Source organism: Amblyraja radiata, chromosome 30, assembly GCF_010909765.2.
Source record: "Amblyraja radiata isolate CabotCenter1 chromosome 30, sAmbRad1.1.pri, whole genome shotgun sequence".
In the NCBI taxonomy this organism is placed as follows: Eukaryota; Metazoa; Chordata; class Chondrichthyes; order Rajiformes; family Rajidae; genus Amblyraja; species Amblyraja radiata.
The window spans coordinates 22,775,375-22,847,463 of record NC_045985.1 but is presented as its reverse complement, the minus strand read 5'-3'; the positions used below and the strand labels follow the sequence as shown (position 1 = coordinate 22,847,463).

The 72,089-nt window shown below is 46.8% G+C and overlaps 2 long non-coding RNA genes across 2 annotated transcripts; both read left to right on the top strand.

Moving 5' to 3' along the window:
* The first annotated feature begins 3,928 nt into the window (after nt 1-3,928).
* On the top strand, nt 3,929-5,122 carry LOC116990008. Its single transcript, XR_004416389.1, has 3 exons — nt 3,929-4,056; nt 4,147-4,242; nt 4,945-5,122. It is a non-coding gene; the product is annotated as an uncharacterized LOC116990008 (long non-coding RNA).
* A 24,664-nt stretch (nt 5,123-29,786) lies between these two features.
* LOC116990009 lies at nt 29,787-43,114 on the top strand. The gene is made up of 3 exons (XR_004416391.1): nt 29,787-29,978; nt 41,398-41,403; nt 43,102-43,114. It is a non-coding gene; the product is annotated as an uncharacterized LOC116990009 (long non-coding RNA).
* Nucleotides 43,115-72,089: the final 28,975 nt, after the last annotated feature.

The window sequence follows — 72,089 nt, the reverse complement described above, 5'->3', positions numbered from 1 at the left end:
CCCGATACTGCGGAATCGGCCGATATCTTAACCCATTGCCCTTGGGGGGTGGTGAATCTGGGGCAGAGAGAATGAACAGATCCCGATGCTGCAGGCCGGCATCGACGTGGGAGCAGTGGCGGTGACTGAGACACCATCCGGCAATGACGAGAGAAACGAACAGGAGAGACCGCAAGAGCTACCTAGTTTTCTAACTTGAGTAATACATTGTGCTATTATTTACATTGTTTTTCATCAACTTCATGAGTTAATACAATAATGTTCTTAATAAACAAAATTTAACCTGATTATTAGGGAATTAATGTAAGTAGGTGATCAATTTCTCAGGGTGGTAACGAAAGCTTTTGGTGTGCTGGCCTTTATAAATCAGAGCATTGAGTATAGAAGTTGGGATGTAATGTTAAAATTGTACAAGGCATTGGTGAGGCCAATTCTGGAGTATGGTGTACAATTTTGGTCGCCTAATTATAGGAAGGATGTCAACAAAATAGAGAGAGTACAGAGGAGATTTACTAGAATGTTGCCTGGGATTCAGCAACTAAGTTACAGAGAAAGGTTGAACAAGTTAGGGCTTTATTCTTTGGAGCGCAGAAGGTTAAGGGGGGACTTGATAGAGGTTTTTAAAATGATGAGAGGGATAGACAGAGTTGACGTGGAAAAGCTTTTCCCACTGAGAGTAGGGAAGATTCAAACAAGGGGACATGACTTGAGAATTAAGGGACTGAAGTTTAGGGGTAACATGAGGGGGACCTTCTTTACTCAGAGAGTGGTAGCTGTGTGGAATGAGCATCCAGTGAAGGTGGTGGAGGCAGGTTCGTTTTTATCATTTAAAAATAAATTGGATAGTTATATGGATGGGAAAGGAATGGAGGGTTATGGTCTGAGCGCAGGTATATGGGACTAGGGGAGATTATGTGTTCGGCACGGACTAGAGGGGTCGAGATGGCCTGTTTCCGTGCTGTAATTGTTATATTATATGGTTATATGGTTATATAGATGTCGCTGCAAGACCAGCATTTATTGCACATCACTAATTGCCCTCTGAGTAGATCGCTCGGACATTTCCAAGGGCATTTGATAATAATAATAATAATATATTTTAATGCCATTGCACGTCAGTGCAACGAGATTTAGTATGCAGCTCCAACCGATGAAAAAGAAAAGTAAAATAAATAAATAAATAAATAAGCTGTGTGTCGTGACCATCCGAGGGAGACACGTCCATGGAGGTGTGTGGGGCACTTGGCAGGGCCGGTTCAGAGCCGCTATAGCTCTTGGAATAAAGCTGTTTCTGAGTCTGGAGGTTCGGTCGTAGAAGGCCTTGTAACGTCTGCCGGAGGGAAGTAGTTCGAACAGACCGTTACAGGGGTGTGATGAGTCTTTATGGATGCTGACGGCCTTCCTGAGGCACCGTGTGTGGTAGATGTCCTCGAAGGCTGGTATCTCTGTCCCAATGATCCTCTGCGCTCTGTGGAAGACGCGCTGAAGAGCTCTCCTCTCCGCCTCCGTGCAGCTGAGATACCACACAGAGATGCCATACGTTAATATGCTCCCTGTGGTACAGCGGTAAAACGTTGTCAGTAGCTGTTGGGGCAGACCAGTCATTTTTAATGTCCTCAGGAAGAACAGTCTTTGCTGTGCCTTCTTGACCAGCGCAGCGGTGTTGGTGGACCATGTGAGGTCCTCTGAAATGTGAGTGCCCAGAAACTTAAAGATGGACACTCTCTCCACACTTTCCCCGTAAATGGAGATTGGGGCGTATTCTCCATTATGGGACCTCCTGAAGTCAATAATCAGCTCCTTGGTCTTGGAGGTGTTTAGCGACAAGTTGTTACGTTTGCACCAGTTCGTCAGGTTCTGCACCTCCGCCCTGTATTTTGTTTCATCACCGTTGGTGATCAGCCCAATCACTCTCTGCAAACTTCACGATGGTGTTGGTGTCGAATGCAGGAACACAGTCGTGAGTGAAGAGGGAGTAGAGCATGGGGTTTAGTACACAGCCCTGTGGTGTGCCGGTGCTCAGGTTGATAGTGGAGGGCAGGTGCGGGCCCAGTCTCACTGCCTGCGGTCGCTCCGTCAGAAAGTTCAGGATCCAATCGCATATCGGCGAGCTAAGGCCTATCTGGTGGAGTTTGGTGGTGAGCTTGGTGGGGATAACCGTATTGAATGCAGAGCTATAGTCAACGAAGAGCATCCTCACGTGCGTGCCCTGTCTGTCCAGGTGAGTCAGGACAGTGTGAAGAGCCAGAGAGACGGCATCCTCTGTTGAGCTATTTGCCCTGTATGCAAATTGATGAGAGTCCGTGAGGCAGGGATGCTGGATTTGATATGGGAGAGGACCAGCTTTTCGAAGCACTTCATTGGGATTGGAGTTAGGGCAACCGGGCGGTAGTCGTTCAGGTTCGTGACTTTGGACTTTTTCGGCACCGCCACTATGGTGGCTGTTTTCAGGCACTTGGGGACCGTTGCCAGAGATAGAGATAGATTGAAGATTCCCGTGAATACCTCCGCCAGCTGTACAGCACGGTCCTTTAGTACCCATCCCTGGACTCCATCCGGGCCTGCAGCCTTGCGTGGATTGATCCTACGCAGTGCGCACTGTACCTCCTGAGTGCTCAGTGTTAAGGCCTGTCCATCCGCCATGGCCGGGGTTATTCCACTCCTGGTGGTGTTGCCAGTTTCGAACCGGGCAAAGAAGGTGTTCAGTTCGTTGGCCAGTGTGATATCACCGTGGGGGCTGGCGGGGCTGCTCTTGTAGTCAGTAATGTCCCTGATACCCTGCCACATGCTTCTGGTGTCCGCGGCATTGAAGTGTGCTTTTACCCTTTGCCTGTGTATGTCTTTGGCCTTTTTTATGCCTTTGTACAAGTTCGACGAGGTTCGATCTTCAACTACTTTGAGCGAGTTAGATCTTAAACCAAACAAGAGTGTTGAGGTCATCGTATTTCAGACAGTTTATTTATTTCAAGCATTGAGGTGATTAATGTGTATTTAAGGTGGGAGAAAATACTTAAAATTGTGTCCCTGGATTGTGCCACTGGATTCCTCGTTCGATGACTAATCGGTGCCTCGCCTCCGCACCGCAACCTCCAGTTGATGCCTCGAGTTCACCACTTCCTATTGGATTGCGGCCCTTGAGTTTAAATCGGGACTATTCCCGTCATGATCTTACAGACCTGCATAAGATCACCCCTCATCCTACTGCATTTCAAGGAATAAGGTCCCAGTCTGCCCAACCTCTCCTGCTAGTGATGCCCTCAGGCCCAGGCAACGTCATCATAAATATTGTCTACACCCTTTCCAGTATATCCACATTCTTCACACAGCAGAGTGACCAAAACTGACCATCCTTAATGTGAAATGATGTACGGTTTCTCCAAATATAGATGCATCTGAAGACTGGAGCGTGAGAGACGAATGTACTGATGTGGATTAAAATATGTTTACTTCCATACTGACCCCGGGCTGTGAACGGAGATGCGGGCGGCGGGTTCCACTGCCCTCCTCAGTTACACCTCGTTAGCGCTGGTCCCTTTCTGTCCCGCCTTAGGCATTCTCTCCGCTTTCGTCTATATTCAAGCCGGTTTAATGTCTAACTGACCCATCCCTTGTGTGATTAGTTGGAAGCGGCCAGGACACTGAACACTGAACACTTGCTGCCAAATAACATTCATTCCCAGGGACGGCAGCGCGCGCAGTGGAAAACACTTTGAATCAGGAAGTAGAGAAGTTAAAATGGCTGCGAAAGACATTTTCGACAGTTTAACCGAAGAGGTAGTTTGTCCCATCTGCCTGGATTTCTTCACTGATCCGGTTATACTGGAGTGTGGGCACACCTTCTGCCGCTCCTGTATTACACAGAGTTGGGACAGGTAGGGGAGAAACTCCTGCATTGGCGAGACTGTCTGAGAAAGCTCGAACACTGAGGAACATCAGGAAGAACTGAAGCTGTTTTGTGAAACAGACAAGAACGTGATTTGTGTGATCTGTCGAGATGCGCGGGAACACAAGTCTCACAGCTTTACACCGATAGAAGAAGCTGTTGAAATCTACAAGGTAAAAGCAAACCGATATTGATCACATCACTGTGTCATGTTTTGTTTATTTTCTGACATTTTTCTTCTCTGATCTGAAACCCAACTCCAGGATCAGGTGCAATCTTCCTTCGAATCTCTCACAAAAAATAAATCAGAGATCGAGCAAATGGAGCAGCAAGAGGAAGAGAAGATTTCTGTTGTTCTGGTGAGGTTTCCCAATTTTTAATTCCATATCTTGTGTAGTTTTCATCAATGCGATGCCTGTACCGTTATAACACCTCTCTGCAGCACAAGAGCCGAGGGTTGGAGCTATAGAGATAGAGACTGGGCGGGCAGGTACTGACTGTAGATAGAGTGGATGTGGAAAGGATGTTTCCACTGGAGGAACTGTATAACCAGAGGTTATAGCCTCAGAATTAAAGGGTGCTCTTTTAGAAAGGAGGTGAAGAGAAACTTAGAAAAGCGGTCACGGTGGCGCAGCCGTAAAGTTGCTGCTTACAGCGAATGCAGCGCCGGAGTCCCGGGTTGGATTCAGATTGCGGGTGCTGTTCGTAAGGAGTTCTCCCCGTGATGTTTTCTCCGAGATCTTCAGTTTCCTCCCAAACTCCAAAGGCTTGTAGGTTAATTGCATTGGTAAATGTAAACATTGTTAATGTGTGGGGATTGCTGGTCGGTGCGTACTCAATGGGCCGAAGGGCCTGTTTTCGCGTTGTATCTCCAAACAAAAAAAACTAAGCTTATTTTATCAGAGGGTAATTAATCTATGGAACTCATTGGACATGTTGGGCCAAATGGCGTATTTCTGTGTTCCATGCCACACGGTTGATTGGCCAACTATCGCCTTGCATATCGTTAGGAAACACAATAAAGTGACATTATATATTGATCTTCACCTTTCATTTCACAGGAAGAGTCACACAACCTTCAGTCACAGATCACATCCCAGTTTGCTGAACTGCACCAGATTTTGACTGAGAAAGAGTGGTGTGTACTCGCAGATATCCGAGAAGAAGAGGTGAAAATTCGGAACGCAATGGAGAAAAGTCTTCAAGAGATTCAAGCAAATTTAAACTCCATACAAAGGGAACTCTCAACGTTGCAGGAACTGATAGATCAAAAGTACAACGGGATATTTCTGAAGGTGAGGGGTTACACTACAGTTAGGCGAAGTGAAACTGCACAGTCACAATATGGTGGGTGACATTTCTGAAATTAATGTATCATTTACCAGTCATTCAGAGCTGGGTCAATGTTCCGTCTGTTCCAGCGATGTGCTGCTGTTATTCCGAAACTAAATGGCCTCCTGCATAAATTATGGGAACTCTGGACAGCCTGCAAACTCCTTGAGAAAGAGTCGCTGAGTTAGTGAACGTGTAATATTTCCCCAAAAAGAAGGAAAATCTGCAGGAATCATAAGACCACGGGGAAAGTCTTCTGTATGGTCAGCATTAGAGGAAAAGGCGTTTGTGGTGTTAGGACATCCCCGTGAAGGCAGTCTAATGATTTTAGCCTCGGATACACATTGTAATTTGTCCTCCTTAACAGCACTTAATTGGACCTGTACAATCCCTGGTTATCCTTTTGCTCTTAAAGGGGAACATTCTCCCCCGGTTATTCTTCAGCTGGTAATATACTTGTAGAATCTTGTCACAATTATCCAAGCCACATCGAGAGCATTTAGCGTAGAGTTCATGACCTTAACCATGAAATGATGTTACAGCATTGGAGGCAAAACAAAAGTGAATCACTGGGATAATTGCAGGATGAGGGGCTTGTCTCATCAGCAGGGTTTATAGAGGTTGGATCGATATTCCTTACAGTTTAAAAGAATGAAGAGTCGTTTTACCATTGTCCCCGCGGTCCATGGCTGGATAGAGAGCAATCAATCTCAGGAACTCTCCAACCCAGAAACTTTTGGGGATTGAAACTGTCAGCAGTATTTGAACCAGAGGGAGAGACATTATTTTTTGAAAATTCCAGGAATTGAACATGAGGGGAATGGGGGGAAAAGGGGGAGTTCTGTCCTGGGCAAGATTAGCCATGACCACATTGTAGGGATTAACATTGAAATCTACAACGTGGCGCACACATCATCATTTATCATCTGTCATCCATGAATTGAGCATGCAGAGAATGGGGCAAACATGGGAACATATCGTGCATATCCTGCTTCCCCTTCAATGTATCTCCAATTTTGGCTTCGGCCACTTTTGTGCGAATGAGTTCCACGTTTCCTTTGCTGCATGACTAATGGGATCCCGTATTAAAGGCCATCCCATATTTCATCTTTGAATTTTGGTCTCCCTAAAAGTAGCTGCTTCTTCTTGCGTGTGGCGTTCACAGCCCAAAGTTGTAGGACAACTTGTTCTATTTGATCATATTTGATTGTGCACGCCAGGTTGATTGCATTCATCGAAATAGTGCGGACCACTTGAGGGTTGCAATATCCCACCCCCATAAAAGTAGCAATAATATTTGTCCCCCCACCCATTTAAATCCACAGATAATCTTAAATCACCCATCCCTTCATTTCCTGTTATATTCTTCAGATAACATCCCACCACCTTCTCATTCTTGCCCGTAACTTGCACCTTCTCAATGAAGACATCATTTGCATGTACGTTCTTTGTGTTTCCCCCCGTGGTTCTTTGTCCCGACGAAAATATCATTTATATGTCTGTGTGGCGGCCGCAATAAGAGTTGGTTAATAGGAATCTTGGGGCAGTTTGCGTGCCATTGCTGCTGTCGGGATGTGGATGTTCTGTCTCAGTTATTCAGACATGTGTCTTATTTCTTTCCGGAGGTAGTTGGTCGGAAAAGCAGGTATAACATGCTCTTGATTGAAACACTGCATGTTTTTGTAGAACAGCTCCGAAATTGTGAAGTTGTCACCATCCCGCCTAATCCTCCAGACTCCAGTCTCCGGGGTCAGTGTGACCCGTCTCTTCCTCTCCACAGACTCTGCGGCGACTCCCAGACTCCAGCCCTGACTCCCCGCCACCTCCACCTCCCAGTAATGTCGCCCCGATGTGAATCCCTCCAATCCCAGCACACACGGACTGTCTGTAAAACTCTTCCCGATGTCAGGGAGACTCATCCAGTTCTCGGCCATTCTCACCCTCTTCCGATCCGCAGACACCTCGAGCCCCGTATGCGCTGTTTCCTTGTCCAGGGTGACGGAGACTGGGGGGAGAAGCAGAGAATCAGAGAGTCCCCGGTGGTCGGGGGGAGACTCAGGCAGCGCGGCCCCGGGACCGGGGGAGAAGCCGCTCGGCCTCAGGCACAGGCGGGCGGACAACTGAATTAATTCTCGGCGTTTCCCCACCCCCCTCCTAAACAACATCGGACGGACAACAGTTACCTTTACCTGAGTTGAGGATTTTCTCGGATTATCGGAAACGGGAAGTGGCAAGTGGCCAACTATCTGCAGAGCCAAAAGAGATGGGGGAGATATTGAACAGTTTCTTTTCTTCGGTATTCACCAAGGAGAAGGATATTGAATTATGTGAGGTAAGGGAAACAAGTAGAGTAGCTATGGAAACTATGAGGATCAAAGAAGAGGAAGTACTGACACTTTTGAGAAATATAAAAGTGGATAAGTCTCCAGGTCCGGACAGGATATTCCCTAGGACATTGAGGGAAGTTAGTGTAGAAATAGCAGGGGCTATGGCAGAAATATTTCAAATGTCATTAGAAACGGGAATAGTGCCGGAGGATTGGCGTACTGCGCATGTTGTTCCATTGTTTAAAAAGGGGTCTAAGAGTAAACCTAGCAATTATAGACCTATTAGTTTGACGTCAGTGGTGGGCAAATTAATGGAAAGAATACTTAGAGATAATATATATAAGCATCTGGATAAACAGGGTCTGATTAGGAACAGTCAACATGGATTTGTGCCTGGAAGGTCATGTTTAACTAATCTTCTTGAATTTTTTGAAGATGTTACTCGGGAAATTGATGAGGGTAAAGCAGTGGATGTTGTGTATATGGACTTCAGTAAGGCCTTTGACAAGGTTCCTCATGGAAGGTTGGTTAAGAAGGTTCCATGGTTGGGTATTAATGGTGGAGTAGCAAGATGGATTCAACAGTGGCTGAATGGGAGATGCCAGAGAGTAATGGTGGATGGTTGTTTGTCAGGTTGGAGGCTAGTGACGAGTGGGGTGCCACAGGGATCTGTGTTGGGTCCACTGTTGTTTGTCATGTACATCAATGATCTGGACGATGGTGTGGTAAATTGGATTAGTAAGTATGCAGATGATACTAAGATAGGTGGGGTTGCGGGTAATGAAGAAGAGTTTCAAAGTCTACAGGGAGATTTATGCCAGTTGGAAGAGTGGGCTGAAAGATGGCAGATGGAGTTTAATGCTGATAAGTGTGAAGTGCTACATCTTGGCAGGACAAATCAAAATAGGACGTATATGGTAAATGGTAGGGAATTGAAGAATGTAGGTGAACAGAGGGATCTGGGAATAACTGTGCACTGTTCCATGAAAGTGGAATCTCATGTAGATAGGGTGGTAAAGAAAGCTTTTGGTGTGCTGGCCTTTATAAATCAGAGCATTGAGTATAGAAGTTGGGATGTAATGTTAAAATTGTACAAGGCATTGGTGAGGCCAATTCTGGAGTATGGTGTACAATTTTGGTCGCCTAATTATAGGAAGGATGTCAACAAAATAGAGAGAGTGCAGAGGAGATTTACTAGAATGTTGCCTGGGTTTCAGCAACTAAGTTACAGAGAAAGGTTGAACAAGTTAGGGCTTTATTCTTTGGAGCGCAGAAGGTTAAGGGGGGACTTGATAGAGGTTTTTAAAATGATGAGAGGGATAGACAGAGTTGACGTGGAAAAGCTTTTCCCACTGAGAGTAGGGAAGATTCAAACAAGGGGACATGACTTGAGAATTAAGGGACTGAAGTTTAGGGGTAACATGAGGGGGAACTTCTTTACTCAGAGAGTGGTAGCTGTGTGGAATGAGCTTCCAGTGAAGGTGGTGGAGGCAGGTTCGTTTTTATCATTTAAAAATAAATTGGATAGTTATATGGATGGGAAAGGAATGGAGGGTTATGGTCTGAGCGCAGGTATATGGGACTAGGGGAGATTATGTGTTCGGCACGGACTAGAGGGCTCAAGATGGCCTGTTTCCGTGCTGTAATTGTTATATGGTTATATGGTTATATGGATGGGGCATGGCGTGCGGACAGGGAGAACGAGTGAAGAAAGTGCGTGAGCGATAGCGGATGGGGATGGAGAAATAAGGGGTGTATTCCCATACCTTGCCAGTAGATGGCGAGGGAGAATGGAGGATGAGGAGGTAGACAGAAAGCTGGAGAAACTCAGCGGGTGAGGCTGCATCCATGGAGCGAAGGATACAGGCAACGTTTCGGGTCGAAACCCTTCTTCAGACTCATCTTGGAAGATGAGGAGACAGGTGTGAGTGACAATCAGAGGTGGTTAAAGAGGAGTTTGAGACGTGGGGTGGAGTTGCCGTGATCATACAGAACGAGAGTGGACTATAAGTGCTTTTGTGAGTGGAGGGTGAGACAGGGAGAGTTGGCTTGGACCATCGAAGGAAGCATAGGTTGAATAATTAAGAGTTAGGTAGAATGTGTGGAGACTTGGTGTTGTAAAGTCACTGGAAGTGAAGGGATTCAGGGTGGATTTGATGGGTGTGTACAACCAAGTACACACTGGTTTAATTGTGAACCAATATATTAAATTCACTGAGGGACGAGACAATGGGCTGCATGTAAGGCCGGTCCCGAAACCGAAGTTAGGTGGGATCCGAGTGAGCTGGTAAAATTGATCCCAAATTGGCTTGTTGCTTTGAGGTTGATGGTAACGGTGGAAGGATGATTGCTCTGCTTGGAGGTCTGGTGACTGGTGCAGAGATCGGTGCTGCAACCTTTGCTGTTTATTTTATATTTTCATGGCTTCGATCTGGATGTAAGAGGTGTGCCTAGAACATTTATGGAGAACGGGAAATGTTCTGGATAGCGATGACATTGATCAGATTCTGCAGCAGAATATAAGATACGGAGAGTCGGTTTGTCAAGGAAGACTCTCTAACTTCTACAGGTGCACAGTAGAGAGCATGCTGACCGGTTGCATCGTGGCTTGGTTCGGCAATTTGAGCGCCCTGGAGAGGAAAATACTACAACAAGTAGTAAACACTGCCCAGTCCATCATCGGCTCTGACCTTCCTTCCATCGAGGGGATTTATCGCAGTCGCTGCCTCAAAAAGGCTGGCAGTATCATCAAAGACTCACACCATCCGGGCCACACACTCATCTCCCTGCAACCTTCAGGTGGAAGGTACAGGAGCCTGAAGACTGCAACAACCAGGTTCAGTAATACCTACTTCCCCACAGCCATCAGGCTATTAAACCTGGCTCGGACAAAACTCTGATTATTAGTAACCACTTTCTGTTATTTGCACTTTATCAATTTATTTATTCATGTGTGTATATATTTATATCATGGTATATGGACACCTTTATCTGTTTTGTAGTAAATGCTTACTATTGTCTGTGTGCTTAAGCAAAGCAAGAATTTCATTGTCCTATACAGGGACACATGACAATAAACTCACTTGAACTTGAACTTGATAAATAATCGAAAACCTATTCTAATGCAGGGATATCAAAACTGGAGGACGCGGGTTTAACACGAGAAGATAGAGTTTTAAAGTGGATCTGAGTGGTCAGTTTTTTCACATAGATAGTGGTTGATACCAGGAATATTTTACCAGAGGAGGGTGGAATTTGATGTAATCACAACATTTAAGAGTCGTTGCGATTTAACAGACGAGGTGCGGAATAATACGGTTCTAATGTGGGCAAATGGGATTAGAGTGGATGGGAATAAGGTGGACATGGATATGATGGGCCAAAGGGCCTGACTCTGTAATGTACAACCATGGCTCTCTGGCTCCAAGAGCACTGAGTGACTGATTATCCACAGCCAATCGTGCAGGGAATTCCAAAGGTTGCCCCGCCTCTGCGTGCAGTAAAGTCTCCTTGTCTCTCCGAAATGGTCCAGCCCACATTCTGAGAGAGTTTCCTGACTCCAGACCACTCAGACAAGATAAACATTGTCCCTGCATCCAGCCAACTGAGCCGTGTAAGGACTTTGCGCTTCACTGAGATCTGCATGTATAAAATCACAGGAGGAATAGATCGTGTAGATTCGCAGTCTCTTGTTCAGAGTAGGTAAATCGAGGACCAGAGGACATCGGTTTAAGGTGAAGGGGGAAAGATTTGATAGGAGGGGTTTCATTTTCACACAAAGGGTGGTGGGAACAAGCTGCCTGAGGAGGCCTTTGAGGCAGGGACTTTTCCAACATTTAGGAAACATTTAGACAGGAACGTGGATTGGACTGGTTTGGAGGGAAGCGGGACAAACGCTGGCAGGTGGGACTAATATAGGACTGTTGGTCGGTGCGGGCAAGTTGGGCCGAGGGCCTGTTTCTATACTGTATCACTCTATGAATCTTTCTCCCGTAATGCACGTGAACTCTCGAGTACACAGGTCCACGCAGTTTCATCCCACACAGCATATATAATCACGGGAAAAAAGTATTGTCAATCTTTGCTGCAATCCCTCTGTGTGGCATCTATCCTTTTATACGTACGTGTGAGCACAACAACAGAAGAAAATAAGCCCCGCCGCTCGTGCCCGCCACTCCATTCAATGTGATCATGACTGGTCTGATCTTGCACCGATTCCTGTTCTGTGAGATGTCACAATAATCTTGGCCAAATGGGCGGAGGGCAGATGGGATTTATTCACGTACAGGTGAGCTGATGCACTTTGATGAGAGAATCCACGGCAGGACACACACAGTAAATGGGGGAGCTTTACAGAACTGGGAGATTGCGGGGTGATTCTGCTTCTGTGGTGCTTTGCTCTCTGACTCTGGGATGCTTTCCCCTCGAGTCCATTAATAGCATTAATCTTCGCATCTAAGTATTGCATAAAAATGGCGTTAAAAAAGAACAATGGAAAATGTATTCTCTTTACCTCGCTTGATGATATCAGATGCTTCTCTCAGTGCTATGTTGAAAACGGTGTGATCAAACATTTCAATCGGCCACGAACCATCTACCACCAACATTGGTTTGGCTTCATCACTAAACCTGTAAATGTTGAACAGCTGGTTATAAACTGAGCATTAGCAATTTTTAAGCTGTTCTATAAAAACATACAATGTTTCAGTCAAAAGAATGTCCTACCTGCTCTTGCGACCAGCTTCCTCCTGAAATAAATAAAACACAAATCTCAATTTACTGAGATGGATCGTCATGAACCCGACAGCGGGTATTTCCCCAAATTGCTACAAAAAAGCACTCTGATAATTCCCATTTCCCAACTCTTTCCCGTGTCACAGACAGAAAGTGGATATTGTCATAGAGACACCGAACACGGGGCAAAACGTTAGGAATGTAGATGAAAATAACAGAGCGTGTAACTTACGAGTAAGACCGGGAAGGTCGTGGGATATTAACTGGATATGATATCAGAGATAATGGGATGGAATATTTTAAGTTAGTGGCAGGTTCAAATGGGTGGAGGGTATAAATAATATTAATACTTTTGGGGAGACCAAAATTTGAAGTTAAATAGGCCTTCAATAAATTCCATTAGAAATGTAGTAAACATAACATGGAACTCACAGGACGCCATGGTCAATATTTGAGATAAATTTAAGTTGAAGTGGGATAAATACACGAGGATTCCTGGAAGTCGGGGCATTATTTCCGCATGTGGTGAGTAGTTGAGAGGGTTGTTGAAAGGAGCAGCAACATGGGGACAAGAAGATGGGCCGAACGGCATTTTGTTCTATGGTGAACACAGAGGGAAAATACAAGCGGTGCAAATTACCCCAAGGTGATGGGAACCGGATACAGATGATAAACCTGATGTGTGAGTCACGTTCTAGATTTCATTGTGAATCCCCACAATGTGGTCAAAGCTCATCTAGCCCAGGACAGAACTCTTCCTCATTCCCTTATTCCTTTCCTTTTCAGTTCCTGGATTTTTCCAAAACATATATTGCCCTCTGGATTAAATACTTCCAACAAGTTAAGCCTCACAAAGACTCTGGCTTGGAGATGACCAGAGATCCACTGCTCTATTTCCAGTTGTGGACCGTGGGATCAGCTATAAGTAGGGAAAAGGGGAAGTACAACGGGATCGTGGGGTACTTGTTCATCAGTGAATGAAAGTAAGCATGCAGGTACAGCAGGCAGTGAAGAAAGGGTATGGCATGTTGGCATTTATAACAAGAGGAGTTGAGTATAGGAGCAAAGAGGTCGTTCTGCTGTTGTACAGGGCCCTAGTGAGACCACACCTGGAGTATAATGTGCAGTTTTGCTGTCCAAATTTGAGGAAGGACATTCTTGCAATTGAGTGAGTGCAGCGTAGGTTCACAAGGTTAATTCCTGGGATAGCGGGACTGTCATCTGCTGAGAAAATGGAGCAGCTGGGCTTGTATGCTCTGGAGTTCGGAAGGATGAGAGGGCATCTTATTAAGAAATATAAGGTTATTAAGGGTTTGTACACGCTAGATGCAGGAAACATGTTTCCGATTTTGCGAGAGTCCAGAACCAGGGGCCACAGTTTAAGAATAAGGAGTAAGCCATTTAGAACGTATATGAGATAACACTTTTTCACACAGAGAGTTGTGAGTCTGTCTCAGAGGGCGGTGGAGGCGGGTTCTCTGGATAGTTTCAAGAGAGAGCTAGATCTCAAAGATAGCGGAGTCAGGAGATATGGGGAGAAGGCAGGAACGAAATACTGATTAAGGATGATCACATTGATTGGCGGTGCTGGTTCGAAGGGCCGAATGGCCTACTCCTGCACCTATTATCTATTGTCCATAGCATCATCCGTGGTTGTTCTGAACTGCAAAGAATACAAATATCACGTGCTTACCCTCGACTGATAAAATCTGAGAAGTCTGTAACTTTCATTTTTCTTTTTATTTCCCTCTAAATTAATTTCTTCCACAATAGATATGGAAAACCAATTTCAGGATAGATGGGGATGATTCGGGAGTGTGGGTGGGAGGAGGCGCTGAAGAAAAGGTTTGCCAGAGTTACTGTCTTCCAGCGCTGAAGACCCTGTTTCGATCTTGACTAAAGTGCGGAGATTGTAAGTTCTCCCCGTGATCTGTGTGAGTTTTCTCCGAGATCCCCGGTTATATCACACACTCCAAAGTCCTACAAGTTTGGAGCTTAACTGGTTTGGTATAAATGTAAAATTGTGCCTTGTGTGTGTAGGGTAGTGTTAATGTGCGGAGACCGCTGGGCCGAAAGGCCTGTTTACGCGCGGCATCACAAACTAAACTAAAACTATGGGGTTATTAGCTATAAGGAAGTGTTCGAGGGAATTGTTGTTAGTAGCACAAAATATGGTCCCTTCCATCTGGGAGAGGAACCTGCACCAAAAATCGTATGTCCTCCTCGGAATCACAGCCCACGAAAGCATCTCGATGTGCTTCACAAACGTCCTTTTATTCTAGACATTAACATTATATAATGAGAAATACTCTGAAAGAACCCAGAGTATTTCAATGACTCACACTGACGACAGGCTTTTTATAACCGGTGACACAATGGATGAATGAGGATTTTATTGTTTTCAAATAATGCAGTAATCAATCTATTCTTGTAGTCTTCATTCCTTGTACCCCCACCTCACAAGGTAAAATATTTTAAATTCCCCAGATTTATGACGAGTTTTACATGCAATCTAGTAAGAAATCATACTTGCATGTTGTAGGATAAATAATGCCATGATTGTGCAAAGACGGCCTTATCTACCAGGAGCTAATGCGCCTGCAGACTCCTTCCCACCCTGACCGCTGATGAAATTGTGAAGATTCCCCACGAAACGTAATGCCACCACAATGAGTTCTCTGGATAGACACAAGACGATGGAGTAACGCAACGGGACAGCCATGCTCCAGAGATGCTGCCTGTTCCGCTGTGTTACTCCAGCATCTTGTGTCTCTCATTGCTACATAAACCAGTATCTGCTGTCCCTTCATGAACAGAACACAGGTCCCTCTCGGGCACCAGTTTTATCGCACGTCCCAATGACGCAATTGGTTGGCAGAGTAATGACCTCTGTGATATGATGCTAAGTGGGCATTTGGTTGTCATGTAAAAGGATAAATTGGATAGAGGTATGGAACGGAAAAGAACTGAAGGTTTAAAGCCCCTGTCCCACTTAGGAAACATGAACGGAAACCTTTGGAGATTTTGCGCCCCACCCAAGGTTTCCGTGAGGTTCCCGGAGGTTTTTGTCAGTCTCCCGACCTGTTTCCACTACCCGCAACCTCCGGCAACCACCTGCAACCTCCGGGAACCGCACGGAAACCTTGGGTGGGGCACAAAGTCTCCAGAGGTTTCCGTTCAGGTTTCCTAAGTGGGACAGGGGCATTACTCTCGCAGCCGGCATAGACTCAATGATGAGAACAGAATCTCGGAACGAAAGCCGCAGTAATAAAACATGGAAGACAACGACATTTTAAAACCAGTTCACAGTTTCACTGAGAAATTAAAGGCACTTTATTGAATTAGAAAATAAAACGAATTTATTTTTCATTACAGTTTTAATTTCTTCCCTGAATTTGTTCTGCGACACTCCATAAATAAACGTGTTGGTGCAGGCGCTCAGACACCTGAGCATATACCCGGTCTGTTCTGCAATTGTAAATGGGTCTTTGTAATCTGTTGCGAGAAGCTGAACGTCCATGAAGTAGACACTTACGAAACACACGAAGGTAACCATCCACAATAGTACGAAGCTACCAGATATGGCCAGCAGTAGAAGAATGGACTTCCTCCTGTTCTCCGCCTCTTGATCTGCGACAGTTTCGTCAGTGATGCTCCCTCGGAGACCGCTCCTCACTCTGTTAGCTTGTATAATGTGCCTGGCTGTCAGAGCGTTGAGGAGAATGATCAGTAGAAATGGTACAAATGGGGTTATAATGGGTTGGACCGAGTAATATGCTACCCATATCGGTAAGGTAAAGAAATCTGCGATTATGGAACAGGACCAATGTACGTTGTCAATTATTTCTCGAGGTTCATAAGCGAAATACATCGGGACATTTTGAATAAAACTTAAGATACACGTCACTGCTATCACTAAAGACGCAGTTTTCTCGGTGCAATATTTTGCTCGTAACTTGAGATTACAAATGGTGACAAATCGATCGAAGGTGAACGCTACGGTTAGCCAGACCGAGCAATCAATGGAAGTCATAATAATGATTATGATCAGACTACAAATGGTCGTTAAGTTCAGGAATGAATAAGGAAAATAGCCATCATTAATCTCGTAGAGAATTACCTCGAAGAGCAGAACCATTAAATCAGCTACGGCCATGGATACCAGGTAGAGGGTGATACATTTGGAGAGACCACACTTTCCCCGGGAGAGAATGACGATGGCCAACATGTTAGCTGTAGAAAGTACGAACATAAATTTACCAACATTGAATGTTCGTGGAAGACATTAGTTAGACATTTCTTTGTACGAAAGTGAACGGATTATTTCATTCTGCAACGGGTCTCATTTAACTGCAAAAACATCTCTGAATCTGAAACAAATATATTAAATATGCAATTCACAAACTAATGATTACCAAAATTCTGCGGCGACGTACATCAGGATAAATGGACTCTACCCGAATCATCATTTATCATTTTTTATCTAGAGATCCCGCCTGACGGACAAGCAGAGTTACTCGAGCATTTTCTGTTTAACTTCCGCCGAGGTCATTACCGGATTTGCTGACTCAAGGGGTACCGTGGTTTTAAAACTAAGTCTGACGGATATAGTAATTTGTCCATACGTTCTAGGAGAAGAGTAGAGCCATTCGGCCCATCGACTACTCCTCCATTTAATCATGGCTGATCTATCGTTCCCTCTCAACCCCATTCTTCTGCCTTCGCCCCATATCTCAGGGCACCCTTATTAATCAGAAAGTATGTCAATCCCAGCCTTAAAAATATACGTTGACGGCCTCCAAAGCCAAGTGTGGCCACGAATTTCTCAGATTCACCAACTTCTGCCTACACAACCCATTATTATTTCATTCCTAAATGTACGTCCTTTAATTCTGAGGCTGTGGACATTTGTCCTAGATTCCCCCACAAGTGGAAACATCCTCGACACATCCACGGTCCATGCCTTTCACTATTTTGCAAGTTTCAATGAGGGACCCCCTCGGGTTTCTAAACTAATGCGTGTACAGGCTCAGTGCCTTCAAACGCTCATGTTAACCCGATCATTCCTGGGAACATTCTAGTAAACCTCCTCTAGACTCTCTCCACTGCCAGCGCTTCCTTCCTGAGATATGGCACACAGATCTGCTCATAATACTCCAAATGCGGTATGACCAATGCTTTATTAATCCTGAGCATGATATCGATATTTTGGTATCGTAGCCCTCTCGAAACAAAATGCGAGTACCGCACTCGCTTTCTGTACTACAAATTCAACTTGCAAACGTTTGGTTGAATCCTGCATCAATACTCTCTATCCTTCTCCACCTCGGTTTTTTTAAATTCTCTCCTCATAGAGGAGAATACCTGCCTTTATTCCTACTACAAAAATGCACGACTCTGTATTTTGTTAGCGGTATTTACTCTTCCATTCCTCAGCAAACTCTCCCAACCTGTCAAAGTCCTTCTGCAAATTCCCTGCTATCTCTACACAACCTGCCCCTCCATCTATCTGTGTATCATCCGCAAACTTGGCCACAAAGCCTTGTATCTCCTCGTCCAAATCATTAATATACAACGTGAAGAGTAGCGGCTCCAGCACCGACACGTGGGGAACTCCGCTATCACTCGCATCCAGCCAGAAAAAGTTCCCTTTATTTCCGTTCTCTGTCTTCTGCTATTTTGCCAAACTGCTACTCATGATAGTATCTTCCATCCAGTACCGTGGTGTCTCCACCTGTGTATCAGTCTCACCTACGACACCTTATCAAAGGCCTGTGGAAAATGCAGGTAAGCCATAACCGATGACGTCCCTTCGTCTATCCTGCTATGTGCTTCTTCAAAGAATTCCAACAGGTTCGTCACGGAGATCAGCCATTCACAAAACAATGTTGACTTCGGCCTATTTTATCGTGTTCTGCTAAGAATTCACAAACCTCGCCATATGAGCAACTCTAAAATATTTCCAACAATTCAATCAATTCAGAGCAATTGTGACTTCTTGATCACAGAGGAATGTGATGCGTAAAGAATATCGTCTAATTGGCTTTATTGGACTCCAGCGCCATACCTTATGTTAAATCCTTCTATCTGCAGACAGAACGGAGCATCAGCTTTAACACAGAGCGTTAGATGATTATCTCAGTTCAAATGTATTGGATATAGAGGGACCTGTAAATCGCATTGAGATGTATTTCACAGGCTTACATTCATCAGCATCAGTTGCAGATTGATTAGTTGCATATTTTACCAGTAAAGGCTAGACGGCGAAACTTCGGTAGAAAATAATAAGGGGCTTACCAGGAACACCAATGATAGCAAGGATAGGGTAGAAAATGTTCTCTACCTGGTTGAGTACCGGCAGTTCCATGCCCAGAGATAATCCACGTTTCCTGACACTGGTCTGACAGGTCGCTTACATTTAAAGTTGGCAGCTGATTCTCCAGAGAAACCACATGACGCATAAGCAAGCGAAATTAATTGGAATTAGTGCAGGTCATTTAAACAAACATTTGTTTTCCAGATCACGTTTGCTGCTGGCTAATTATGGAATTACGTAATAACTGCCAGCAAAGTCGGATATTCTGCTAAATAAATATTTTAATACAATATTTAGACAAATAAAGAGAATTATAAGTAAGAATCTACATATATTGCTCCAAATGCGTTCGTTCTTCCCTGCAGAAATATAATGTTGAGTTATCCATACAGGTCCATGTTCTCATCTAAACACAGTAAACGCCACTCTTACACCTGCGTTCCGCGTTGCAGTTTCACGCAACTCTCTGTAAAATGTCTTGCAGCGTGTCCCCTTCAACATTTGTTCCTCTCGCCTTAATCAGAATCAGAATCAGAATCAGAATTACACTTTATTTTTGCAACATACGAGGAATTTCATTGGCCAGGTCAGTCATACAATTAAAAGCAACAGATCACTCAAAACACATTTTAACATGAACATCCACCACAGTGACTCCTGCACATTCCTCACTGTGATGGAAGGCGAAATAAAGTTCAATTCCTTCCTTTTGTTCTTCCTCGGTCGTTGGCCTCGAGGCCTCCGTCGACGCGATCATCTTGACTCCCGTAGCCGGCGGCGTTCGGGCCCTCCGCGTCGAAGCGATCATCTCCTGCATCGGGGGGATGTCAGCTCCCCCGCGCGGGGCGATCGAACCTCGCCTCGGGGCTGGTCGAGCCTTCCGCGGCGTTGGAGCTCCCCACTCGGCCTCACCCGAGACTGCGAGCCCTTGATGGTAAGTCCACGGTGGTCGCGGGGGGAGCGATACCAGGCAAGGTATCCGCTCCGATGTTACGTCCACCAAACATGTGCCCTCTAATCCCTTCCACATTGGAAAATGTTTCTGATTCCCTATACACGGCGGTATACACACAGTGGCGCAGCGGTAGAGTTTGTGCCTTACTGCGAATGCAGCGTCGGAGACCCGGGTTCGATCCCGACTACGGGTGTTTGTATGTACGGGTCTGTACGTTCTCCGCGTGACCTCCAAGATCTCACCTTCAATAGAGCCATAGAGTGATACAGTTTGGAAACAGGACCTTCGGCCTAAATTACCCACACTGACCAACATGTCCCAGATACACTAGTTCACCTGCCCGCGCTTGGTCAATATCCATCCAAACTTGCATTATCAAGTTATCTGCCTAACTGTTTCTTAAACGTTGGGATAGACCCAGCATCAACTATCTCACATGGCAGCTGGTTGCATGCACCCACCATCCTTTTTGTGAAAAAGTTACCTCACATATTCCTATTAAATATATTTCTCTTCACCTTGAACCTTTGTTCTCCGGTCCTAGATCCTCCTACTCTGGGCAAGAGACTGTGTGCATCTACCCGATCTATTCCTTTCATGATTTTGTACACCTCTATAAGATCGCGCCTCATCCTCCTGCGGTCCAGGGAATAGAGAACCAGCCTACTCAACATCTCCCTACAGATGACACCCTCTTGTCCTGGCAACATCCTCGTAAATCTTCTCTCAACCCTTTCAAGCTTGACAATATCTTCCCTATAACATGGTGCCCAGAACTGAGCACAATATTCTAAATGCGGCCTCACCAACGTGCTATAAAACTGCAACATGACCTCTCAACTCTGCACTCTATGCTCTGAGTGATAAGGGCCGATGTGCTATCAGCCTTTTTGACCACTCTTCGGCATTCCAGAGGAAGCAACCCAAGTTTGTTCTGCATCCATGTACCTGTCCAACCCAGGAAGCATTCTGGTAAACGTGTACACTCACTTCATAGCTTCCAATTTATTGCTGGAAGAGGGCGAGCATAACTTCACGCTATCATCAAAATGCGGTCTACCCATAGCGTATCGAGCTGCATAGTGCCTTCCTGAAAATTGGAATACTGGTCCAGTCAAAAAGGAGCAACCTACTGTAATGTCATCTTCCATTACTCAGTGTGTCGTCAGCTTTGGAGTCTACTTGACTGAAGCAAATACATTTTAAACGTTAATTTATACTTCTACACCTGGGCAGACTGTGGCTGAATTTGGGAAGCAATTTTCATTAAATCGGACTATTTCTATAAATACTTGGATAAAATATCGGAATCACGAAGAAGCCAACCAAAATCTGTAGAACGAATGCATGTGACCCGTCACAACACCTTCATCAAGTCGTCACTTTTATTTCCACAACACATTTAAAAAACAACTCTCGTTGGCCAAAGTGCTTTACATTGGTGGAGGTACTAACATTATACAACATTGGTTCATAGATTAAGTACATGCATAAATACATACATATAGTCCTCACTCAGAGGACGTCAAGAGAGGCTTGAGAGTAAAGAAGAGGTTTATGTCTCAACTTGAAGGAGTCGATGGAGGGGGCAGTTCTGATGGGAAGAGGGATGCTGCTCCACAGTCCAGGAGCCGAACCGCAAAGGCGCGGTCGACCCTGAGTTTATGCCTAGACCGCGGGATGTTCAGTAACCCCAAGTCGGCCGATCTGAGGGACCTGGAGGTGGTGTGGCGGGTAAGCAGACATTTGATGTAGGTGGGGGCAAACTCGTTAAGAGTTTTGTAGACATAAAGAAGGATCTTGAAATGTATTCGGAACCGCACAGGGAGCCAGTGGAGAGAGGCCAGGATCGGGGTGATGGGGTCCCTTTTTCGGGTGCCCGTCAGGAGTCTCGCTGCGGCGTTTTTGACCAGTTGCAGGCGGGACAGGGAAGTTTGGCTGATGCCAGTGTAGAGGGAGTTGCAGTAATCTAGGCGGGCGGAGATAAATGTGTAGATGATGTTTTCGAGGTCTTCAGACTGGAGGAATTGTTTTATTTTAGCTATTGTCCGAAGTAACAAGTAACAAGTAGCCTTTATTGACATTCAGACCATGCGGTCTGAACGAAATTTAGTTGCCTTGCAGTCCTACATATAGTAAAAATGACAAAACACACAATAAACACAACTTAACATCCACCACAGTGAGTGCACCAGGCACCTCCTCACTGTGGTGGAAGGCAAAAGTCTTTGTCTCATCCCTTCTTATTCTCCCTTAGCTGGAAGAAGTTAGCTTTTTATCATATCGTCTATCAGTTTCCGGTTAGTTCTAATTTTTAGATTTCCTGTGTCTGTATTTATTATACACTAGACCAAGTGGGACCCGTTGTGTCGCAGGCACACGGGAGGCCTGGTCCTCCCAACGCAATTGGTCCAACACGCCGGCAATTGGTCCAAAACGTCGCAGCGAGACTTCTGATGACTAACCGTTAAAGGGACCACATCACCCTGATTCTGGTCTCTCTCCACTGGCTCCCAGTACGGTACAGAATCAATTTCAAGCTTCTCCTATATATATACAAAGCTCTTAGCGGGCTTGCCCCATCTATATCAAAAATCTTCTAACCCATCATTCTACCTCCAGGTCCCTCAGGTCGGCCGACTTCGGGCTACTGACTCTCTCGCAGTCCAGGTTTAAGCTCAGGGGCGACCGCGCCTTTGCGGTTGCAGCACCTAGACTGTGGAACAGCATCCCTCTTCTCATCAGCACTGCCCCCTCCATCGACTCCTTTAAGTCTAGACTTAAAACCTATTTCTTCCCACAAGCGGTTCTTGAGGTCCTCTGAGGGAGCGCTGTATGTATGTATTTATGTTTGTATTGTTAGCTCTGTGTACCATTGTATGTTGCACGTGAGTACCTGCATTTATTTAAAGCACTTTGGTCAACAAGAGTTGTTTTTAAATGTGCTATAGTAATAACATTAACTTGACTTGACTTGACTTGAACGCAACCCATTTCCCAACGCAATATTCCACCACTCACCCGTTCCCCCAACGCAATATCCCACCACCTACCCATAGCCCTTAACTGTGCAGGCGCGGCTGACGAGTTCCCATTGTGACGCCCCGTACCCCCCCTCCTCCTCTCACCACCCCCACTCCGCCTCTTGCCTTCCACGCACACTCCCCCCCCCCCCCACCTCAGCATGCTTAAAATGTGAATAACTCTCAAGGGCACGGCTCGAGGCGGGGGCTGTGGCTGCGGGTGCTGGTGGGAAGGGCGTCCTGCAGCCGGGGAAGGGGACGGCCTGTCGGGGGCCGTTGGGGGAGCGCTACCGTGGCCTACCGCTGCCGTGGCATACACTGCCGTATCCTACCACTGCCTACCGCTGCCGTGGCATACACTGCCGTATCCTACCACTGCCTACCCCTGCCGAGGCCGACCACTGCCTACCCCTGCCGCTGTCACCCCCTTCCGCTGTCACCCCCTGCCGCTGCCGTGGCCGACCGTTGTCTTGGCCTATCGCTGTCGTGGCCTACCGCTGCCGCTTGAGACGGGAAGCGGTGTGGAGCATCCGGCAGCTGGGAACGGGACGGCTTCAGACGGGAGCCGGTGGGGGCGAGAGCGTCCTGCAGCGGGGGAGGGGGACGGCTTCTGCAGGCGGCTGTTCGGGGCCGGCGAGGAAGCGTAATACAGCCAGGGCGGGGGACGGTTTCAGGAAGGGGCTGTCGGGGACCGGTGGGTGTGGGGGAAGCGTCCTGCAACCGAGGGAGGGGGGCGGCTTCAGGCGGGTGATACGGTGGCCTATCCATGTCGTTCATGGCCTACCGCTGCCGCTGCCTATCGCTTTTCTGGCCTACCGCTGCCGTGGCCGTGGCCTGTCGCTGCCGTAGTCTACCGCTACCCCTCCTGACCGGCTTCAGGCTGGGAACGGTGGGAAGCATCCTGCAGCTGGGGGCTTCTTCAGGCGGGTGCTGATGTGGGGGGGGAGGGGGATCGTCCGGAAGCTGGGGACGGGAGGGCAACAGGTGGGGAGGGGGGTAGCGTCCTGCAGCTGGGGGCTTCTTCAGGCGGGTGCTGATGGGGGGGGGGGGGGAGGGGGATCGTCCGGAAGCTGGGGACGGGAGGGCAACAGGTGGGGAGGGGGGTAGCGTCCTGCAGCTGAGGACGGGTTCTGTCTGTGACCGGGGGGGGGCGTCCTCTAGCTGGGGGAGGGGACGACTTCAGCCGGGGACTGTCGGGGCCCTTTGGGGGGCGGGGGAGAGCGTCCTGCAGCCTGGGGTTGGGGACGGCTTCAGGCGGGGCTGTCGCGTCCCGGTGGGGGTGGGGGCGGCGTCCTTCAGCCGGCGGTCGGAGACGGCCTCAGGCGGGGGCTATTGAAGGACGATGGCGGTGGGAGAGTACTACAGCCTGTGGAGGGGGACGACTTTAGGCGGGGGCTGTCGTTGGCCGGTGGGGGTGGGGGTGTGGGACAGCGTCCTGCAGCCGGGGTAGGTGGCGGCTTCAGGCCGGGGCTGGCGGGGACAGGTGGGGGTGGGACAGCGTCCTGTAGCCGGCGTAGGGTTGCGGCTTCAGGCGGGGGCTGCGGGGAAAGGTGGGGGTGGGGGGAGCGTCCTGCACTCATTGCATCCCATGTCAACCCCCGCCCCCCCCCCCCCCCCCCCATCCACTCTTCGCGGCTCGCTGACGGGCTGGCAAGTGGTAAAGGGATTTATTAAAGCTTAAAATGGGAATAACTATTAAAATATAACAACAATTTAAACGTTAAAAATGAGATTAATTCAGTCTTTTGGTCGCTGGTCGTTCACCTCCGCCGGGATCAGATTCTCCGTTTTCCGTTTGGCGAAATTTCCCGCGCCGGGCTGGAACGTTTCCGGTCCTTCCAAAAATTGTGTCCGGTTGGAAACCTCCGCCGGTCATCCTCAGCTCCAGTAAAGACGCGACGGGGCAGGATGGGGCGGACCGTCCGCGGAGTGACAAGAGAAAATACCAATCCACGCAGCGCTGAACGGCAGGAGAGGAGATCGATCTGCGCACGTGCGGTGTTTACGATTTATAAACGACGCTTACTTTTACATTAGACCACCGATCGGACCGAAACCTGGTGCAATCGCAGCATTCGGGAACGTTGATCATGCTGGTGAAAAATGGTAGCGCTATCACGTACCGTTTTTCCGCAAATAGAATGACCGTGCAAACATTGGCGGCGCGACTCACCCGTTGCAGCGGCCCCTCTCTGTCTTTTTTTTAATTTTTGGTCTAGTTAAATGTAGTGTTGGTGTTTTTTAATACTTGTTTTAAATGTGTATGTGTGTGGGGGGGGGGGGAGGGGGAAACCGTTTAAAATCTCTTCCCTGTCCGGGAGACCCGACCTTTTCCCTGTCGGGTCTCCGTTGTCGTTGGGGCCTAGCACCGTGGAGCGGCCTCCAGCCTGAACGACCCGGGGGCTCGGGAGACTGCGGAGCTGCGGACCCTCACCATCGTGGGGCTGGCCGGCCTCGGAGCGTGGGGAGCGTTGGTGACTCGCTGCTGCGACTCGACTCCTGGGGCTCGGAGGCTCCAGTAACGCAGCCGCAGGTCCAGTGGACTGGGACATCGGGAGCTCGCGGGTCCGGGGGGAGAAAGAGAGCGCTTCCCGGAGCTCCCGCAATGCGACTTCTCCAGTCCGTGTCGCGGGGTTGGAACGACCCGGAGCGAGGTCGATCATCGCCCGGCGCGGCTTCAAGGCCGTGGGACATTACAGCACCCGCCGGGGGCTCCAACTTCGAGACTTTTAGACCGGGAGCAGGGCCGTACATCGCCCCGCGCGGCCTAAAATGGCCGTGGGACTTATCATCGTCCGCCTGGGGCTTGGACATCGCGAGAGACATGGAGAACAGGGGAGAAAAAATACTTTGCCTTCCATCACAGTGGGTCCACTGTGATGGATGTTTGTGTGAATTAAATTAGGTGTATGAGTTAGGAATTGTGGAAACGGAATTTCGTTTGAGCCTCACTGAGGCTCAAATGACAATAAAAGGTATTGTATTGTATTGTATTTTATTGTATTGTATTGTATTGTATTGTATTGCAACCAGAAGATAAGAAGACCAGAGCTTTATTATGTATAGATAGTTAAAAGATAGATGGATAGATATAATTCACTGATTTTAACTCTATAGAGCAGCGTTCATGATTGAAATATACAGCATGGAAACAGTGCCTTCATCCTAACGATTCTACGCAGAACAACTAGTGCCAATTCAAGTCGTAGAAATAAGGAACTGCAGACGCTGGTTTACAAAAATATACACAAAGTGTTGGAGTTATTCAACGGTTCAGTAAATATCACTGTTTAACGTAGTTCGGCGAGGTTTCGCGTTTGGACCCTTTTCAGACTGATTTTAGGAAGGGGAATCTAGATGAGGGGCGCAGTGGCAGTTAATAGCTGAGCACAAGTCAGAGAGCCTTGAAAGACAAATGGTTGGATAAAGACAACGGATGGAAGAAATGTGTGAATCAGAAGGATTCAATAGTTGCGAATTGTGAAGTCGCAATAATGAATGTAGGTGAATGGCGAGGCGATGGGGAGAACGAGTTGCGAGTGTAGGTGGAGGGTAGAGGAGGAGAGACATAGGGCGATATGGGGGGAAAAGGGGAGGGTGAGCGGAGTTGTTAGTGATAACAGAAGTCTAGAGGTTTCAATTATCATAACTTTGGGTTGTACGCCAGCGGAATATGAGGATCGTTTTTTAATCCAGTTTAGTTGTGGCTTGACTCTCAGTGGAGTAGGCGCTGGACGGCAACTGCATCAAGTTCTATTCCAATCGGTGAAATATTACAAAAGTTATTGGTCTGTTATCCACCGGGACGGCGACGTCCCCTTCCGGCACCCGCTGTCAATCACCGCGGGGAGAATAAAGCTGAAGGAGCGGATTGTCGGCGGGGGCTGCTGTATTCGCGGGCGGGTGCTGCTGTGTACGCGGGCGGGGGCTGTTGTATTCGCGGGCGGGGGCTGCTGTGTTCGCGGGCGGGGGCTGCTGTGATCGGGGGCTGCTGTGTTCGCGGACGGGGGCTGCTGTGTTCGCGGGCGGGGGCTGCTGTGTTCGCGGGCGGGTGCGACGACCACCACGAAAAGCCGGTGCCCATGAGTGCAGCTGGAGCTGGGAGCCACTGAGTGCGACAGGCGCCGGGTACTGGAGCCGACGAGTGAGTCCCGAGCCGCAGAGCCCACATACACCCCTCCCACCCATTCCCTCATCCTCCCCCCAGGACACCTCAGCCGCTCCCAAATACACTCCCTCCCCTAACCCCACAAGGGGGACTCCTTCACACACCCTACTCACACCTTCCCCGCCCCCACACCGCCCCAACAACCCCCTCCCCCCACACACACCTCGCCCCACATAACCTCCACCCCCCCCTCCCCACAATCCCCCTCCCCAACACCCCCCATTCCCCACACACCCCTCCCCACACACACACCCATCCCCTACACCCCCTCCCCACCCACCCTCCATCACCCCCGCTCCTCCACACCCCGTCACAACCCCCCCACACCCCATCTCCCCCACAACCCTCTCCCCCACAACAACCCCCTTCCTCACACACCCCCACTGCCCCACACGCTCCTCCCCCACACACCCCCTCCCACACACTCCCCCTCCCCCACACTCCCCCTCCCCCGCACCCCCCTGCCCCCCACCCGCCCTCCCTTCCATCCCCCACACTTCTACCTCCCCCACACCCCGCCCCCCACACCCCCAATATTGCATTAGGGAATGTGTTGCGTTGGGGGGACCCGGCCTCCCATGTGACAGGGGCCGGTCCCACTTCGTCTAGTACATAGCTAAAACTCTGATCTTGTTATGTTCCGGTTTGTGCTGTATTTCTATTTGCGCAAAAACGGATGGCGTAGCGCTAGATCACCCACAGTTCCCCTGTGTTCCGATCGGTTGAATGTCGTAAAAGTTAGCGTGAGCAGATCGATCTCTGCTCCTGCCGTTCAGCGCCGCGCGGATTCATCTCTTCCCCTGTCACTCATCGGGACGGTCCGCCCCTTCCTGCGCCATCGCGTCTTTACTGGAGCTGAGGATGGCCGGCCGAAGTTTCAAACTGGACACGATTTTCGGAGGGACACGAATCAGCCCAGTCCCAACCAGCCCAGCCCCAAGCAGCACAGCCCACAAGCAGCCCAGCCTCAAGCAGCCCAGCCCCAAGCACCCCATCCCCAATCCAACGTCGGCTACCAAGAACCAGCGTCGTCGGATACCCGGCCGAGCGTAAGAGACAAGACCAAGCCCAGCGTCGGATACCCTGCCCAGCCCAGAGTAGGATACACTGCCCAGCCCAGGGTATGATACCGAGCCCAGCCCGGTGTCGGAAATGTCGCCAAACGGAAAGCAGAGACTCTGATCCCGGCAGAGGAGAATGACCAACGACCAGCGCCAGCTGTGAATCCCCATCGCACCGCCAATTCCAGCCACTGCCCCCTCTGGACCCCTCGCTGGCTCCTCCCCCTCTCACCTTGATATCCCCTTCTCCCCTTGGATCTTTCCCGCCATTTATCCGAACTCTCTCCTCCCCTCTCCCCCCTCCACAAACCCCACATCGCCCCCCCCTCCGCCCACACACCCTCTCCTCCACAACATGCCCCCGCACTTAAACCCTCTCCCCCACAACTCCCCCACGCCTACACCCACCCTCCCCCTACAACAACCCCCCCAAACCCCGCCGCCACACCGGCCCGGCCGCACAACCATCCGCCCCCAACCAACACAACGCCACAAATCCCCGCCCCTACACCCCCAGCCGCCCGCACAACCCACTCCCCGCCCCCACAATCACGCACTCCCGCCCCCACTCTTCCCTCCCACCGCCCACACACCCCTACCGCCCATACACACACGTACCACCCGCCCTTCTCCATGCCAGACACCCGCCTCCCCCACACCGCTGCTCCCCCAACACCACCCACGGCCTCACTCCTACACTTCCTCGTCCACTCACACCCCATCCACCCCTCCCATTCCAAACCACCCCGCCACTAATTCCACTTCCCTCCCACCTCCCCTCCCACACATGAAGAGAAGTGGGTGGGATGAGGGGAAACGAGCCGCGCCTGCGCAGATAGGGGCAATGGGTGAGTGGTGGAGTATTGCGTTGGGGTATGGTTTGCGTTGGGGAACGCGTGTGTGGTGGAATATTTCGTTGGGGAATGGGTTGTGTTGGGGGACCAGGCCTCCCGTGTGACTTGGACCCAACAATAAAATTGCATCACAATTCCAGCCACAGTCTGCCCAAGTGTAGAAGGGTAAATCAAAGTTTAAAATATGTTTGCTCCTGACAAGTAGACTGCAAAGTTGACGACACACTGAGTAGTGGACGATGACATTTGAATAGTTTGCTCCTTAACGGCTACTTGTAAGGGTAAGCTAAACAGTGATCGCTATTCCAATTTTCAAGAAGACACTGTGCAGCTCGTTCCGCTATGGGTAGATTGCATTTTGATCGCACCTAGATCGGCGGGGGACCTATGCGAGGATTTAGTTTGTTGATTTTAGCTCTGCATTCAACACCATTGTGCCAGAGCTACTTCATTCCAAACTTTCCGAGTAGACTGTGCCTGGTCCACTCTGTCGCTGGAACACCAGCATCCTGACAGACAGGAAGCAGCATGTGAGGCTGGGAAAGCACATCTCGGACCCGCAAACCCTCAGCATCGGAGCACCGCAAGGCTGCGTAATCTCACCTCTCTACTATCTCTACAGCAATGACTACACCTCCACTGAGATCTCTGTCAAGCTTCTCAAGTTTGCGACGACACAACCCTGATTGGACTGATTCACGATGGGGAGGAATATGCCTACAGACAGGGAGTGGCACACCTGGCGTCCTGGTGCCATCGAAACAACTGGAGATCTTAAGAGAGTGGAATTGATTGTAGACGTTAGGAGAGCTTCCCGTTCCCTCACCCCACTCACCATCACAACACCACAGTCACATCTGTGGAGTATTTTAAGCTCCTGGGAACCATCACCTACAAGGACCTTAAATGGGGGGTCAACACAGTCAAAAACGCACAACGGACTTCCTGCGGCAGCTGAGGAAGCACAACCTGCCACAGGCAATGGTGTTCCAGTACTATGCGGCCATCGTAGAGTCTGAACTCACCTTCTCCATCATGGTTGAATTTGGATCAACACGACATCCGGAGGCTGCAGCGAATCGTCCGATCAGCTGAGAAGGCTGTAACCTTCCTTCCATTGAAGAACTGTACACTGCAAGGGCCAGGAAACGAACGGGTAAGATCAACTCTGACCCCTCTCACCCTGGCCACGAACACTTTGAATCACTTTCCTCTGGAAGGGGACTCCGGACTGTCAACGATGCCACAGCCAAACATAATAACAGCTTTTTACACGAGTAGTAGCTCTACTCAATGACCAACAATATGTAGCTTCCTTTTGCTCCGTGCGAGGACGTGGCGTCGAAGGACGAGAAGCCGAAGCAAAGAAGTAGAAGCCAAATAACCGAACGGAAACTAAGCCGAAATGCCCAGTAACCGAAAGCATACGAAGCTAATTAAACGAAAGTGTGGGATGCCTAAAAGCCAACTAACCGAAAGGGTGGGACGACTCAAAGCAAACTCACCGAGAGTCCGCTATGCCGAAACACAAACTCACCGAAAGACTACGTCACCTACAAACTAACTCACCGAATGCCCGCTCTGCAGAAACGTCAAATAACGGACATGACGTCGCCGGAGCCCGTGGGAGACTGAGGGCTGGCCCGAAGGATGCGCTCCTTCGGCCGCTTACAATTTGGTGCTCCGGTTCTGAATGCCCAGTCACCGATGGCTTGTATGGGAAAATGACAACCCTCCCTCCCGTCTCCACCAGCCAGTGATGTGATGGCCGCAGGAGTCTGCACCAATCGCTGACAAATCCCGCCCTCCGCGACGTCATGTCCATTATTTGACTTTTCTGCAGAGCGGCCATTCCGTGAGTTGGCTTGTAGGCGACGCAGACTTTCGGTGGGTAGGCGTTTCGGCAGAGCAGCCTTTCGGTGAGTTTACTTTTAGACGTCCCACCCTTTCGGTTAGTTGGCGTTTCGGCTTCGTAGGCTTTCGGTTATTTGGTGTTTCAGCTTCGTTTCCGTTCGGTTATTTGGCTTCCAGTTCTTTGCTTCGGCTTCTCGTCCTTCGACGCCACGTCCGGGTACCCCCCCTCCCCCAAACCCCTTCCCCCACACCCCCCGCCCCCCAGACCTGCACAGACCGTGTCTACCTCCTCCCCACGATTCAATAAACTGCAGCCGATTTTACTCCCAGCGACTGGGAAGTGTTGCACTTTGGGAGGTCAATGTATGGGGAATTGTAATGTCGGTGGCATGAGGGTTAACATATAACCATATAACCATATAACAATTACAGCACGGAAACAGATCATTTCGGCCCTTCTAGATCGTGCCGGACACTTATTCTCCCCTAGTCCCATCTACCCGCACTCAGACCATAACCCTCTATTCCTTTCCCGTCCATATAACTATCCAATATATTTTTAAATGATAAAAACGAACCTGCCTCCACCACCTTCCCTGGAAGCTCATTCCACACAGCCACCACTCTCTGAGTAAAGAAGTTCCCCCTCATGTTACCCCTAAAGTTCTGTCCCATAATTCTCAAGTCATGACCCCTTGTTTGAATCTTCCCTACTCTCAGTGGGAAAAGCTTATCCACGTCAACTCTGTCTATCCCTCTCATCATTTTAAAGACCTCTATCAAGTCCCCCCTTAACCTTCTGCGCTCCAAAGAATAAAGCCCTAACTTGTTCAACCTTTCTCTGTAACTTAGTTGCTGAAACCCAGGCAACATTCTAGTAAATCTCCTCTGTACTCTCTCTATTTTGTTGACATCCTTCCTATAATTAGGCGACCAAAATTGTACCACATACTCCAGAATTGGCCTCACCAATGCCTTGTACAATTTTAACATTACATCCCAACTTCTATACTCAATGCTCTGATTTATAAAGGCCAGCACACCAAAAGCTTTCTTTACCACCCCAGCTACATGAGATTCCACTTTCAGGGAACTGTGCACAGTTATTCCCAGATCCCTCTGTTCACCTGCATTCTTCAATTCACTGTGTGATTTAAAACTTGTTTTAAATGCTGACAAGACAAAGCTCTTGCTGTTCACTAAAGCTAAATCAAAGCCCTCGGACCTCCCTCCTATCACCACATTGCAGGGCTCTGTGGTTGAATCTGTGTCTCAATATAAATATCTGGGAATTATAATTGACGATTTTCTCTCTTTTAAACCTCATATCCAGCAACTTATGAAAAAACTAAAGATAAAATTAGGTTTTTACTTTAGAAACAAATCTTGTTTTTCTTTTGAAGCCAAAACAAGACTTGTTGCTGCAACTTTTATATCTGTGTTGGACTATGGTGATGTTTTATATATGAATGCATCTTCTAAATGCCTACAGTCTTTGGACACGGTCTATCACGGAGCACTGAGATTTGTTACTAATTTTAAAACCCTCACGCACCACTGCACTTTGTATGCTCAAGTTGGATGGTTTGCCCTGTCCACCCGCAGACTCCATCATTGGCATATCCTTATTTATAAGACTATCCTCGGTGTTCTTCCTTCATACCTGCAGAAGTATGTAATTCGAAAAAGCACAGGAACTTATCAGCTCCGCTCTGAGGACTTGTTCTTACTTACTGTACCTAAAGTCCGTACTGAACTGGGGAAAAGGGCATTTAGTTATGCTGCTCCCTTCGCATGGAACCAGCTGCAGAATGAACTGAAACTTAAGGAGCTGGTTTCTATAAACAGATTTAAATCCCTTCTTAATGATGTTGAAGCGGGCTCTTCTGTCTGTACATGCTTTGTTTGATGATGCTCTGACTGTGACTCTATTTATATGTTCTCTGTTGTTTTTTTTAAATTATTTTCTGTAACTGTGGAACTGTGCTGCTGCCTGTCTTGGCCAGGACTCTCTTGTAAAATAGATTTTTAATCTCAATGAGACTTCTCCTGGTTAAATAAAGGTAAAATAAATAAATAAAATAAAAAATGTACGTCCTATTTTGATTTGTCCTGCCAAGATGTAGCACCTCACACTTATCAGCAATAAACTCCATCTGCCATATTTCAGTCCACTCTTCCAACTGGCATAAATCTCTATGTAGATTTTGAAAATCTACTTCATAATCCACAACCCCACCTATCTTAGTATAATCTGCATACTTACTAATCCAATTTACCACACCATCATCCAGATCATTGATGTACATGACAAACAACAGTGGCCCCAACACAGATCTATGTGGCACCCCACTAGTCACTGGCCTCCAATCTGACAAACAACCATCCACCATTACTCTCCGGCATCTCCCATTCAGCCACTGTTGAATCCATCTTGCTACTCCACCATTAATACCCAACAATTGAACCTTCTTAACCAACCTTCCATGAGGAACCTTGTCAAAGGCCTTACTGAAGTCCATATATACAACATCCACTGCTTTACCCTCATCAATTTCCCGAGTAACCTCTTCAAAAAATTCAAGAAGATTAGTCAAACATGACCTTCCAGGCACAAATCCATGTTGACTGTTCCTAATCAGACACTGTTTATCCAGATGCTTATATATGTATTATCTCTAAGTATCCTTTCCATTAATTTGCCCACCACTGACGTCAAACCAACAGGTCTATAATTGCTAGGTTTACTCTTAGACCCCTTTTTAAACAATGGAACAACATGCGCAGTACGCCAATCCTCCGGCACTATTCCCGTTTCTAATGACATTTGAAATATTTCTGTCATAGCCCCTGCTATTTCTACACTAACTTCCCTCAATGTCCTAGGGAATATCCTGTCAGGACCTGGAGACTTATCCAATTTTATATTTCTCAAAAGTGTCAGTACTTCCTCTTCTTTGAATCTCATAGTTTCCATAGCTACTCTACTTGTTTCCCTTACCTCACATAATTCAATATCCTTCTCCTTGGTGAATACCGAAGAAAATAAATTGTTCAATATCTCCCCCATCTCTTTTGGCTCTGCAGATAGGTGTCCACTCTGACTCTCTAGTTGACCAATTTTATCCCTCGTTATCCTTTTGTTATTAATATAGCTGTAGAAACCCTTTGGATTTACTTTCACCTTACTTGCCAAAGCAATCTCATATCTTCTTTTAGCTTTTCTAATTTATTTCTTAAAATTCATTTTACATTCTTTATACTCCTCAACAGATCTGATGTGTGGAATGAAATTATGGTCGAAATCGATAGTTCCCAAAATGGAGAAATACAAGTAGCCAGAATGGTACCGAAGCCGTTTGGCATGCTTGCCTTCATTAGTCGGGCTTTGAATACAAAAGTCAGGAAGTTATGATACTGACCGATAACACTTTGAGTATGTCATATGTTAAGGATTATGTGCGGTTCTCCCCGCCCACGTACAGCAATGGCTTCAAAGCTTCAGAGTGAGTGCAGAATAGATTCAACAGACTGCTTCCTGGATTGTCCTGCTTTGAGCACCAGAAGAACCAGGACAAACTTGGAATGCTTTATCTAGAATACCGAGGGTTTAAAGCAGACTTGATAATACAACGCCACGAGAGCCATTGATGGGATAGCAGGTCAGAAACGTTCTCCACGGTGGAGGAGATTGTAAGGCATATAGTTAAGGTGAAATGGTCAGAGTTTAAAAAAAATACGCGAGCAGGTTTTTGTACAGAGGGTGACGGGTGCCTGGAACGTGATGCTGGGGATGATGGTGGCAGCAATTGTAAAAGTAACAGCTAGAGGCTTTTAGATCAGCACATGGGTGTGGATAGATAATTCAACATTACTCTACTGTGGGAACTGAGATTGCGAATAGAATAGGAAGTGTATAGAATAGGAATCATTACTTTAAAATATCTCTCTATTCTATAATAAAATAATACTCCCTATTATGGAGAATAACCAACTCTGCTGGCAGTTATTACACAATTCTATAATTAGAAGCAGCAAACGTGATCTGGCTAACATTGTTTGTTTAAATGACTGACGCAAATCTCAATTAATTTGCCTTGATTTGGCGCCATGTGGTTCTCTGGAGAATATGCTACTAAGGTTAAAAAGCAAGCGCCCTGTCACATACCACTGGCAGGAAACAGCGATTATCTCTGGTCATGAACGGACCGGTCGTCAACCAAATCGAGAACGTGTTCTACCCAATCCATATAACCATATAACCATATAACAATTACAGCACGGAAACAGGCCATCTCGACCCCTCTAGTCCGTGCCGAACACATAATCTCCCCTAGTCCCATATACCTGCGCTCAGACCATAACCCTCCATTCCTTTCCCATCCATATAACTATCCAATTTATTTTTAAATGATAAAAACGAACCTGCCTCCACCCCTTCACTGGAAGCTCATTCCACACAGCTACCACTCTCTGAGTAAAGAAGTTCCCCCTCATGTTACCCCTAAACTTCAGTCCCTTAATTCTCAAGTCATGTCCCCTTGTTTGAATCTTCCCTACTCTCAGTGGGAAAAGCTTTTCCACGTCAACTCTGTCTATCCCTCTCATCATTTTAAAAACCTCTATCAAGTCCCCCCTTAACCTTCTGCGCTCCAAAGAATAAAGCCCTAACTTGTTCAACCTTTCTCTGTAACTTAGTTGCTGAAACCCAGGCAACATTCTAGTAAATCTCCTCTGTACTCTCTCTATTTTGTTGACATCCTTCCTATAATTAGGCGACCAAAATTGTACACCATACTCCAGAATTGGCCTCACCAATGCCTTGTACAATTTTAACATTACATCCCAACTTCTATACTCAATGCTCTGATTTATAAAGGCCAGCACACCAAAAGCTTTCTTTACCACCCTATCTACATGAGATTCCACTTTCATGGAACTGTGCACAGTTATTCCCAGATCCCTCTGTTCACCTACATTCTTCAATTCCCTACCATTTACCATGTACGTCCTATTTTGATTTGTCCTGCCAAGATGTAGCACCTCACACTTATCAGCATTAAACTCCGTCTGCCATCTTTCAGCCCACTCTTCCAACTGGCATAAATCTCTCTGTAGACTTTGAAACTCTACTTCATTACCCGCAACCCCACCTATCTTAGTATCATCTGCATATTTACTAATCCAATTTACCACACCATCGTCCAGATCATTGATGTACATGACAAACAACAGTGGACCCAACACAGATCCCTGTGGCACCCCACTCGTCACTGGCCTCCAACCTGACAAACAACCATCCACCATTACCTTCTGGCATCTCCCATTCAGCCACTGTTGAATCCATCTTGCTACTCCACCATTAATACCCAACCATTGAACCTTCTTAACCAACCTTCCATGAGGAACCTTGTCAAAGGCCTTACTGAAGTCCATATACACAACATCCACTGCTTTACCCTCATCAATTTCCCGAGTAACATCTTCAAAAAATTCAAGAAGATTAGTTAAACATGACCTTCCAGGCACAAATCCATGTTGACTGTTCCTAATCAGACCCTGTTTATCCAGATGCTTATATATATTATCTCTAAGTATTCTTTCCATTAATTTGCCCACCACTGACGTCAAACTAACAGGTCTATAATTGCTAGGTTTACTCTTAGACCCCTTTTTAAACAATGGAACAACATGCGCAGTACGCCAATCCTCCGGCACTATTCCCGTTTCTAATCCTTGTCACCATTGGTGTTCCTGGTAAGCTCTTTACCTTTTTCTGACGATATTTCGCCGTCTAGACTTTACTGTTAAAACTAGATGTGCTATTACTTATAGCTTTAGTAACTAACATAATTATTGACATCTAAAATCTAAAATACACAATCGCATCTATGGCGGGTAGATCCAGTGCGGTGTAGACAGGCAGATTAGTTCAAGTTATCCCAGCTTCTCATTCACTCCTTGAGCACGAAGGACCATTTTTACGGCGCCGAGTTTACCTACAAACCCGCACTATTGCGGATCAGGGAAGAATCGGTACCACCTGGCGGAAACTGACACGGGGACATGCAGAACGTGTAAGATTCACACAGACCGGGTTGGTCTCTGCTGGCTTTCTATGTTCCATGACCCTGAGTGTTATATGTACTGTGATCGGAAAAGGCTATCATCATGTTATTAGACATCAGCAATTAATCTATCGATTTTCATCTCAAGGAGATACACTCGATCCCCTGCCACGGCACATCTGCTGATGTCCTCATATTCACCGGTTCTGTCAGTCGACCACTAATTAACATGTGCCCACCGTTGTTGTGTGATATCAATATGTAGCTGGTCCACATGTTTCTGAATCCATTGACGGTGTTGACAGAACCAGGCATGTAATAATTCTCCATCGCCAAATCGAAGTGAACTGATAGCGAATTAGGTGAATTCAGCCCCTACGATATAGAAGGCGGCAGGTTCGGCCCATCTAGCTTGTGTCGCGTCCAACTGCAATTGGAATCAATGGCTGATTTTGCTTATCACATGTTCTTCCAAATTTCCCCAACTTTTCTGCCAGAGGCCAATGCTGTTCCGGCATCGTGTTTGGATTAGTATCCGCACGTAGAAGGACACAGGAGCTGCGGGCTCGTGTTTGTGAATCACAGCGACGGAGACCGGGAGTGATCTTGACCTCCAACGTTTCCCGGGTGGAGTTTGTACGTTGTCCTCGGGACCACGTTGATTTATCTAGTTTCCTCCGCCTCCCAGAGATCCGAGAGTTCAATAGTTAGTTAATGATAATTAGTTTTAATAATAATTTGTTTTCAAACACAACCCGTGTTGGTAAACTGGATTCTGTCATTGCTTCCACTGTGCAGGGAGTGGATGCGATTGTTGGGAAAAATGGAACTGGTGACTACGGGTGCTAAATGATCGGCAGGTCGGTGTGCTGGGGAACTGTTATCATGCTGTATCAATCAGTCAATCTATCAAAAGCACAATAAGGCAACGTAATGAATGGAAAGCAAGGCAGGCGTCGATGGCAAGGCTTTGACCAACGCAGGGGAAGGCATTGAAGGTAATGCGTTAGAGGCAAGGCATTGATGGCATGATATTGAAGGCAAGTAAAGGACTCGAATGCAATTCATTGCAGTCAAGGAGACACATTGGAGGGAAGACTTTCATCTGAAGAAAGACTGGATAGACTCGGCTTGTACTCGCGAGAATTTAGAAGATTGAGCGGGGATCTTATAGAAACTTACAACATTCTTAAGGGTTGGACAGGCTAGATGCAGGAAGATTGTTTCCGATGTTGGGGAAGTCCTGAACAAGGGGTCACAGTTTAAGGATAAAAGGGAAATCTTTTAGGACTGAGATGAGATAAACATTTTTCACACACAGAGTGGTGAATCTCTGGAATTCTCTGCCACAGAATTTAGTGGCGGCGCGACTCACCCGTTGCAGCGGCCCCTACAGCCTGTCTGTCTTTTTTTTTATTTTTTGTCTAGTTAAATGTAGTGTTTGGTGTTTTTTAATACTGGTTTTAAATGTGTATATGTGGGGGGCGGGGGAAGGGTAAACTGTTTAAAATCTCTTCCCTGTCTGGGAGACCCGACATTTTCCCTGTCGGGTCTCCGTTGTCGTTGGGGCCTAGCACCGTGGAGCGGACCCCAACCTGAACGACCCGGGGGCTCGGGAGACTGCGGAGCAGCGGAGCTGCGGACTACTCACCATCGTGGGGCTGACCGGCCTCGGAGCGTGGGGAGCGGTGGTGACTCGCTGCTGCGACTCGACTCCTGGGGCTCGGAGGCTCCAGCAACGCAGCCGCAGGTCCGGTGGACTGGGACATCGGGGGCTCGCGGGTCCGGGGGGAGAGAGAGACCGCTTCCCGGAGCTCCCGCAACGCGACTTCTCCAGCCCGTGTCGCGGAGTTGGAACGACCCGGAGCGGGGTCATACATCACCCGGCACGGCTTCATGGCCGTGGGACATTCCAGCGCCCGCCGGGGGCTCCAACTTTGTGGCTTTTAGACCGGGAGCGGGGCCGTAAATCGCCCGGCACGGCCTAAAATGGCCGTGGGACTTATCATCGCCCGCCTGGGGCTTGGACATCGGGAGAGACATGGAGAACAGGGGAGATAAACAGAATTTCGTTTGAGCCTCACTGAGGCTCAAATGACAATAAATTGTATTGTATTGTATTGTATTGTAGTTGAGGCCAGTTCATTGGCTATATTTAAGAGGGAGTTAGATGTGGCCCTTGTGGCTAAAGGGGTCAGGGGGTATGGAGAGAAGGCAGGTACAGGATACTGAGTTGTATGATCAGCCGTGATCATATTGAATGGCGGTGCGGGCTCGGAGGGCCGATAGGACTACTCCTGCACCTATTTTATATGTTCCTATGTTTCTAAGACGAGGCAGGCGTTGATGTTAAGGCTTTTACGGCAGCATAAGGGAAGGCATCGAAGGCAATGAATTGCAGGGGTGGCAAAGTTAGGGCAGTGAAATCAAAGCAAGGCAGTGAATGGAATTCAATGGCAATGCATGGTATTGAATTCAAAGGCAAGACACGGCATTGAAGGGAAGACAAGGTATTGAACATACATAGGGAGAAGGTGCAAACTCCACACAAACAATTCCAGGAATCAGTATCGAACCTGGGACGCTGGAGCTATCAGGATTGCTCTCCATTTGCTTTGAGGGAAAAGGATGGTAAGAATTGTACGTCTTGTAAAGCAAATTGGGCCGGAGATTACGCAGAGAGTGGTGAGTCTGTGGAATTCTCTGCCACAGAAGGTAGTTGAGGCCAGTTCATTGGCTATATTTAAGAGGGAGTTAGATGTGGCCCTTGTGGCTAAAGGGATCAGGGGATATGGAGAGAAGGCAGGGATGGGATACTGAGTTGGATGATCAGCCATGATCATATCAAATGGCGGTGCAGGCTCGAAGGGCCGAATGGCCTACTCCTGCACCTATTTTCTATGTTTCTATGTTTCTATGTACACAGAGGTGTAAATTGAATGAAGCATTTGCAATCACATGCGCACCCTGAAATCATTCTGCACTTTATACTGGCATTACTCTCGCTCTAGAACCCTGTGCCGGCATCTCGATCTGAGATATAGAATCAAATGATCCACTCACGTACGTTACAAGAAGTGTCAAAGTAATATGCTCCTTGAACAATCCAAGATGGTCATTGGTTTTAATTTCGTCTTTTCTATAGCAAACCTGTTGGCAATCGTCATTCTCTCCCGAGGAATGTGTGGCCTCTCCAAATGTATCACCCGCTACCTGGTATCCATGGCCGTAGCTGATCTAATGGTTCTGATCTTCGAGGTAATTCTTTCAGAGATGGCAGGTGCCTATTATCCGTATTCTTTCCTCAACTTATCTCACATTTGTAAGCTCCGTATTTTGTTTAATTGTATTTCCATTGATTGCTCTGTCTGGCTAACGGTGACGTTCACCTTCGATCGATTTATCACTATTTGTAATCAGAATTTACGAGCTAAATATTGTACAGAGAAAACTGCGGCTGTGGTGATAACAGTAACGTGTATCTTAAGTATTATTCAAAATATTCCACTATATATTTTCCTCGTACCTCTGTACATAATTGACAACGTGGCTTGGTACTGTTGGGTATCATCAGATGTCTACACCACACCGATATGGGCTGCATTTTCTGTGTTCGAAACCATTTTAACCCCAGTTATACCAATGTTACTGATTATTCTACTCAACGCCCTGACAATCAAACACATTATACACGCTAATAGAGTGAGGCGTGGTCTCCGACAGGATAATAAGGCCGATAGTGGGTCAGACCAGGAGGTGGAGAACCGAAAGAAGTCCATCATTCTATTGCTGGCCATATCCGGTAACTTCGTACTACTGTGGATGGTGACGTTCGTGTGTTTCATGAGTGTAAACTTCCTGGACGTTCATCTTTTAGGCTCAGATTACAACGACGCATTCACCATTGCAGAACTGTCCGGATACATGCTGAGGGCTCTGGGTGCTTGCACCAACACCTTTATTTATGGGGTGTCCCAGAAAAAATTCAGGGAGGAATTTAAAAATGTGTTTAAGAGAATATTCATTTTAATTTCCAAATCAATTGCACGGTAAATCTGAAATTTCCTTTCGAAATTACGTCTTCTTTAAAATAGTGTTATTGCATCTTACTGTCCGAACGGCCGTTAGTACCTTCCACTCAATACCATCCACATCAGGATAATCCATTCAGCAATTAACCTACGCACGCCCAGTCAATGTATCCGAAGATAGACACAAAAAGCTGGAGTAACCCAACGGGACAGGCGACATCTAAGGAGAGAAGGGATGGGTGACGTTTCGGGTCGAGACCCTTTATGAAGAAGTGGCTCGACCCGAAACGCGACCCATTATTTCTCTCCAGAGATGCTGCCAGTCCCGCTGAGTTACTGCAGCTTTTTATGTCTATCTCGCATTTAAACCAGTATCTACTGTTCCGTCCTACACTTTCAACATATCCATTTGAATCGAACTCAAATGACTAAGGCAATTTACTCAGTCAACTAATTGAGTCGTTAGGACGTGGAGAGGATCAGCTGGCCACGAGATAAATCCCCGCGGGGGCAGGGAGACCATGCGAAATCCACACAGCATCAGTCGGCAGGATCGCAAGGAGGAGCCTGCAGGTTCATCATAGATACGCAGATTTGCAGAATGATTGCATTGTTTGTCAACCACAACACGTGACATAGAATAGCAATTATCAGGATAGATATCTTGCTAGAATTGAATCTGCACGTAATTGAACGACCGGTAATTTATTGTAATTTAACCCAAGTACCTGCAGATGTTCGTTTACGTAAAGAGTGCACAATATGCTAGACTACCTCTGCCGGTCAGGCAGCGTATTGTATTGTATTGTATTGTATATTGTATTGTATATCTTTATTGTTATTTTCCTGAGTACTCACATACCCAGAGGAAACAAAAAAACGTTACTCAAACCAGTGTCCATTCAGTGTGCAGTAAAAAATAAATAGAAATAAAAATACATATATCATGAACAAGTTTAACACTACTCTCAACTAAACACCAACAGGCGTTCCGATCGGCAGCGGCACGACAGTGGCTCTGTCCAGGTTGGTGGTTGGTGCGCGATACTTTGGCAGGGGGCAAAGTCCGTTTAACAGTCTTATAGCCTGCGGGAAGAAGCTGAGGAGCATCCTGCTGGTTTTGCAGCTAATGCTCCTGTACCTCTTCCCAGATGGCAGGATGGAGAATATGTGATGCGATGGGTGGTAGGGGTCTTTGATGATGGAGATGGCTCTGTTGATACATCTCTTCCTGTATATGTCCAGCAAGAAAGGGAGTGGAGCACCAATAATCCTGCTGGCGGTCTTCACAATCCTGTCAAGTTGGTGCCGTTCGTACGCCTTGCAGCTCCCGAACCAGGAAGTGATGCCGTTGGTTAATGTGCTCTCGATTGTCCCCCTATAAAAAGTTCGTAGATGTGTAGTGGGGAGACCTGCTTTCCGTAGTCTTCGGAGAGGGTGTAGTCGCTGCTGGGCTCTCTTGACCAGTGCTGTGGTGTTGGTTGTGGACATCAGGTCATCTGACAGGTGGAGTCCTAGGAACTTCACGCTGCTGACCCTTTCCACATCAGCTCCATCGATGTGCAGAGGTGTATGGTGTTGTTTTCCCGCCCTCCTGAAGTCAACCACCATCTCCTTAGTTTTTCCCACGTTGAGAATGAGGTTGTGGGATTTGCACCATCCTGTGAGCAGCTCCACCTCCATCCTGTACGCCGACTCATCATTGTCACTGATGAGACCCACCACTGTTGTGTCATCAGCGAACTTGTTGATGAAGTTGTTATTGAGTCTAGCAGTACAGTCGTGTGTAAGCAGACTAAACAGCAGGGGGCTTAGGACACAGCCTTGGGGCGAGCCAGTGCTCACGGCTATGGTTTTTGATGTCCTACTGCCCACCCTGACTGTCTGCTGCCGTTGTGATAGAAAGTTCAGGACCCAGTTACATGTGCCAGCATCAACCCCCAATAGCTCCAACTTCTCCACCAGCTGCTGCGGAATGATTGTGTTAAACGCAGAACTGAAGTCTATGACGAGGATCCTGGCACAAGTATTTTTCCGATCAAGGTGTGACAGTACGAGGTTCAGTGTTGTTGAGACTGCGTCCTCTGTGGATCGGTTGGCTCTGTAGGCGAACTGCAGTGGGTCTAGGTCGGGGAAGATAGATAACTGGCGTAATAACAAGGAACTACAGTAGATGGTTTATACCGAAGATGTTGAAGACATTCACCAGGTCGGGCAGCATCTCTCGACAACATAGATAGTTGACATTTCTGGACGGAAAGCTTCTTAAAACTGAACAAGGTTTCCGAACCGAAAAGTCGCCTCTCCATGTTCGCAAGAGATGCTGCTGATCAGCTGGGTTTGATCCAGCATTTTGTAAATATCTATAAATGAGTGACATTAGGGGTCGTGACCCTTCTGAGATACAGTAACGCCCTGAAATACAGCATGCTCGCAATTAACCAATTTTATTCTTACGAAAGGTCAAGGCGACATTTGGTGGCGCGGTGGTAGAGTTGTTGGCTCACAGCGCCAGATACCCGTGTTTGATTCTGACATGTAGTGCCGTCTGAATGTTGTTTGCATGCCGGGTTGCTCTCACATTCCATAGATTTGTGAGTTTTATAGGATATTGACGTGTGAACGTTGCTCCTGGTGTTTAGCGATTGGGCGAGGCAGTGGATAAAACAGATCTAGTCTCACACATGCGCCGGTACCACGAAGATGTTGCCGCCACCGGCTACCACCATCATATAGTCCGTCGCTGCTTATCGTATTGTCATAGAGTGATGCAGTGTGGAAACAGGCCCTGCGGTCCAACTTTATCACACCGGACAACATGTCCCAGCTACACTACCTCCACCTTCCTACGCTTGGTCCATGTACCTGCAAACATGTCCTATCCATGTACCTGACTAACATTTTCATAAACGTTGTAGTAGAACCAGCCTCAACTACCTCATCTTGCAGCTAGTTCCAAACACCCACCACACTTTGTGTGAAAAGGATACCAGTCACATTACCATTAAATATTTTCCCCTTCACCTTCAAGTTTGACAATATCTTTCCTATAACGGTGCCCAGAACTGAACACAATATTCTAAATGCGGTCTCATCAACGTATATACAACTGCAACATGACCTCGCAACTTCTATACTCAATACTGTGACTGATGAAATCCAACGTGCCAAAACATTTGTGACCACCTGATCGATGTGCAACTCGACCTTCAAGGAACCATCCACCTGCACTCCTAGATGCCCCTGCTCTACAACACTCCCCAGAGGCCTACCATTCGCTGTGTAAGTCCTGCTCTTGTTCGACGTCCCAAAATGCAACATCTCACACTTCTCCGTATTAAATTCCATCAATCATTCCTCAGCCCACCTGGCTAATCGATCCAGATCCTGCTGCAAACATTCTCAGCCATATTCACTATCTGCAAAACTACCCTCTTGTATATAATCTGCAAACTTGCTAACCTTGCCCTGTATCGTCTCATCCAAATCATTGGAGTAGCTGCCAAAGAGTAACGGGCCCAGCATCGAACCCTGAGGCACACCACTAGCCACAGTCCTCCAGCCTGAGAAGCAACGTTCCACCATCACTCTCTGTCCTTCCATGTGGTAAATTTGCTATCCATTCAGCTATACCTCCTTGGATCCCGTGCGATCCAACATTCCAGAGCGGCCTAGCATGGGGGATCTTGTCGAATCTTTGTCCAGACCTCCCCTTCTTCACCAATGTGCACTGTTTTCACCGCCGCCCCCTGTCCTTGCTTGCCGGCCGACCGCACCGGCGACCCTTGCCTGCAAACCGCCTGCCGACGGGTGGCATACATTGACTCAGCCGATCCTTGACTCTGCACCGGCCACCAACAGCCTGGAAGCATCAGCTTATCCCGGTTCCAAACTCTGGTCTCTGCAGCGGGCTCCACCTTGCCAGATCCCGCAACATCGCATTGACTCACTCCCCTGCAGCATCTCCTGGGTCCCGCTGCTCTCACTGCCAACAGGGAACTTCAGTAATGGCACCACATTTACACTACTCCTCAATGCCTCTCCTATCTCAGTACCCATCATTTCTCCATCGAACTTCACCCTCGATCCTCCCCCCGATCCTCACAACACCACCCTGCCGCCATAATATCGAGGTATTATTTTGGGGCTCGCGTCACCGGGCCTTTATCTGTGGAAAGGGGCTACCCTTCAAAGTGACGACATGTTTTCCCGCCTCCAACATTTCTCCTCAACTTGGCATCATCCTGACGGCCTTCGACCCACTCTGGTCTTTGTTCTTTAGACCTAACGCCGCGAAATCAATAGTGTTGAATTATCTACCATCTTGACTCACGTTGATCTTACCTCTCTCAACGCACAGCTCTCCTCTCACTCAACCATAACCCGGCCATTGTCACTAAACTCGCAGACAAGCCGAACATGTGGCCATAATCGCTCAGACTCTTCCTGATCCAATCACCTCTAGCGATCTATGCTCCACAGCCTCCCAGTCACATTCCTTAGCACTGCAAAGCCCGTTTTTTTAATCGCTTCCCGAAGTTTCAATAAATTGCAGGCGGATTTACAAACCAAACTCAGAGCTCCCGTGGATTTTGAAGCAACAGAAACAAAGAGAAGCAGGAGAAAGCACTGATTGGCTCTAACCCAAGTGTGAGGAGAGTTAGAAGTGAGTCAGAGGGGGGAAACAGTTTAAAACGGAGGAATTTGGTTTGTAAATTGGTAAGTTGGTAATTAGGCAATTTATCAGTCAATATAAGCAAGACGACTCTTAGGGAGCGGCAGTGAGGGAGCGGCCTTGTGAGGGAAGTGCCCTGTGAGTCTTTGGCTCGAGAGTCTTAGGAGAGGAGGCTACACATAACATTACAGAGGACGGAACGCGGTGAACACATGTCGGGGCAGATGAGACAGTGTGAGGCTTGCAGAATGTGGGAGCCCGGGGACACAGATGGAGCCTCTGGCTGCTACAACCGTGGCAAGTGCATTCAGCTTTTGCTCCTAAAGGACAGTGTTGGGGCCCTGGAGAAGCAGCTGGATGACCTCAGGGCCATCCGGGAAAACGAGAGTTTGCTGGACAGGACATACAGTGAGGCAATCATGCCGAGGTTACGCGAAGTGTGTGATGGAGAGAAAGGGTGGAAAGCGTGGAGTGCAGAAGACTCAGGTGGCTGTGCCTAATGTAAACAGGTACGCCATCTTGGGAACTGTCCGCCGAGACGATGTTTCCAGTCCGAGCGGCGGACACGTCGGTGGCTCCAATCCTGGAGATGGGACTCGACCGCCGAGACCGACGTCGGGCAGAGCCCTAGTGGTGGGTGACTCCATTGTCCGGGGGGCGGACAGGAGATTCTGTGGCAGCAGACGAGATACGAGGATGGTCTGTTGCCTCCCTGGTGCCAGGGTTCAGGATGTCACGAGCCGAATTCTGAACATTCGAGAGAGAAAGAAGGTGAACAGCCGGCAGTAGTTGTGCACGTAGGCACAAACGACAACGGGAAGAAGAGGAAGGAGGTTCTCCAACATGAGTTCAGAGAGTTGGGAAGAAGACTGAAAGGCCGGACTTCTAGGGTGGTTGTCTCTGGATTGCACCCAGTACCTCGTGCCAGTGAGGACAGGAACAGGGAGACGAGGGATCTGAATGTGTGGGTGAGGGGCTGTTGCAGGGAGCAAGGATTTAGATTTATAGACAACTGGGATCTCTTCTGGGATAGGGGTGACCTGTACAAAGGGGACGGGTTACACGTTAACTTGAACGGACTGACATTCTGACAGGCAGGTTTGCTCGGGCTACGCGTGACGGTTTAAACTAAATAGTGTGGGGGGGGGGGGGGGGGGGTTGACAAATTGGGAGTATAATGATGGAGTTGAAGGGGAAGTTGCTACAGGAAAAATTACAAAAGATTCTCAGATTAATGGGAAGGAAAGCTTAAGAATGGACAACAGAGTACGGTCAGGGCCAATTGCGAGGGGGAAGTTAATACGGAGGTAAAAGTGCTGTATATGAATGCGCGAAGTATGAGGAATAAATATAGTGGACGAGCTTGAGGCTCAGTTAAAAACTGGCAAGTATGATGTTGTGGAAATTACTGACACATGGCTGCAAGAGGGCCAGGGCTGGGAACTGAATATTCAAGGGATACCTCTTATCGAAAATACAGACAGATGGGCAGAGGGGGTGGGGTTGCCCTGTTGGTGAGGAATGAAATTCAGTCCCTTGCAAGGAGTGACATTGAAACAGTAGATGTGGAGTCAGTAAGGATAGAACTAAGGAATTGTAAGGGTAAAAATGCCCCAATGGGACTAATCTACAGGCACTCAAACAGTAGCCTTGACATTGGGCGCAAGTTGAATCAGGAGTTAAAATTTGCATGTAGCAAAAGTAATGCTGTGGTTGTTATGGGAGATTTTGACATGCAGGTGGACTGGGAAAAGCAAGTTGGTACTGGACCCCAAGAAAGGGACTTTGTAGAGTGCCTTCGTGATGGATTCTTTGAACAGCTTGTATTGGAGCCTACCAGGGAGAAGGCAATTCTGGATTTATTGTTTTGTAATGAACCGGATTTGATAAAGGACCTCGAGGTTAACGAACCATTAGGAGACAGTGACAATAACATGGTCAGGTTTAATCTACAATTGGAGAGGGAGAAAGGTAGATCGGATGTGTCAGTGTTGCAGTAGAATAAAGTGGACTATGGGGCGCGAGGGAGGAGCTGGCCAAAGTTGACTGGAAAGATACACTAGCAGGGATGACGGTGGAACAAAAATGGCAGGTATTTCTAGGAGTAATACAGAAGGTGCAGGATCAGTTCATTCCTAGGAGGAAGACATATTCTAAGGGGAGAAAGGGCCGACCATGGCTGACAAGGGACGTCAGGGACAGTATAAAAAATCAAGCAAAGAAGTACAACGTAGCAAAGATGAGCGGGAAGCAAGATGATTGGGTAATGTTTAAAGATCAACAGAAGATAACCAACAAGACAATACGGGGAGAAATGTTGAGGTACGAAGGTAAGCTAGGCAAGGATATAAAGCAGGACAGTAAACGCTTCTTTAAGTATGCGAAGAGGAAATAATTAGTTAAGACCAAATTTGGACCCTTGAAGACCGATAAAGGTGAATTTATTATGGGGAACAAGGAAATGGCAGATGAGTTGAATAGGTACCTTGGATCTGTCTTCACTAAGAAGGACACAAACAATCTTCCTGATATAGTAGTAGCCAGAGGAGCTGGGGTGACAGAGGAACTGAAGGAAATCCACATTAGGCAGGAAATGGTGTTGGATAGACTGATGGGATTGAAGGCTGATAAATCACCAGGGCCTGAAGGTCTGCATCCCAGGGTACTTAAGGAAGTGGCTCTAGAATTCGTGGATGCATTGGTGTTAATTTTCCAATGTTCTATAGACTCAGGATCGGTTCCTGTGAATTGAATTGGAGTGGATTGGCAAATGTTATCCCACTTTTTAAGAAAGGCGGGAGAGAGAAAACTGGGAATTATAGACCAGTTAGCCTGACATCGGTGGTGGGGAAGCTGCTGGAGTGAATTATAAAAGATGAGATAGCCGCACATTTGAATAGCAGTAACAGGATCAGCGAGTCAGCATGGATTGACGAAGGGGAAATCATGCTTGACTAATTTTCTGGACTTTTTTGAAAATGTGACTAGAAAAATGGTCAAGGGAGAGCCAGTGGATATAGTGAACCTGGACTTTCAGAAAGCATTTGATAAGGTCCCACATAGGAGATTAGTGGGCACATGCTGACATGGATCGAGAAGTGGGTGGCAGACATGAAACAAAGAGTAGGAATTAACGGGTCCCTTTCGTTGGGAACCTTATAGCCATGTTCATGTTTTCTTTGGCGCTGTCAATGCTCAAAATAACAGGAGAATGGCAAATATGATATCGTTATGCAAGTGCAATAGCACGGATAAGTCTAGTATCTGTGATAGGGAAATTATCTAAAACGGTGTGAGGGAGAGGAGTGTTGATTACATTGGTTGAAATATGCAGCATATAAACGATACCACCGAGCCCACGCAATCGATAACCAATTCACACTAGTTATGTGCTACAGTACTTCCGCATCCGCCCCCTGCATATGATGGACACTTTACAGAGGCCACAAACTTACGGAAATCCATCAACTAGCTCGCACAGTGACAGTTCAAAACGTTGGATGACGAAGCTTAAATACTTCGAATGGTGGATGCAGAATTTTCTATGAAAAAATGGCACTGAGTTATTTTCGAAGACTATAGATAACTCTGGGAAAGATGACAGATTACGTTGGTGTGGTGGCAGCTGTCAATACTGGAAGACGGCCAGTATACGTTGATCATTGATACATTATTATAAACAATCCGCGTGTAACCATTGTGTCACGGGATATATACAATCTGTAGGTGCTTTGCATCTTTATACACGCCTGGTACTCTCAGTGTTTCGCAGTATGTACTGTTAAGGCCTTGAAGTAACGCACTTATTTGATAATCTCAAGACTGCTCGTTGAGACGGATCTTTCTGTCTGCCATTATGAGCTGTCATTCAGAGCGCAAGTGGGTCGCAGGTGATAGTGAGATGTGGGTTACAGTTTAAAGAGACAACTCCGTCAAACCTCTTATAGCTCATAACCTCTGATCCGGGCAGAATTCTGGCAACCCTCGCCTGCATCTTCTCCAATGCCTCCCCATAGTCTATGTACCATAACAATACGGAAAGCTGCAAATTGTGAAAGATCTGTGTCTTTTAGTCCTTCCAAAATACATCATCTAAAAATTGTCAGCATTATCTTCGACCTGCCCTTGATTCCCCAAGTAATCAATATCATCCTGCAACCAATAATTATTTCCTCATTGTAAACCATACTATTATTTTTGTAGGAGCCTGTAGACTTACTGATCATATCGCTCTGTACTCATATGCAAACCATTAAAGCAATACGGGCGCCAGTACTGATCGTTTTCACACTCAACTGGACATAGTTTTCTAAACAATATACAAATGACAAGTTAGTCCTTAGAGTGGTGGGTGCTAGACGTGATGGTGGAGACAGATGGCAACGGGGATGAAAGTTGCTTTTGGATAAGCACATGGATATTCAAGGAATGGGGAGGTATGGATCATATTCAGGAACACGAGATTGGTTTATGCTGCCATTATATTGGACAGTTGTGGTGGAAGGGCCTGGTCCTGTACTATACACCTCTGTGTTATATGTTTTATAGTAAATGGTGGTCCGAGAGAATATTGAGCAACAGAGGGTCATTATGTGAAGGTCCACGGACATCTGAAAGTGGCAAACCTACATTGGTAGAGGAACAGCCATATGGACAGATTACAGAAGGATACACGACCCACAGTGTTGTTGCAGAGGGTGACTTTAACTTTCCGCATATGGATTGGGCCTTATTCGGTGCAAAATGATTGGATGACGCAGCGCGGAACGGTAGCGCAGCGGTAGAATTGCTGCCTTCCAGCGACTGTAGCGCCGGTGACCCGGGTTCGATCCCGACTACGGGTGCTGTCGGTTTGATAATTAGATAATTCAACGTTACTTTTCTGCAGGTAACTTAGAATGCAAATAGAATAGGAAGTGTATAGAATGCGAATCATTGCTTACAATTATCTCTATATTCTATAATATAATAATGTAGTCTATTTTACTGAACGACCAACATTGCTGGCAGTTATGGCTAAGAAAGAACAGCAGATGATGGAAAATTCGAAGGTAGATGGAAAATTATGAAATTGCGTAATAACTGCCTGCAAAGAAAGACAACAATGCTGGAGAAATTCAGCGGGTGAGGCAGCATCTATGGAGAGAAGGAATAGGCGACGTTTCTTCAGACTCTCGACCCGAAACTTCACCTGTCCTCTCCGTAGATACTGCCTCACCTGCTGAGTTTCTACACCATTTTTTGTCTACCTTTGCAGGCAGTTATTACGCAATTCCATAACTTGAAATAGCAAACGTGATCTGGCTAAATGTGTTTGTTTAAATCACTGAAACTAATCCAGCTAGAAAACGTTTTCTACCCCATTCTTGTCATCATTGGTGCTCCTGGTAAGCCCTTTATAATTCTCTGCCGATATTTCACCGTCTAGATTTTTTTGTTAAAAAAATATGGGCTATTACTTATTGCTTGAGTATCTGACCCAATTATTGACACCGAAAATCTAAAATGCGCAATCGCTTCTATGGTCGGTAGGTCCAGTGACATATTCTCCCAGTTTCTCATTCACTCCTTGCGTACGATGGACAATTTTTTACGGAGGCGTTTTTACCTACAAATCCACGCGTTTTTCGGATGATGGAAAAATCGGTACCACCTGGAGGAAATTCATGCGGCCACATGTAGAACGTATAAGATTCACACAGACAGGAAATGAGACGGGTCAGGTGGCAGAGGTATGCGTTGGGGAACAGTTCGGGACCAGTGAACACAATATCATTAGTTTCAATATAATTATGGAGAGGGTCAGTACTGGACCTAGGGTTGAGATTTTTGATTGGAGAAAGACTAACTTTGAGGCGATGCGAAAGGATTTAAAAGGAGTAAATTGGGACAGTTTGTTTTATGGGAAAGATTTGGAAGAGAAATTGAGGACATTTAAAGGTGACATTTTAAGAGTACAGAATCTTTATGTCCCTGTTCGCTTGAAAGGAAATAGTAAAAATCGGAAAGAGCCATGGTTTTCAAGGGAAATTGGACACTTGGTTCGGAAAAAGAGGGAGGTCTACAATAATTATAGGCAGCATGGAGTAAATGAGGTGCTTGAGGAGAATGTAAAAAGAATCTTAAGAAAGAAATTAGAAAAGCTAAAAGAAGATATGAGGTTGCTTTGGCAAGTAAGGTGAAAGTAAATCCAAAGGGTTTCTACAGCTATATTAATAGCAAAAGGATAACAAGGGATAAAATTGGTCCATTAGTGAGTCAGAGTGGACAGCTATCTGCAGAGCCAAAAGAGATGGGGGAGGTATTGAACAATTTCTTTTCTTCGGTATTCACCAAGGAGAAGGATATTGAATTATGTGAGGTAAAGGAAACAAGTAGAATAGGTATGGAATCTATGAGATTCAAAGAAGAGGAAGTACTAACACGTTTGAGAAATATAAAAGTGGATAAGCCTCCAGGTCCGGACAGGGCATTCCCTAGGACATTGAGGGAAGTTAGTGTAGAAATAGCAGGGGCTATGACAGAAATATTTCAAATGTCATTAGAAACGGGATTAGTGCCGGAGGATTGGCGTACTGCGCATGTTGTTCCATTGTATAAAAAGGGGTCTAAGAGTAAACCTAGCAATTATAGACCTGTTAGTTTGACGTCAGTGGTGGGCAAATTAATGGAAAGGATACTTAGAGATAATATATATAAGCATCTGGATAAACAGGGTCTGATTAGGAACAGTCAACATGGATTTGTGCCTGGAAGTTCATGTTTGACTAATCTTCTTGAATTTTTTGAAGAGGTTACTCGGGAAATTGATGAGGATAAAGCAGTGGATGTTGTATATATGGACTTCAGTAAGGCCTTTGACAAGGTTCCTCGCGGAAGGTTGGTTAAGAAGGTTCAATGGCTGAGTATTAATTGTGGAGTAGCAAGATGGATTCAACAGTGGCTGAATGGGAGATGCCAATGAGTAATGGTGGATGGTTGTTTGTCAGGTTGGAGGCCAGTGACTAGTGGGGCGCCACAGGGATCTGTGTTGGGTCCACTGTTGTTTGTCATGTACATCAATGATCTATATGATGGTGTGGTAAATTGGATTAGTAAGTATGCAGATGATACTAAGATAGGTGGGGTTGTGGATAATGAAATAGATTTTCAAAGTCTACAGAGAGATTTATGCCAGTTGGAAGAGTGGGCTGAAAGATGGCAGATGGAGTTTAATGCTGATAAGTGTGAGGTGCTGCATCATGGCAGGACAAATCAAAATAGGACGTACACGGTAAATGGTAGGGAATTGAATAATGTAGGTGAACAGAGGGATCTGGGAATAACTGTGCACAGTTCCCTGAAAGTGGAAGCTCATGTAGATAGGGTGGTAAAGAAAGCTTTTTGTGTGCTGGACTTTATAAATCAGAGCAATGAGTATAGAAGTTGGGATGTAATGTTAAAATTGTACAAGGCATTGGTGAGGTCAATTCTGGAATATGGTGTACAATTTTGGTCGCCTAATTATAGGAAGGATGTCAACAAAAGAGAGAGAGTACAGAGGAGATTTACTAGAATGTTGCCTTGGCTTCAGCAACTAAGTCACAGAGAAAGGTTGAACAAGTTAGGGCTTTATTCTTTGGAGCGCAGAAGGTTAAGGGGGGACTTGATAGAGGTCTTTAAAATGATGAGAGGGATAGACAGAGTTGACGTGGATAAGCTTTTCCCACTGAGAGTAGGGAAGATTCAAACAAGGGGACATGACTTGAGAATTAAGGGACAGAAGTTTAGGGGTAACATGAGGGGGAACCTCTTTACTCAGAGAGTGGTGGCTGTGTGGAATGAGCTTCCAGTGAAGGTGGTGGAGGCAGGTTCGTTTTTATCATTTAAAAGTAATTTGGATAGTTATATGAACGGGAAAGGAATGGAGGGTTATGGTCTGAGCGCAGGTGTATGGGACTAGGGGAGAATACGTGTTCGGCACGGACTAAAAGGGTCGAGATGGCCTGTTTCAGTGCTGTAATTGTTATATGTTATATGGTTATATGACAGGGTTGGTCTCCGCTGGCGTTCCATGCTCCATCTTCTACAAGTGTTCTATGTCCTGTGATGGGAACTGGCTATCATCGTGTTATTAGAGATGAGCAATTAATCTATCGATTTCCCTCCCAAGGAGAGAAAGACGACCTCCTGCCACGGCACATCTGCTGATGCGCCTTGTATTCAACGGTTCTGTCGGTCGCCCATTAATTAACATGTGCCCGTAGATGTTGTGTGATGCCAATATGTAGCTGGTGCTGATGCGTTTGACTCCATTGGTGATGTTCACGGAAGCAGGATTGTAATAATTCTCCATCGCCAAATCGAAGCGGACTGATAGCGAATTAGATGAATACAGCCCTTACCATATAGAAGGCGGCAGGTTCGGTCCATCTAGCTTGCGTCGCGTCCAACTGCAATAGGATTCACCGGCTGCTTTTCCTTTTCACATGCCTTCCCAATTTCCCCAAAGTATCTGCCTGGGGCCGATACACTGGCGATAACGGATATGGACAAGTAAACTGGAATCTGCAATTTATTCTGCTGTGCAGGTTGCGGATGCGATTGTTCAAAACAAAGAGAATTGGTGTGAACGGGTGATCAATGATCGGCAGGTGACGGAGGGCCGACGACTGTTATCATGCTCAATCAATCAATCAATCAATCAATCAACCAATCAATCAATCAATCAATCAATCAATCAATCAATCAATCAATCAATCAATCAATCAATCAATCAATCAATCAATCAATCAATCAATCAATCAATCAATCAGTCAATCAATCAATCAATCAATCAATCAATCAATCAATCAATCTATCAATCACTCAATCAATCGACCAATCAATCAATCAATCAATCAATCGATCAATCGATCAATCGATCAATCGATCAATCGATCAATCGATCGATCGACGATCGACCGAACGACCGACCGACCAACCAACCAACCAACCAACCAACCAACCAACCAACCAACCAAATAAACAACCAAACAAACAACGAACCAACCAAAAGGCAATGAAGGCAAAGCAAATCAGGCGTTGATGACAAGGCGAGGCAGGGCATCGAAGGCAACGCATCCAAGCAAGGCATTGAATGGAATTCATCAAATGCAATGCATTGAAGGGAAGGCGAGGCATTGAACCGATCACTCAGTCACGCAGGCAAACCAACGTGAACACAGGAAAAAGGCGCAAACTTCACACGTACAACTCCAGTAATCAGCAGCTAACCTGCGATGCTGGAGCTACCAAGAAGTAGTCACTGCTGTTCATTTTCTTTGAGGATCAAGGGTGGTAAAATATTGTATGCCTTATAAAGCAAATCTGGTCGGAAATGAAGGAGTTATTTTCAACACTTGCATCCATATGCGCATTCTGAAATCAATCACAAATTGATACCGAGTAATGTATGGGCAGCCATTCCTCTTACCGTAGACATCTGTGCCGAACATCTCGATGCGAGATACAGAATCAAATAAACCACTCACTTTCGTATGAAGAAGTGTCAAACTAACGTGCTCCTGGAACAATGAAGGATGGGCATTGGTTTTAACTTCGTCTTATCTACAGCTAACATGTTGGCAATCGTCATTCTGTCCCGGGGAATGTTTGGTCTCTCCAAATGTATCACCCTCTACCTGGTATCCATGGTCGTAGCTGATATAATGTTCTGATTTTCTAGGTAATGTTCTCTGAAATATCAGGTGCATATTTTCCGTACACATTCCTCAACTTATCTCATATTTGTAAGCTTCGTATTTTGTTTAATTGCATTTCCATTGATTGCTCTGTCTGGCTAACGGTGTATTTCACCTTCGATCGATTTATCACTATTTGTAATCAGAGTTTACGGGTAAAATATTGCACTGAGAAAACTGCGGCTTTTGGTGATAGCATTAACGTGTGCATTCCAGTGTATATTTTCCTCGTACCGCTATACACAATTGACAACTTGGCTTGGTGCTGGTGATTATCAGCAACAAACGTTACTTTGCTGCAGGGAACTGGGAATGCAAATAGAAACGGAAATGTATAGAATACGAATCATTACTTACAATTATCTCTATATTCTATAATATAATAATATAGTCCCCATTTTAGATATTAACCAACTCTGCTGGCAGTTATTATGCAATTATATAATCAGAAGTAGCAGGCGTGATGTTGCTAACTTTGTTTGTTTAAATGACTGACACTAATCTCAATTAATTTGCCTAGATTAGGCGTCATATGGTTTCTCTGGAGAATATGTTAAAAGCAACTTAACGAGACGTTGTAAGCATGTTATATTTAAAAGCAAGCGACCTGTCATACCATGGGTAGGAAACGTGAATTATCCCTGGTCATGTACGGGTCGGTCGTCAACCAGGTAGAACGCGTGTTCTACCCTATCCTTGTCATCGTTGGTGTTCCTGGTAAGCACTTTATAATTGTCTGCCGATATTTCGCCGTCTCGGCCTTACTGTTAAAAAATAGACGTGCTAGTACTTGTTGCTTGGGTGACTGAAACAATGATTGACACCGGACATCTAAAATGCACAATCGCTTCTATGGCTGGTTATTCCAGTGCCATGTAGACAGACACGTTTATTTTATGTTAACCCAGTGTCTCATTCACTCCTTGCGCGCGAGGGACAATTTTTACGGCGGCGAGTTTACCTACAAGCCCGCAGGTATTTCGGATGAGGGAAGATTCGGTAACACCTGGAGGAAGCTGATGCGGGGACATGCAGAACGTGTAAGATTCACACAGACCGGGTTGTTCTCTGCTGGCTTTCTATGTTCTATATTATACAAGTGTTCTATGTCCTGTGATCGGAAATGGCTATCATCATGTTATTATAGATGAATAATTAATCTATCGATTTCCCTCTCAAGCAGATATAGACGATCCCCTGCCAAGGGGTATATGCTAATGGGCTCGTATTCACCGGTTCTGTCGGTCGCCCAGTAATTTATATTTGCCCGGGGATGTTGTGTGATACCAATGTGCAGCTGGTGCAGATGCTTCTGTGTCCATTGGCGCTGTTCACAAAACTAGGACCGTGATAAGTCTCCATCCCCAAATAGAAACGGACTGATATCGAATTGGACGAACACAGATCCTACGATGTAGAAGGCGGCAGGTTCGGTCCATCTAGCTTGTGTCGTCTCCAACTACAATTGGATTGAATCTACAATTCACTACAATTGGATTCATCGGCTGATTTTCCTTTACACATGCACTTCTCAATTTCCCCTAAAATTTCTGCCAGAGGCCGATTCACTGCAGACCACGTATGAGTATCCGACCAGTCAGCAGTATTTCGCAAGGAGAAGGACATCGGAGCTCCATCGAAGGACAAAAGCTCGTGCTTCCGTTTCACAGCATCAGTGACCCGGGTTTGATCCCGACCTCCAGCGTTTCCCGGGTGGAGTTTGTACATTTTCCTCGCGACAACGTTGATTCATCCATCAGGTCTGGTTTCTTCCGCATCCTAAAGATCCCGGATGGCATTGGCATTGAAGGCAAGGCAAGGCAAGGCAAGGCAAGGCAAGACATTGAATGCAATCCATTGAAGTTAAGGGAAGACATGGATGGGAAGGCAAGACAAGGCATTGAATGGAATTCTTTGAAGGTAAGGCGAGGCATCGAAAGGCAGGGAAGGCATTGAATCAAGCAAGCAGTCACGCAGGCATGCCAACGTGAACACAGGTAAAAGGTGCAAATTCCACACAATGTTTACCAACGGTGGTAAATATTGTACGCCTTATGAAGCAAATCCGGTCAGGTTAACAGGGGCGTTATTTGGATGCTACATTTACATTCACATGCGCATCCTGAAATCAATCTGTGATTCTTACCGAGGAATTTCCGGGTGGCCATTCCCCTGCCGAACACTTCGATGCGAGATATAATATCATATAATCCACTCACTTTCGAACGAAGATGTGTCAAACTAACGTGCTCCTGGAACATTGAAAGATGGTAATTGGTTTTAATTAGTTTTAATTTCGTCTTATCTACAGCTAACCTGTTGGCAATCATCATTCTCTCCCGGGAAAAGTGTGGCCTCTCCAAATGTATCACCCGCTACCTGGTATCCATGGCCGTAGCTGATCTAATGGTTCTGATCATCGAGGTAATTCTTTCAGAGATGGCAGGTGCCTATTATCCGTATTCATTCCTCAAATTATATCACATTTGTAAACTGCGTATTTTGTTTAATTGTATTTCCATTGATTGCTCTGTCTGGCTAACGGTGACGTTCACATTCGATCGATTTGTCACTATTTGTAATCAGAATTTACGAGTAAAATATTGCACTGAGAAAACTGCAGCTGTGGTGATAACAGTAACGTGTATCTTAAGTTTTATTCAAAATATTCCAGTGTATATTTTCCTCGCACCTCTGTATATAATTGACAACGTGGCTTGGCACTGTTGGATACCATCAGATGTCTACGCCACACCGATAGGGGCAGCACTTTCGGTCATGGACACCATTGTAACCCCAGTTATACCAATGTTACTGATTATCCTCCTAAACGCCCTGACAATCAAACACATTATACACTCCAATAGAGTGAGGAGTGGCCTCCGACGGGACAACAAAGCCGGGAGCGGCGCAGATCATGAGGTGGAGAAACGACGGAAGTCCATCATTCTATTGCTGGCCATATCCGGTAACTTCGTACTACTGTGGATGGTGACGTTCGTGTGTTTCATGAGTGTAAACTTCCTAGACGTTCATATCTTAGGGTCAGATTACAACGACCCATTCACCATTGCAGAACGGTCCGGATACATGCTGAGAGCCCTGAGTGCTTGCACCAACATCTTTATTTATGGGGTGTCCCAGAAGAAATTCAGGGAGGAATTAAAACATGTGATTAAGAGCCCATTCGTTTTGTTGTTCAAATCAATAAAGTGTCTGTAATGTCACGGTGAATCTGAAAATTCCTTTCGAAATTACGTCTTCTTCTACATTGTGTTATTGCATCTTACTGTTTGAGAGGCCGTTCCGACCTCCCAATCAATGCCGCACGTCAGGATAACCGCTTCAGACAATTTAACCGACGAATGCCCATTCAATGTGTCCGAAGATAGACACAAAATGCTGGAGTAACTCAGCGGGACAGGCACCATCTCAGGTGGGAAAGAATGGGTGATGTTTCGCGTCGGGATCGTGTCTTAATGAGGGTTTCGGCTGAAACGCCACCATTCCTTCTCTCCACAGATGCTGCCTGTCCCGCTGAGTTACTCCAGCTTTTTTTTGTCTATCTTCCGTTTAAACCAGCATCTGCAATTCCTTCGTACATATTCAATGTATCCCTTTGAATTTCACTCAAATGACCACTGATGCTGCAACAGCCCGGCGTCAACAGGGCCGCATCATGGAAGCGATTTACTCTGTGAACTAATAGCGTGGTCGGGAGGTCGAGGGGATCTTGTGGCCACGATCTAAATCCCCGCGGCGGCAGGGAGACCATGCGAAATCCACACAGCATCAGAGGGCAGAATCATGAGGAGGAGTCTACAGGTGCATCATCCACAGGCAGATAATGGGGTCTTTACAGAACTAACCACGCTACGTGACACAGCATAGCAATTATCAGGATACACACTTTACAGGAACTGGGGGTCATCTCATCTCTATGTAAATGGATCTATAGCTTGCTATGTGACAGAAAACAGGTGGTAAAAATTGGTAACCATGCCTCACTGGCTAGGTTCCTGAACATCGGCGCCCCCCAGGGTTGCGTTTTATCACCTCGTCTGTGCTCTGTATACACACATTTTTGCTGTTCACACTCTGACTCTGTCTTGTTATTTAAGTTTGCAGATGACACATCTGTGGCAGGTCTTATTACCAATAACATCGAAACCGTTTACCGTAGTGAAGTAGAGGAGCTAGTAAGGTGGTGTGAGAACAACAACCTCATACTTAACATCTCAAAAACTAAGGAGCTGGTTGTTGATTTCAGAAAGAAGGCCACCCCCTCCTCCCTCTCTTCATCAATGGAGAGGTGGTTGAGAGGGTCACCTCCTTTAAGTTCCTCGGGACCACCATACATCAATCCCTATCATGGGAGCTCAACACCAGTCTCATAATCAGCAAGTGCCACCAGCGACTCTACTTCCTGCGGCAGCTCAAAAAAATCAGCGTCAGTCGACCAGCCATGACCCACTTCTATAGGTCTACCATAGAAAGCATACTCACATCCTCCATGCGCGTCTGGTATGGTCACACAACCTCGCGGGATAAGATTCGGCTAGAGAGAATAGTGCGCCGAGCTTCTAAGATCATTGGTTGCAGCAGACTTCCCTCAGTGACATCACTTTACTCAACAAGACTCACCAGAAAGGCCAAAAAAATCATAGCAGACCACTTTCACCCGGCACATTACCTCTTTAATCTCCTCCCATCAGGAAGGAGATATAGAAGCATTACAAGTAAAACATCTCGCTTCAGAGACAGCACCTACCTCCAAGCCATCAGATATTTGAATTTGCACTAATCACTTTGCACTTTCTTTTGCACTTGCACTTACGCTTAACATGACGCTGCTGGGTACTGTCCTTCATGTATATATTGTCCTTCGTACGGTATTGTCTGTATTATTTATTGTGGTGTATGTGGTGGTTGTATTGTACTGTATTGTATCTGTCTGAGAGCGAACCAAGACACATTCCTATCAACTTGTTGACATGGCAATAAACTTCTTGAATTGAATTGAATTGAATTGATAGATATCTTGCCAGAATTAAATCTGCAACTAATTGTGTGACGGATAATTTAGTGCGGAAGGGGCGGCGCTGCCCATGGAGCTGCGGTTCGCGTGCAGTCCGTCTGTCTTTTCTATTGTTGTGGTTTCTTTTGTCTTGTTAAATGAATGTTTTACTTTATTTGTATTTGTGTACATGTGTGGGGGGTGGGAAATTTGTTTTAACCTCTTCCTGCAAGGGGATGCGACCTGTTCTTGTCGTATCTCCGTCTCCGTCTCTGTCTGCACTGAGGCCTAATCGTGGAGCTGGCAGCCTCCAACTGGAACAGACCTCGAGGCTCCGGAGGCAGAGCCTCGACTCACCATCGCGAAGCTGTCCGACTTCGGGGCTGTGGTGGCGTTGCGGCGGCGGCGGCCCGATTTCGGAGCCTCGGAGTCTCTGCCGCGGGCCCAGTGGACGACAATATCGGGAGCTCGCAGATCCCAGGTTGGTGACCGATTCTCCAGAGCTCCCGCAACTACAGCTTCGTCCGCTGGACTGGAGGGTGGCAGCTTCGTTCGCCCTGGGCCACGGAGTCTGAACCGGCCCTATCGCGGGACTTACCATCACCCGGCGGGGGGCCCAACATCGAAAGCCTGGATCTCCTCAACGCAGAGGGAGAATAAGCAAGGAAGAGATAAGACTTTAAGACTTTTTGCCTTCCATCACAGTGAGGAGGTGCCTGGAGATTCACTGTGATGGATGTTTGTGTTAAACTGTGTTTATTGTGTGTTCTGTTACTTTATTTTCTGTCATGACTGCAAAGTACATAATTTTGTTCAAACTAAATAGTTTGAATGACAATAAAAGAAACTCAACTACTTTAACCCAGATGCCTGCAGATGTTCGTTTATGTAAAGAATGCACAATACGCTGGAGTACCTCTGCGGGTCAGGCTCTGGGGAACATAGATAATGACTACAGTAGATGGTTAATAACGAAGATTGACACAAAATGTTGCAGAAATTCACCAGGTCGGGCAGCATCTCTCGACAACATAGATAGGTGACATTTCTGGACGGAAAACTTCTTCAGACCGAACAAGGATTGCGACCCGAACAGTGACCTATCAATGTTCTGAAGAGATGCTGCTGATCAGCTGGGTTAATCCAGCGTTTTGTGACTATCTACAAATAGGTGAGGGTTCGGGTTGGGACCCTTCACAGACACAGTAATTTCCTGACATACAGTGTGATCACAAATAACCAATTTTACTCTAACCAAGGTCAAGGTGAAATTTGGCGGCACGGTGCAAGAGCAGTTGGCTCACAGAGCCAGATGTTTGGGTTCGATTCTAACAAGGGGTCTTGTGTATACAGCTCGCTGCCGGGGGGGGGGGGGGGGGCTGGGGCTGGGGATTACAGTTACAGAAGCGTTGAATCATAGCATCTTGCTGCACAGAATAGAGGCCTTCAGCCACATCCTTGCCAAACGTATCCCCATCTACACTGGACCCATTTGTCTATTTCTGCAAGTACAGGAAATCTTAAAATACATCGGAGGTAAAACAACAATGGATCAAAAACGACTCATTTAATGATACGGTCACGTGAAATCCCAAACTGCTATTCATACATTTATTACAGCAAGAACATAACTAGTCAGAATGTAGTATGTGGGAGGTCAATGACACCGCTGGTGCCTCTGGCTGCTACAAATGCGAGAAGTGCATCCAGGTAGAGCTGCTCAAGGGCCGTGTTGGGGAACTGGAGAAGCAAGTGGATGACCTCCGGTTCGTCCGAGAAACGGAGTCGTTCCTCGACAAGTCCTACAGTACGATTGTTACACCTAAGGTACTGGAAGAGAGAAAGTGGGAGACAGTGAGAACGGGAGGGAAGCATGGAATGCCAACGTCCCCGGGTGTTGTACCTCTTGTGAACAGGTTCACCCACTTAGAAGCTGTCGGGACCGAAGAGGTGTTTACACTGGGCGGCGGACTGGCTTGTGATGCGAATAGGGCTGTTGAGCCAAAACCTGAAAGGCCTAAGGCAGGCAACGCCATTGTAGTGGGAGACTCCATTGTGAGAGGTACGGACAGGGGTTTCTGCGGCAACAGACGGGATGCGAGGATGGTGTGCTGCCTTCCTGGTGCCAGGATCCAGGATGTCACGGACAGAGTGCAGAAAATCCTCAAGGGCGAAGGTGAACATCCGGAAGTGGTAGTGCATGTCGGCACAAACGATGTCGGAAAGAAGGGGATGAATATTCTGCAGCGTGACTTTAGAGAGCTCGGAAAAATGCTGAAAAGCAGGACGTCCAGGGTTGTTATCTCCGGTTTGCTTCCAGTTCCTCGTGCTGGCGAGAGCAGGAACAGGGAGATACGGGACCTGAACGTGTGGCTGAGGAACTGGTGCACGTGGCAGGGATTCAGATTCTTAGATCACTGGGATCTGTTTTGGGGTAAGGGGGAACTGTACAAAAGGGACGGATTGCATCTTAACAGGTGTGGGACCAGCATTCTGGCAGGCAGGTTTGCCACTGCTACACGGGTGGTTTTAAACTGAATAAGGGGGGTGGGGTGTCGAATGGGCTAGTGGAGGATGGAGTTAAAGGGAAAGGGTTTCTTAAATCTGTGAGCGTAGAGACAGAGGGGTGTAAAATGAGGGTAGAAGCAATAGGTAGCAAGGTGAAAAGTAAAAGTGGCAGGCCGGAAAATCCAGGGCAAAAATCAAAAAGGGCCACTTTTCAACAAAATTGTATAAGTGGTAAGAGTGTTGTAAAAACAAGCTTGAAGGCTTTGTGTCTCAATGCAAGGAGCATTCGTAATAAGGTGGATGAGTTGAATGTGCAGATAGCTATTAATGATTATGATATAGTTGGGATCACGGAGACATGGCTCCAGGGTGACCAAGGCTGGGAGATGAACATCCAGGGATATTCAATAGTCAGGAGGGATAGAGAGAAAGGAAAAGGAGGTGGGGTAGCGTTGCTGATTAGAGATGAGATTAACGCAATGGAAAGGAAGGACATTAGTTTGCAGGATGTGGAATCGGTATGAGTAGAGCTGCGAAATACTAAGTGGCAGAAAACGCTGGTGGGTGTTGTGTACAGGCCACCTAACAGTAGTAGTGAAGTTGGAGATGGTATCAAACAGGAAATTAGAAATGCGTGCGACAAAGGCAAACCCGTTATAATGGGTGACTTCAATCTACAAATAGATTGGGTGAATCAAATTGGCAGGGGTGCTGAGGAAGAGGATTTTTTGGAATGTATGCGGGATAGTTATCTAAATCAACATGTAGAGGAACCAACGAGAGAGCAGGCTATTTTAGACTGGGTATTGAGTAATGAGGAAGGGTTAGTTAGCAGTCTTGTTGTACGTGCCCCCTTGGGCAAGAGTGACCATAATATGGTTGAGTTCTTCATTAGGATGGAGAGTGACATTGTTAATTCAGAAACAATGGTTCTGAACTTAAAGAAAGGTAACTTTGAGGGTATGAGACGTGAAGTGGCCAAGATTGACTGGCAATTAATTCTAAAAGGGTGGACGGTGGATATGCAATGGAAGACATTTAAAGGCTGCATGGATGAACTACAAAAATTGTTCATCCCAGTTTGGCAAAATAATAAATCAGGGAAGGTAGTGCATCCGTGGATAACAAGAGAACTCAGGGATAGTATCAAAGCGAAGGATGATGCGTACAAATTAGCCAGAAAAAGCAGATTACCGGAGGACTGGGAGAAATTCAGAGACCAGCAGAGGAGGACAAAGGGCTTAATTAGGAAAGGAAAAATAGATTATGAAAGAAAACTGGCAGGGAACATAAAAACTGACTGCAAAAGTTTTTATAGATATGTGGAAAGAAAGAGATTAGTTAAAACAAATGTAGGTCCCTTGCAGTCAGAAACAGGTGAGTTGATCATGGGGAACAAGGATATGGCGGACCAATTGAATAACTGCTTTGGTTCCGTCTTCACTAAGGAAGACATAAATAATCTGCCGGAAATAGCAGGGGACCGCGGGTCAAAGGAGTTGGAGGAATTGAGTGAAATCCAGGTTAGCCGGGAAGTGGTGTTGGGTAAATTAAATGGATTAAAGGCCGATAAATCCCCAGGGCCAGATAGGCTGCATTCCAGAGTACTTAAGGAAGTAGCTCCAGAAATAGTGGATGCATTAGTAATAATCTTTCAAAACTCTTTAGATTCTGCAGTAGTTCCTGAGGATTGGCGGGTAGCAAACGTAACCCTACTTTTTAAGAAGGGAGGGAGAGGGAAAACGGGGAATTACAGACCAGTTAGTCTAACATCGGTAGTGGGGAAACTGCTAGAGTCAGTTATTAAAGATGGGATAGCAGCACATTTGGAAAGTGGTGAAATCATTGGACAAAGTCAGCATGGATTTACAAAAGGTAAATCATGTCTGACGAATCTTATAGAATTTTTCGAGGATGTAACTAGTAGCGTGGATAGGGGAGAACCAGTGGATGTGGTGTATCTGGACTTCCAGAAGGCTTTCGACAAGGTCCCACATAAGAGATTAGTTCAAAAACTTAAAGCATACGGCATTGGGGGTTCAGTATTGATGTGGATAGAGAACTGGCTGGCAAACAGGAAGCAAAGAGTAGGAGTAAACGGGTCCTTTTCACAATGGCAGGCAGTGACTAGTGGGGTACCGCAAGGCTCAGTGCTGGGACCCCAGCTATTTACAATATATATTAATGATCTGGATGAGGGAATTGAAGGCAATATCTCCAGGTTTGCGGATGACACTAAGCTGGGGGGCAGCGTTAGCTGTGAGGAGGATGCTAGGAGACTGCAAGGTGACTTGGATAGGCTGGGTGAGTGGGCAAATGTTTGGCAGATGCAGTATAATGTGGATAAATGTGAGGTTATCCATTTTGGTGGCATAAACAGGAAAACAGACTATTATCTAAATGGTGGCCGACTAGGAAAATGGGAGATGCAGCGAGACCTGGGTGTCATGGTACACCAGTCATTGAAAGTGGGCATGCAGGTGCAGCAGGCAGTGAAGAAAGCGAATGGTATGTTAGCTTTCATAGTAAAAGGATTTGAGTATAGGAGCAGGGAGGTTCTACTGCAGTTGTACAGGGTCTTGGTGAGACCACACCTGGAGTATTGCGTACAGTTTTGGTCTCCAAATCTGAGGAAGGACATTTTTGCCATAGAGGGAGTGCAGAGAAGGTTCACCAGACTGATTCCTGGGATGTCAGGACTGTCTTATGAAGAAAGACTGGATAGACTTGGTTTATACTCTCTAGAATTTAGGAGATTGAGAGGGGATCTTATAGAAACTTACAAAATTCTTAAGGGGTTGGACAGGCTAGATGCAGGAAGATTGCTCCCGATGTTGGGGAAGTCCAGGACAAGGGGTCACAGCTTAAGGATAAGGGGGAAATCCTTTAAAACCGAGATGAGAAGAACTTTTTTCACACAGAGAGTGGTGAATCTCTGGAACTCCCTGCCACAGAGGGTAGTCGAGGCCAGTTAATTGGCTATATTTAAGAGGGAGTTTGATGTAGCCCTTGTGGCTAAGGGGATCAGAGGGTATGGAGAGAAGGCAGGTACGGGATACTGAGTTGGATGATCAGCCATGATCATAATGAATGGCGGTGCAGGCTCGAAGGGCCGAATGGCCTACTCCTGCACCTAATTTCTATGTTTCTATGTTAATGTGGCGATCCTTGACGTGGTTGATTATGGAAATAACCTCGTAGAAATACCCTCCACCTGAACTCACTGCGGGGAAGAGAACTATTCCAGAAATAGCACAGCTGGCAGTGAAATATTAGAACATGTGAAAATTAATTATGGGGGCGCCAAATATCATCGCGGGTTGAAACATGGATAGAACCCCCGGATCAGATGAGGAGAGACGATGTTTGGGAACCTGATAGCCATGTTCATGTTATCCTTGGCGCTGTCAATGTTTACGGTTGGTTGAGAACAGCAAATGTGATATCGTTGTGCAAGTGCAATAGCAGAGATGAGTCTAGTATCGGAAACGTTGGGAAACGTTCAGAGGGAGAGGAGTGTTGATTATATGAGTAAACGAAGCAGCGGTACGCGCATTTGCGAACAAAATACTTAAGTGGTTTGTACCTTTCTTAGGTTCCTAAAAATGGGCTCAACAAATCTATGATATTTATGATCTCTTCCTGTCCCCCGGTAAAGCACCAAACGAGCTCCCATTGGGGTCCTGACCCCCAGGTTAAGAACCGCTGATGTAAATGGTACCATTTAGTCTCCGCCATAGATCACCCATCCACACTTGTTCTGTGCTACAGTACATCCGCATCCGCCCCCCTACACACGATGAGCAATTTACAGAGACCGTAAACTTATGGAAATACATCGACTCGCTCGCAAAGTGACAATTCAAAACGTTGGATGACGAGGGATAAATACTTTGAATGTTGGATGCAGAATTGGCTGAAAAAATGGCACCGGGTTATTCGAAGAATAAAGATAACACTGTGGAAGAATAAATATGATTCTGCCGTGGTGGCAGCGGTCAGTACAGGAAGATTACCGGAATACATTGATCATTGATTCATTGTTATAAACAATCCGCGTGTAACCATTGTGTCACTCGATATCTACAATCTGTAGGTGCTTTGAATCATTATACACGCCCGGTACTCTCAGTGTTTCGCAGTGTGTACTGTTAATGCCTTGAAGTAACGCACTTCTTTGATAAATTCAACTGCTCGTTGAGACGGATCTTTCTGTCTGACATTATGAGCTGTCATTCAGGGCGCAAGTAGGTCCCAGGTGAAAGTGAGATTTGGGTTACAGTTTAAAGAGGCAACTCCGTCAAACCTCTTACAGTTCATAACCTCTTACAGGTCATAACTGGGCAGCATTCTGTCCTCGCCTGCACCCTCTCCAATGCTCTCCAATTCGCTATACCTATCATAACTATACGAAAAGCTACAAACTGTGAACGACCGATGGTTTTCGTCCTTCCAACGTCCATCATAGAAACATAGAAACATAGACAATAGGTGCAGGAGTAGGCCATTCGGCCCTTCGAGCCTGCACCGCCATTCAATATGATCATGGTTGATCATCCAATTCAGTATCCTGTACCTGCCTTCTCTCCATACCTCCTGATCCCTTTAGCCACAAGGGCCACATCTAACTCCCTCTTAAATAAAGCCAATGAACTGGCCTCAACTACCTTCTGTGGCAGGGAATTCTCCAGATTCACCATTCTGTGTAAAAAACAACACCTTACAATTGTCAGCATTATATTCTACCTGCCCCTGTTCAGCCATTTTACCAAGTAATCAATATCATCCTGCAACCAATAATTACTCCCTGACTGCAAACCATACCATCATTTTTGTATTCCCCTGTGCTCATATACAAAGCATAACAGCAATAAGGGCGCCTGTCTGATCCTTTTCACAAACAACTGGTCATATTTTTCTAATCAATAAACAAATAACAAATTACTCCTGAGAGTGGTGCGTGGCCGGAACGCACTGCCAGAGGAGACGGTGAAGACATATGACAACGTGGCATTGAAGAGGCTTTTGGACACGTTCATGTTCATGTTCAGGAACACGAGATTGGTTTATGTTGTCATCATGTTCGACAGTTAGGGTGGAAGGGCCTGGTCATGTGCTATCCTCCTCTGTGTTATATGTTTTATAGGGAATGGTGGGACCGTGAGAATATTGAGCAAAAGAGGGTCTTCAATGTGAAGGTCTACGGACATCTGATACAAGATAGAAGAAACAAGATATATTTATTTATCACATGTACCAATTGTTACAGTGAAATGTGTGGTCGCCATAAAGCTAAACGAATAATAAAGAGCACAGAACACAATAGTCTTTAACACAGACATCCCCACACAGCGGGATCAACGTTTCCCACTATGAGGGAAGGTTCCAAAATTCAGTCTTGCTCCCGAACCCACCGCTGTCGACGCTACAGGCGACCCGATCTTCAGGCCCGCTCGCCGGATTGAATGAAATCCGACAACGGGACTGGAGGACATCCTCTGCGGCTTGGACATCCGAATCGGCCACCTCTTACCGGAGTGCGCGGCTCCCGAAGTTCACAGGCCGCGCTGGGCGGAGATTCAACGGCGGCGGCCCTCGGCAAAGGGATCCCAGGACTCAACGAAGTTTGAGTCAGCGACGCCCGAGCTGGACGCTCTGCGAACCACAACTCCGACGTTGAAGCAGCAGGCCCAACACTCCGGAGCTTCAACGGCGATCCAGGTAAGCAATCGCCCGCTCCCCGATGTATCCAGCGCTGCGCCGCCGCTGCTGAAGCTCTGGTTCGGGTTCCCGGCAGGAAATGGCCGCTCCAATCCAGGTGGTAGGCCGCGAGGAGAAGGGTCGCGTCCTCGCCGGCAAGTGTCTAGGCAACGGTTTACCCCTTATCCTACCCCCCTCTCCGACATAGAAAAGCTAAAGAAATATCCAAAACAAACTTTTAAAACTGACTAAAATGAAAAAATACAGAAAAACAGACAGAGGCTGCCATCAATGCGTCGTCCCAAGTGGCAAGGTTAAATTGATGAAGAAGGTTTATGCAATGCTTGCCTTCATTAGCTGGCACAGAGCGTGTTGTCTGATTGGCGATTGTTTTACTAATCAGGTGATCGATTTAATAATCAGAGAGAATGTCAGAGATCACATACTGGAGGGTAGGTTTATGGAGACATTATGGGTTGATCTTAAAAATATGAGAATCACTCTCAGTGGGTTTAATTATAGGCCACCAGAGAGCCAGTGGGATATAGAGGAACAGACATGTAGACAGATTGCAGAAGATTCAAGATTCAAGATTCAAGAGAGTTTATTGTCATGTGTCCCAGATAGGACAATGAATTTCTTGCTTTGCTTTCAGCACAACAGAATATTGCCGGCATAAATAATACAGAACAGACCAGTGTGTCCATATATCATTGAATATGTATATACACACATAAATAAGCATATAAAGAGAAGTAGGCTAATTAAAGTTCAGATTTTGTATGCATTAAGTTTAATAGCCTGATGGCTGTGGGGAGTAGCTATTCCTGAACTTGGTTGTTGCAGATTTCAGGCTCCTGTACCTTCTACCTGAAGGCAGCGGAGAGATGAGTGTGTGGCCAGGTTGGTGTGGGTCCTTGGTGACGCTGCCAGCCTTTTTGAGGCAGCGACTGTGATAGATCCCCTCGATGGTAGGGAGGTCAGAGCCGATGATGGATTGGGCAGTGTTTACAACTTTTTGCAGTCTTTTCCACTCCTGGGCGCACAAGTTGCCGAACCTAGCCCCGATGCAACCGGTCAGCATGATCTCTACTCTGCACCTGTAGAAGTTCCAGAGAGTCCTCCTTTACAAACCGACACTCCGCAATCTTCTCAGGAAGTAGAGTCGCTGATGTACTTTCTTTATGATTGCATCAGTGTTCTGGGACCAGGAGATATCGTCGGAAATATGCACGCCCAGGAATTTGTAGCTCATGACCCTTTCCACCATCGACCTGTTGATATAAACGGGACTGTGGGTCCCGATCCTACCCATTCCAAAGTCCACAATCAGTTCCTTGGTTTTGCTGGTGATGAGAGCCAGGTTATTGTGCTGGCACGATTTGGTCAGTCGGTCGCTCTCTCTTCTGTACTCTGACTCGTCTCCATCAGTGATACGTCCCACAACAGTGGTGTCGTCAGCGAACTGGATGATGGAGTTTGCCCCATGACCGGCTTCGCAGTCATGAGTATAGAGTCAGTACAGCAGGGGGATGAGCACGCAGCCTTGAGGTGCTGCCCTGCTGATTGTTATCGAGGCCGACACATTTCGACCAATGCGAACAGATTGTGGTCTGTGAATGAGGAGGTCGATGATCCAATTACAGAGGGATGCGCAGAGGCCCAGTTCTGAGAGCTTATTAACCAGCTTGGAGGGGATGATTGTATTAAATGCCGAGCTGTAGTCAATGAATAATGACATATGAGTTTTTGTTGTCCACGTGGTTCAGAGCGGAGTGGAGAGCCAGGGAGATCGCATCCATCGATATCTGTTGTGGCGGTAAGCGAACTGCAGTGGGTCCAGGTTTTTGTCGAGGTATGAATTGATTTGCGCAATGATTAACCTCTCAAAGAGTCTCAAACGAGACTGATTTAGACAGTATTCGCAGAGATTATCCGAATATGGACTACTCCAAATGTGATGATCTACAGGACATTCTTAATGGGAAAGTAGTGGGCAAAAAGGCATGTCATGCGTGGTTTGAAGAGCAAAATCCTGTAGTTTACAATGCCAACATTGAAAAGTTGAGGAAAAACAAGGTGTACAGAGTTGCTTATTGGTTACAATCTGAGGAGTATGATGATGCTGGAGCTGGAGCTGCAGCTGCCGACTTTGAGGGAATCCCCGTTCGTTACGGAGCTGGAGCTGCCGTCTGTGAGGGAATCCCCGTTCCAGCGCAGGTCCGCAGAAATAGCAGGTACAGCAAGTACAGTACCTGGAAACAAAGGGGAAGCCTCCATTGTGTCCGGAAACGTGACCGTCGGGCAGGACTTCAGGTCAGAATGAAGCGCAGGGGACTTCGGCCCCCTCTCCCTACCATCCTACTGGCTAATGTACAGTCCCTTGAAAACAAAGTGGAGGACTTAAGGGCAAGACTGCTTTATCAAAGGGAGCTGAGGGAATGCTCTGTGTTCTGTTTCACAGAGAAATGGCTCACCCCCAGCTCCCCAGACTCAGCGGTCCAGCTTGAAGGGTTCTCCATCCACCGCATGGACCGTACCCTGGCATCTGGGAAAGGGAGAGGAGGGGGCGTCTGCCTCATGGTCAACTCTGCGTGGTGTTCAGACGTGGCAGTCCTGTCCAACTCCTGCTCTCCACACCTTGAACATCTGGCGGTGAAGTGCCGTCCCTTCTACCTCCCGAGAGAATTCACCTCCGTTATCCTGACCGCGGTCTACATCCCACCCCAGGCAGACGTCCGTCTGGCACTGGAGGAGCTGCAGGCCGCGGTCAACAAACACCAGACGTCTTACCCCGAGGCATTTACCACCATTGCTGGGGACTTCAATAAGGCGAACCTCAAGAAATCACTCCCCAACTTCCACCAACATGTCTCCTGCTGCACCAGAGGACCTAACACCCTCGACCACTGCTACACCACCATCAAGAATGCCTATCGTTCTATCCCTCGCCCTCACTTCGGTAAGTCCGACCATACCGCGGTGCTGCTTCTTCCTGCCTACAGGCAGCAATTAAAGAGCGCACCCCCAGAAGTGAGGACAGCACAGAGCTGGTCGGGGAAGAACAACTCCAGGACTGTTTGGAGTCTGTAGACTGGGCAATGTTCAAGGACTCGGCAACGGACTTGAACGAATATGCCACAGTCGTTACAGACTTCATAAAGAAATGTGTGGAGGACTGCATCCCTACAAAAACCTTCCGAGTGTTTCCCAATCAGAAACCTTGGATGAACTTTGAGATCCGCACTCTCCTGAAGTCCAGACACACGGCATTCACCTCCGATGATACAGTGGCCTACATGAAGACCAGATACGACCTTGGTAAGGCCATCAAAAAGGCCAAAAGGGACTTCTGCTCCAAACTGGAGGACGAGACAGATGTTCGGCAGCTGTGGCAGGGTCTGAATGCAATCACCTCCTACAAGGCAAAACCAGGAGGCAGCTCGAATGCCGGTGTAACATCACTCCCTGACGAGCTCAATGCGTTTTACGCACGCTTTGACAGAGAAAATACTGATGTGCCTTCCCGATCCCCCATTCGCTGCGATGGCATTTCAGTCTCAGTCACAGAGGCCGATGTCAGGCAATCCTTCAGGGGGGTGAACCCCCGAAAAGCACCTGGTCCTGATGGTATACCCGGTCGTGTTCTAAAAACCTGTGCGGACCAACTGGCGGGAGTTTTTACGGACATTTTCAACCTTTCACTTCTGAGGTCTGAGGTCCCCACCTGCTTTAAAATGGCATAAATTATACCGGTGCCCAAGAAGAGTAAGGTGACATGCCTCAATGACTATCGACCAGTGGCACTAACGCCGGTGGTGATGAAGTGCTTTGAGAGGTTGATCATGGAGCAAATCAACT